The sequence below is a fragment of the Schistocerca serialis genome, chromosome 10 (genome assembly GCF_023864345.2).
Source record: "Schistocerca serialis cubense isolate TAMUIC-IGC-003099 chromosome 10, iqSchSeri2.2, whole genome shotgun sequence".
Taxonomy (NCBI): Eukaryota; Metazoa; Arthropoda; class Insecta; order Orthoptera; family Acrididae; genus Schistocerca; species Schistocerca serialis.
In genome coordinates this window covers 125,791,796-125,863,884 of record NC_064647.1, presented here as the reverse complement: position 1 = coordinate 125,863,884, position 72,089 = coordinate 125,791,796, and positions in this window count along the sequence as shown.

The window sequence follows — 72,089 nt, the reverse complement described above, 5'->3', positions numbered from 1 at the left end:
CATGCCTGGGGAGTTTGGTGGACAGCGGAAATGTGTTCCAAGAGCCACTCTGTAGCAATTCTGGACGTGTAGGGTGTCGCATTGTCCTCCTGGAATTGCCCATCGGAATGCACAATGTACATGAATGGATGCAGGTGATCAGACAGGATGCCTACGTACGTGTCACCTGTCATAGTCGTATCTAGGCGTATCAGGGGTCCCACATCACTCCAACTGCACACGTCTCACAACATTACAGAGCCTCCAGCAGCTCGAACATTCCCCTGCTGACACGGAAGGTTCAGGATTCATGAGGTTGTCTCCATACACGTAATCGTGCATCCGCTCGATACAATTTTAAACGAGACTCGTCCGACCAGCCAACATGTTTCCAGTCATCAACAGTTCAGTGTCGGTGCTGGCGGACCCAGACGAGGCGTAAGGGATTTGTGTCGTGCAGTCATTAAGAGTACACGAGTGGGCCTTCGACTTCGAAAGCCCATATCGACGATGTTTCGTTGGATGGTTCGCACGCTGAATCTTACTGATGGCCCAGCACTGAAATCTGCAGCAATTTGCGAAAGGGTTGGACTTCTGTCTCGAACGATTGTCTTCGGCCTTCGCTGGTCCGGTTCTTGCAGGATCTCTTTTCCGTCCGCAGCGATGTCGGAGATTTGATGTTTTACCGGATTCCAAATATTCACCGTACACTAGTGAAATGGTCGTACGGGAAAATCCCCACTTCATCGCTACCTCGGATATGCTGAGTACCATCGCTCGTGCGCCGACAGTAACGCCACGTTCAAACTCACTTAAATCTTGATAACCCGCCATTGTAGCAGCAATAATCGATCTAACAACTGCGCCAGACACTTGTTGTCTTATATAGACGTTGCCGGCCGCAGCGACGTATTCTGCCTGATTACACATCTCTGTATTTGAATACGCATGCCTAAACCAGTGTCTTTGGCGCTTCAGTGTAGAATGCTGTTATCCGCCATGTGTCGCTTTAAGACAGGGCGTGTCTCTAAACTGTTGCTCTACAGAACACCGTGTATAATGCTGTATAATTTGTTCCTATCCTTCCACATTTAGCGTTTGCTTAAACGCAATAAGAGGACCATAACTAACCACGAATAACTATCCAATACCATAACACCACATTCTCCATATTTCGCTAAAAATGTTGCCACATAACATCCTGCAGGCATTCACCAAACCAAAATCCTTTCATTTGATTGCCACAGATTGGGGACACATCACTCCAAACTGTCATTTTTAGCCATCAGGGACGTCGCTCTTTAAGCACCAGATGTGTGGCTTATAAACAGACGTTAGGCCATCGATCCCCGATCAGCTCCCTACGCACAGGCATTGGTCTACTTGGATTGTTAGTGGCACTTTGCAAGTCACAAGTGATTCCATTCGCATATTTAATGCAATTTTTTAAAACCACGCTTCGCAGTGGTCGACTCTCCCTGTCTGAGTTCTGCCTGGTCTTGGTTTGGCCGTACTTGTCCCTTTCCGTTCCCATTTCGCACTCACATCACCAGCAGTTGAATTGGGCATCTTTAGCAGGGTTTAAGTGTCCCTTCTGGGTTTGTTACACAAGTGACACGGAATTACTGGTCCACCTTCGAAGACACTGAGCACTATTCACCGATCCACTGTGCTCTTACTGCTTCTCTGCTGACAACACAGTACTCCCCAACTCCATTTATACTTGCGAGGAGGAGGATGAGGAGGAGGAGGAGGAGGATAAGGTAGAGATCAGTGATCAATAGTTAACGTCCCGTCGACGACGAGGTCATTAGAGCGCAGAGCAGTATTAGGGAAGGATGGGGAAGGACATCGGCCATGCTCTTTCATCATAACCATCCCAGCATTCACCTAAAGCGATTTAGGGGAATCACAAGAAACCTAAATCAGGATGGCCGAATGTGGATTTGAACAGTTGTCCTCCAGAGTGCGAGTGTCCGCTAATCATTGCGCCATCTCGCTCGGTATTTTTATACCTGCGAATCCGCCTCACCTGCCATCTAGTACACATTGCATGGTAGTGTCTGTGTGCCTTTAATCTGACATCGGAAATAAAGAGACAGCAAGTTTAAAGCCAGGTGCTTTGTTTGCGTTCAGAAATGGTTTCAGGGTCGACGACGCCAAAGTGGACAGTCAGCCAGAGATGCTGCCCGGGTAAGAAACGGTAGCCCTTTGTGAATGGAAAGCTATTTCGCTTGGCGTAACCGTTGACTGCCTATCAAAGAAGCTGTGGAAGGTCTTGCGCGCCTAAGAAATACTCAAGACCATCAAAAAATGGATCCCCCTCACAATCATATTCCGCACATCAAGACGCTTCATTCGAACCCAAACTCGATAAGTCAATGTTGTATGAATTCATGTAAACGATATGCAAATAACTAATAAATGGCAATGAAATACTCGAGGCTGGCGTACACTCACACATTCAAGACTCGACGGTCGCAGGAGCTTTTAGTTCGGGAGACGCAAACTGCACACCGGGGGGCCGGTCCCTTCAGAGGAAGACTCAGCCTATCTATGTCGGCCAGTGACTGCCCATAGAGCAGACAGCGTTTGCCCGAGTGAAAGGAAGAACGACCCCGTGTTCGGCTTAAAAGCAAATTCCGCTACATTGTGTGGGAGCGCCCAGCCTATGCATTCTTTACAACATAGCATGCAGTTTCAGAGATTTTCACAGGGAGACAGCAAACGCCAAACGCTGATAATACAGATTCGTCGCCTTAAACGAAACGTCATTCTCCCGTTTTAGAAGAGCAGTGATGATTGGCAGACGATATTTCTGATGCCTTCAGCTGAAGGAGTAATGCAAGAAACTGAAAGATATACCCGTTCACGTCGGGTGTGGAGCAAGAACACATAACGAGAGCGTGCTCACTCGTACGTGTACTCAAAGAGCGAGAAACAAGTCTCTCCTCAGTACTTCACTGGGAGAGCACCTCTGTGGAGAGCGAATCAGAGTGCGACTCTATATTGAGTCCTTGCAATTAAGCGTTGTTCACTAAGTTGGCCGACACACTTATTGTGTGCTGTGAACGGACAGAGTTATAGTTAAACGCCTGCAAGCGAATTTTTGAGTGGCATTGCGGTGGACTGGTTATCTGACCAGTGTACCACGCCAATAGTTAGACTAGGGGCGAATAGGAGTCCTTGACTTCATCAAGGCATAGGGAGAGTTTGATTGGCGAAGATCAATCCAGATAGAACGAGAGTTATCTTATTTGTGAGCAGCGAGCGGCGCAGACAGCTGTCATCGCAGCTTACGGTATTGTGCGCTACAGCTATTGCGAGCCCCATATTTCCTGCACAACAGTACACTTCACTGCATTTGACACGCGACAGCCTCGACCGTACCTAGCAACATTCTAACGGATAATTATTCAAGTTGAGTAGGTGCGGCTCTCAGCCATTCTGGCAAGTCAATAACAGTCTTAAACTTTGTATAGAAATTTCATTAGCGAATCCTATCCGTAAGAGGTAACTTCACATTCTGAAAAGAACCCGGAAATAACTTGTTCAGTTCATAACTAAAAGTGCCATTGTGATTTCTCAGAATTTTTGCCAAATAATAATAATTTTCGTTAGTTTCATGTTTTTCATACACTATCTAGCACTACTCCAGTACCCAAGTATCCCACTAGTTACATAAGAAATTTTGTGATTTTTTGTGTCATTTCCTTACAGCGGATAACTCCAGAAGATATTTATTGCTGAAAGTTTTTCAGGCATTTCTCTTTAGAACGTTAGGAGCGTCTGTCTGACTTCTGTAGTAGTGTGGGGGTGGAAACTGCATCTTGCAGGAGCCACAGGGTAAAGGGTACATTTCAGATTAATGCGTTGTGCAGAATGACAGAATAGCACACACGCTCACATCAAGTGTCACAGCCCTGCAGTCAAATTGTGTATTTCCCATTTAGTATCGGTGGACATGCAACATCATGCGCTACCTAAGAAGTTCCAAAACGCCGCCTTTAAAACTGGGCTCTTCCGAGGTTCACATTTCAGCTTCTGTTGCTGATAGAAAGATGCAGTCAAGTGTTCTGGATAGCCTTTCGACTAGGGACCATTTGTATACCCAACAGAACGATCGTCTTAGTGTCACTACCCTACAGGACATGTCAAAGTACGAATATTACTTCCTTCTGCTTGGCCAAACCGAGAAAATCGTTTGTTCTTTTTGCATTTGATATGATTTACGGTCAGCGCTAACGCTCTTATGGAGGCACTATTAGTTTAAGTGCTGTTCCTTAGAAAACACCAAAAACATTGTTTTCATCATTTTTCGTATAGAAATCGAGCGGCAGGTCACAAGACGGCTATGAACAGCAAATAGCTGAAACTTTTACGATTTATTCCTATGATCCAGATCTCAAACAGCCTTGAAAATTTTATTAACATCTTCATCTGTTTCCGAAATGCAGAGATTCAAAATTACCTTACATATATACGTAAAATACGCTCATAAAATGCGGTGTGAGACTAAACCCAAGTAATAAATAACCTCCTTAAATAGATCAGAATTTATCGTTATTGTCTACGTGTTTATCTGGAGGCAACATCTTCCCGTTTCCGAAAAGCTTTATCACTTACCGAAAAACACCCCAAGACGTGGCTTTTGGGTACCAAAGCCGAGCTGCAGATTCGAAAACGGCTATGCACAGCTAAAGAGGTGTAATTTTTAGAATGTACCTGTACTCCCAAGTTCCCGATCTCGAACAATCTTGAAAATTTTCTTGATATCTTTATCCGTTTCCGAGATACATAAGTTGAAAGTTACTCTATTTTTACACCTAAAATACGTACGTCAAATCCGGTGTGAGGTCAAAACGTATTTTATAAAGTGACGTTGCGAGGAGCCATATGCTGTAAAGTGTGTCTGTTATCGTCGGAAGTGTTGTGGGAACCGCATGCTGTAGTACTCAATCATGTGCAAAATATTTCTGCACTTGAAATCTGGTCTGTGATTTAAAATTAGTCAGGTGTTGTTACAATTTCACACAAGGAAATTTTACTGATCCATAAAGTTCTTTTCATACGAGTGACGTGCCATGCAGTGTTGGCGGATAGAAACGGACCAGCGGAAAATGACTGAAAGTGGAGTACCAGCCGCCTCATTTTATGTCCCACAGCATCTTTAAAAATTTTCCCAAAACTTTTAACCTGCGCACATATTCGCGCTTTTTATCTGCTGAGAGAGAAAGAGAGAGTAGCATTGGGAGAGAGACGGAGATGTAATATGTACTGGAAGATAGCAGATAATTGTTTCTGGTATAGGAATATCGAAGGAGACGGTGGCAGTGTGGGGAAAAAGCAGAGGGACACAGTGGCAGAGAAACATAGTTGACAGCGAGAGAACAGTGCTAGAAAAGGGGTGAGGGAGACAGTGCCCTTGCGAGAGAAATAAAGAGAAGGAGAAAGAGGAAGTGCATACGGGTCGGTGATAATGAGAAACAGTGTTTGAGAATGACAACGAGGGAGAGAGAGATAGTGACAGTAGGAAAGACAGCAGCAAAGGGAAGGAATGAACGAGATACTAGCAGTAAGAGGGAGCAAGAAGGAGACTGTGACAGTGAGAGGCGACAATGATTAGTAGGACAGGATGCAGGGTCTGTGGCTGAGAGACAGGAGACAATGATAGAGAGAGAGAAGCAGGTAATGGCATGACTTGGGCTGAATGAGTGAGAGAGAATGGGTAAGTGGGAGTTGATGGATACGAGCAACTTAAAGCGACTGACTTGTGGTTGTGAGCGAGTTATTGTTAGGGGAGCGTGTGACAGTGAGAGGTGAGTTGCATGTTAGAAAGAGCGCGAATACTTTCGCTTGCCCAAATGTTTGGGCAATTTTTTTAAGGTGCTGAGGAAGGTAGAATGAGGCAGTATTCTTCTCGGGTATGCAGCCGTATCATAACGTCTTCATGACACAATATTTCCGCGGTCCAACTGGCCGCCATCTTCAGGTGAGAGCGCTGGTGCACAATCTCGCCGGAATTGACTTCGCAGCGCATGCGGCAGCCCCTATATAGGCCGCAGAAGACCCACAACGCGAGCGCGAGAAGGTGCCGTAGCTGACGTCTAGCGCAGTAAACATGCCGCGCCGCCAGTGGTGGAAAGAGGCGAAATCAAGATATCGCTGTCAAAAATAAAAGAAAAAAAATTTTTTTATTCCGACGATTGAAACACAGACCGTTGTTTTTTAATGTCAGATAACACCGGGTCCCAAGTCTTACTTAAAAGATAACCCTTGTCTCTATTAATAAGATTGTCAGATAAACGAATCTCTATGGATTCTTTTAAAACACAGTCCCAATAGCGAGATGCAGGGGCAACCATTTGTGTCGCATCATATAGCATTCTATGTCCCTCGGTGAGACAGTGCTCCGCCACTGCGGATTTCTCAGGTTGAAGCAGCCGTGTGTGCCGCTGATGCTCAACACATCGGTCCTGAATGGTCCGGATTGTCTGACCAATATAAGCCTTCACACAGTGGCAAGGGATCTTGTACACACCGGGCTTCCTCAAACCCAAGTCATCCTTAACAGAACCTTGACACAAGAATTGGACCACCTTAAGGTTGTGTTCAAGCAGAATGGCTATACAGATAAACAGATCCGTCGTGCTTTCCAGTTTGGACCATCGCCTGAACCACCAGAAGATATCTGCAAATCGGTGGCTTTTCTGCCTTTTGCTGGGAGCATTTCCTCGAAGATAGGAAGAATTCTAAAAAGATATCACATCAAAAGTATTTTTCGTCCGCCAGCCAAGATTAGAGCGCTTCTAGGCTCTGTTAAGGATGACTTGGGTTTGAGGAAGCCCGGTGTGTACAAGATCCCTTGCCACTGTGGGAAGGCTTATATTGGTCAGACAATCCGGACCATTCAGGACCGATGTGTTGAGCATCAGCGGCACACACGGCTGCTTCAACCTGAGAAATCTGCAGTGGCGGAGCACTGTCTCACCGAGGGACACAGAACGCTATATGATGCGACACAAATGGTTGCCCCTGCATCTCGCTATTGGGACTGTGTTTTAAAAGAATCCATAGAGATTCGCAAGGGTTATCTTTTAAGTAAGACTTGAGACCCGGTGTTATCTGACATTAGAAAACAACGGTATGTGTTTCAATCGTCGGAATAAAAAAAATTTTTTTCTTTTATTTTTGACAGCGATATCTCGATTTCGCCTCTTTCCACCACTGGCGGCGCGGCACGTTTACTGCGCTAGAGGTCAGCTACGGCACCTTCCCGCGCACGCGTTGTGGGTCTTCTGCGGCCTATATAGGGGCTGCCGCTTGCGCTGGGAAGTCAGTTCCGGCGAGATTGTGCACCAGCGCTCTCACCTGAAGATGGCGGCCAGTTGGACCGCGGAAATATTGTGTCATGAAGACGTTATGATCCGGCTGCATACCCGAGAAGAATATTATCAATTATTACGCCGGGAAAGCCTTCGTAGTCACATTAGAATGAGGCAGTTCGTACCGCACTTTTCGGCGAAAGTCTTTTAGCCAGGAGCATATTAGCCTTGTCCGTGTTCCGATAGGAGCATAGTTCCGCTGGTAAAAACTACATTCAAGACACACAGTCAAAGAGGGTCCATCTGAGTTACCTGGAAGATTAATTACTTTATCAAAGCTGCAGTTACTATTAAACGGCATTAGAAGCTGTAGTTGGGTGTAGGGAAGTACCGGCCCCCCACTGTCTCGCAAAAACGTTCGCTTTCGCAGCCAATCTGGAGATGATACGACTCGAAAAAGGACACTTCGTCCTGGACACAGGTGAGCGGGAGACACGCGAGTCTTGAGTATCGATACTAATGAGCGGGTGGATTTGTTTGAGTGTAACAGTGTACACCATGGCAGCCACGAACAGACCAGACCTCATCGACGGTGTCAGTGTTCAGACAGGGATTAGTGATCATGATGTTGTCATTACGACTATGGTTACGAATGTTAAAAAGTCGGTCAAGAAGGCTTGGAGAGTATTCTTACTAGAGAGAGCAGATAAGCAGTTGTTATCATCCCACTTAGTAAATGAATCGACTTCATTTATGTGGTGTCAGCGCCAGACACCACACTTGCTAGGTGGTAGCTTTAAATCAGCCGCGGTCCATTAGTACATGTCGGACCCGCGTGTCGCCACTTTCAGTGATAGCAGACCGAGCGCCACCACAAGGCAGGTCTTGAGAGACGCACTAGCACTCGCCCCAGTTGTACGGACGACGTAGCTAACGATGCACACTGACGAAGCCTCGCTCATTTGCAGAGCAGATAGTTAGAATAGCTTTCAGCTAAGTCAATGGCTACGACCTAGCAAGGCGCCATTAGCAGTATATTCTCTGAAACTATCGTCAATAGCGATGTACCAAGGATGGATTAAAGTTAAGTATTCCAGAAGCTACGTACTTTTCTTTATAGCATTCATTACGTATCCTGTTTCAGACCTCACGCCATCCTGCGTGAGCTTATAGCGTGTATTTCGGTCTCCTCAAACCACACTGTGTCGGCACTTCTGTCGACACATCAATTTACTTCCGGTACGATGGACGTGGAAGAATTATGGGCAGATTCTAAACACATTTTAAATCACGCATTGGACAAGTATGTGCCGAAAAAGTGGGTTACGGAATGAAAAGACCCACCGTGGTTTAACAGGGCAATTCGGAGAATTCTCAGGAAGCAAAGGCAGTTGCACTCGTGGTACAAGAAAGATCGGGAGAATGAGGACTAGCAAAAGTTAGCAGAGATTCGTGCTGCTGTAAAAAGAGCGATGCGCGAAGCATTCAACCACTACCACCGTCATACCTGAGCAAAAGATCTTGCTGAAAACCCAAGGAAATTCTGGTCTTACGTAAAATCGGTAAGCGGATCGAAGGCTTCCATCCACTCACTCACTGATCAGTCTGGCCTGGCAACGGAAGACAGCAAAACGAAACCTGAAATTTTATATTTAGCATTTGAGAAATCTTTCACGCGGGAGGATTGTACAAATATACCGCCTGAGTCTCGTACAGATTTCAGTATGGAGGACATAGTGATACACATCCTTGGGGTTGTGAATCAGCTGAATGGGTTAAAAATAAATAAATCGCCAGGTCTGGCGTGAGGTCAGTCGCTTGACGGCGCGTTTCGGCGCGGGCCCGCCCGTTGCCGGCGCGCCGTAAGGCACGGAGGCTCGCACTGGGGCGTATCGCTTCCCAGTCGGGTGTGCCGCGGCAGTCCTCACAGGGGAAGTGAAGCGTCTCTTATAGCCTCTCCTTCCCAAGTGGCTCTTTCCGCCTTCCCGTGGTGCCAGATGTTAAGCTTGGCATTCTGCCTTGCGACAAAAGGGAGAGCTGCGACCCAACCCGATGCGAAAGCGAAGGGTGCGTGGCACAGGGGGAGCTGTGTCGAGGGACCGAACACCAGTCCCTTTCTGTTCGCAGGGCACAGACCAGCAGGTGCTCTGCATGCCAGCGACTTCGTTTGTCGGCGTGGGATCACGGCGCGAATCGGCAAGGGTGCTTCGCCGCGCCCCTGGGTAACCGGGGCGTGTTCTGCCAAACCCAGGAGGTGGTGACATCGCCTGGGCTAGGTTAGATGGGCCCAGACCGCTGAACGACTGGGGGACCGACCCACCACCTGAGTAGGAGTGGGTCCTTGGCCTTCTGGTGGAAGCTCGGGCAAGTAGGCGGCGAAGGGCGAGGGGTGCATCCGCCTCTCCGGAGTGCGGGGTGCAGTTGCCGAGGAGCGTCGTGTGAAATCGTCGACGACGGGGCCATCGATGGGGACCAGTGCGCTGGTGACGGCGCGCTGAACCCTGCAGCTCTGGAGTGCCCTTGACCTTGGGGCGAGGTCGGTGGGCGAGCTGCAGAAGTCCCCCCCCCATGCCAGAGGAGCCGGTCCGGGGCAAGAGACGGGCTCCCAACCCCTTTTTTGATCACTCGTAAATCATGGCGACAAATGAAGCGAGTGATTCGTGTGCGCCTCGAATGTCTTCCGCTGCGCCTGATCCCTCTCCCCAGGACGAGCAGGGACAGGCAGAGAATGAGACAATTATGGAGAGGTACTCGAGAATCTCGTTGCTCATGGAGCAACAGATAAAGAATGGCAAAATCAGCCAAGCAGGACTTGCCATCATAAAAAATGAGCTGGCTGCATGGGCTATCGCCCACGCCAAACTTGAAGGAAGAGTAGAAGAACTTGAAAAAGAAAATGACAGGTTTAGAAGGCAACCAGCAAAGACGTGGGCAGCTGTGGCTGCGCAAGCGCCCACCAAGAGACCACAGAGTACGACTAGAGACACCATTGACAAGGTCACAAAAAGGACAGACACGGCTGTCTTCCTCAGGACACTACCTGGGCAAGACACTAGTGTCAAGAAAATACAGGAACTTTTCACAAAAACTGTTGACCCCATTAAAGACAAGATCAAAATCAAGAAGGTAAAACCAAGCAGAAACTCTGTGATCGTTGAAGTTGCCTCGGAAGAAGATAAGGAAAAGCTGCTAAACAACCAGAAATTGAACTCGGTGGTCAAATATGAACCACCGAGAAAAAGAAACCATCTCGTCATATTATATGACGTACCTACAATTATGACGAATGAAGAACTAGAAGAAACAATTAGGTTACAGAACTTTGACAAAATGAAAGAAGATGAATTCAAGAACAACTTTAAGTTAAAATTTAAGACTGGTCCGCGGGGTCGTGATGTTGTTCATCACGTCGCCGAAGTATCGGCGCCGATGTGGAAAAATGTAACAACAATGGGCAGTTTGTATGTTGGTTTCCATGCCATCAACACAAGAGACTATGTCGTGGTACCTCGTTGCCACAACTGTGGTGACCTGGATCACATTCTAAGGCTGTGCACCAGGGAGCCGGCGTGCACCAAGTGCGGGGAGAAAGGTCATAGCCGCAAAGACTGCAAGGCGGCGGCAGTTTGCATACCGTGTAGGAATCGAGGAAAAAAGTCTTCTGGAACCACCGGTAGAAACTGCCCCACATACAGAATGCTGGAGCAAAGACTGATCTCCAGGACTGATTATGGCTGAGCCCAGCATACCGAACAGGATGCCAAAGCGAAAGTCCCCGAGCAAAAGGAGGAGGGATGCCATGCGGGCAAATAGATTCAAGGACTTTTTGAGGTCGCTTACGGGAGTCATCAAAACTGAAACAAAGGACATGGCTATACAAACTGATTTTCCAACAATGGATATAGGAATAGAAACAAATCTCCCCATGGCAGAAACTCTCTCCTCTGGAAGCCGGGAAACAAAGCCGAAACTACATCTACAGCGGCAAGGGCATCCTGCGGCTCCAGCAACTCATAAGGACAGTAACACTAATAACCAACCAATACAGGAAAATGTAGTGACGAGCTCTAGTACGAGCCCCAGCACTCAGTGCACACCGATAGTCAGATTACCACAGGTCGATCCAGTTAGGGTGTACCCCAACTTGGAGTACACCATGCAGCTATCCAGATTGGAGCAGCCGGCTACCCTGACCAATGCCTTACGACATGTGGTCCGAGTAGGACATGAAGACGGCAGGAAAATAACCTTTCCGGTTATGGAGGCTGTTGACAGAATCCAGCTAAAATCAGTGAATCTCCCCACCGACTTTGGAGCCTTGTGAGACCTGCTCAAGAAAGCATTCGAAAGACGAGGAGAGAAATTCGACCTTGACGACATTTATCGACAGTCAGTAGTGGCACATGGACGAATTGCATTCGACTGGAGTAAGACCTGGCCACATGACCGAATACATACATACTACCCATAATGACAAAAATTACTATAGGACAGCTTAACACACACAACAGCAGACTCGTAATGCAAGAGCTCCGAAGGGAGGTGGAGGAGAGGAGACTTGATGTACTCTGTCTACAGGAGCCATACTCCCTAGCTGGGAAAATACACTCCTGGAAATGGAAAAAAGAACACATTGACACCGGTGTGTCAGACCCACCATACTTGCTCCGGACACTGCGAGAGGGCTGTACAAGCAATGATCACACGCACGGCACAGCGGACACACCAGGAACCGCGATGTTGGCCGTCGAATGGCACTAGCTGCGCAGCATTTGTGCACCGCCGCCGTCAGTGTCAGCCAGTTTGCCGTGGCATACGGAGCTCCATCGCAGTCTTTAACACTGGTAACATGCCGCGACAGCGTGGACGTGAACCGTATGTGCAGTTGACGGACTTTGAGCGAGGGCATATAGTGGGCATGTGAGAGGCCGGGTGGACGTACCGCCGGGTTGCTCAACACGTGGGGCGTGAGATCTCCACAGTACATCGATGTTGTCGCCAGTGATCGGCGGAAGGTGCACGTGCCCGTCGACCTGGGACCGGACCGCAGCGACGCACGGATGCGCGCCAAGACCGTAGGATCCTACGCAGTGCCGTAGGGGACCGCACCGCCACTTCCCAGCAAATTAGGGACACTGTTGCTCCTGGGGTATCGGCGAGGACCATTCGCAACCGTCTCCATGAAGCTGGGCTACGGTCCCGCACACCGTTAGGCCGTCTTCCGCTCACGCCCCAACATCGTGCAGCCCACCTCCAGTGGTGTCGCGACAGGCGTGAATGGAGGGACGAATGTAGACGTGTCGTCTTCAACGATGAGAGTCGCTTCTGCCTTGGTGCCAATGATGGTCGTATGCGTGTTTGGCGCCGTGCAGGTGAGCGCCACAATCAGGACTGCATACGACCGAGGCACACAGGGCCAACACCCGGCATCATGGTGTGGGGAGCGATCTCCTACACTGGCCGTACACCACTGGTGATCGTCGAGGGGACACTGAATAGTGCACGGTACATCCAAACCGTCATCGAACCCATCGTTCTACCATTCCTAGACCGACAAGGGAACTTGCTGTTCCAACAGTACAATGCACGTCCGCATGTATCCCGTGCCACCCAACGTGCTCTAGAAGGTGTAAGTCAACTACCCTGGCCAGCAAGATCTCCGGATCTGTCCCCCATTGAGCATGTTTGGGACTGGATGAAGTGTCGTCTCACGCGGTCTGCACGTCCAGCACGAACGCTGGTCCAACTGAGGCGCCAGGTGGAAATGGCATGGCAAGCCGTTCCACAGGACTACATCCAGCATCTCTACGATCGTCTCCATGGGAGAATAGCAGCCTGCATTGCTGCGAAAGGTGGATATACACTGTACTAGTGCCGACATTGTGCATGCTCTGTTGCCTGTGTCTATGTGCCTGTCGTTCTGTCAGTGTGATCATGTGATGTATCTGACCCCAGGAATGTGTCAATAAAGTTTCCCCTTCCTGGGACAATGAATTCACGTTGTTCTTATTTCAATTTCCAGGAGTGTAGCTTTTGCTGCTGCAAGCTGGCAAATAGTCAGTAGAGGGGATGACCCGAAGGCAGCAATTATAATCACTAACAAACTCTTGAGAGTCACTACACTCTCGCAGTTCACAACTAGCCACTGCAACGTCGTGGAGCTTCAATCCCCTACAGGAATTATAACTCTCATTAATATGTACTTTCAGTATGGGGATAATATAGAAATTCACATAGACCACCTAGCGAGAGTTACCACGGCGTTGCGGGGAAGAAAAGTCATAATAACTGCCGACATTAATGCAAAATCCCCCCTGTGGTACAGTGCCACAAGAGATGCGAATGGTGAAAAGGTTGAAGAATTTATTATGGCATCACAACTTGTGGTGGCTAACAGACCCGGCAATCCTCCCACCTACGCTGCAGGTGGAGGACAGGGCACAAACATAGACATCACTCTTGTAACTCCGAATACAGCCAATAACCTTCAAAATCGGAGAGTTGTAGAGAATGCCACCACAAGCGACCACAATCTGATAACTTTTATCATAGGAGAAAGGGAGAGCCACTGGGCCATGGGGTGGGAAACACAACTAAATTATAAAAGAACCAATTGGGAACGCCTAGCGAGGGAGTGTGACATTCCTCCATTACCGGAAGACGACATGCACCTAGACATGGACGTGGATCAGAGGGCGGGGGAACTGGTGAACGCAGTGACAATTGCGGTGAGGGTTAGCCGTACCTACTAGGAGGAGGGCCATGGCGGCCTCACCGTTACCATGGTCTGCCGAACTAAGTGAACTGCGTCAGTCTGTCAGAAGGCTGAGGAGGTACTATCAGCGCAGTGTCGTCTGGCAGGAACGACAAAGTGAAACGTCCCCTTTGAACAATTACACACGACTGTGCTTAAACTGACACACAATGTTTTTATCGCAACGCAATCTGACTTTCAAAATTCCCAACTAAAGAATGGCCCTGTCAAACATTAAACTATACCTTTCACAAATCACTTACCTCACAAAAATCTTCGCTGCTCAAGCTACTGCAATACAGCGAGCGCCACTACTGCCAGCTAAATAAAAGATTCAAACTATGGAAGGCACTAACTACTGATAGGGATAGTTAGCAAATAAAAGATATTAATAGAGAACAAACAATGTATTTACCTTGATATCATCATATATAAATATAGCAGTTCATGACAAATTACAAATCTCCGCCATCTCTCTCCCCACATCCACCACTGCTGGCGGCTCACCTCCAACTGCGCAACGCTACGCGCTGTTCACATCCAGCTGCCGCTGCCCAACACTACAATGGCAGACAACAATGCAAACTAGCCACAGACTGCACACAGCACAGCCAGTGATTTTCATATTGAGCGCTACGTAACGTTGCCAATAAGAAAACATAAACAGCCTACTTACAAAAGGTGGCAGCTGCTGTACAGGGAGGAAAAGCGAAAGTTCCAAAAGGAACTACGGGAAGTCAGAATGAGAAGCTGGGAAAACTTCGTGCTCAACCAGCTACTCACGGACCCATGGGGACTCCCTTATGAGCTAGTTAGAGAAAAAATCCGCTCTCCTCTGGAATTATCCACAGTCAGGTACGGGGATAGGATGACGGAGTCCTGGCAGGAGACTGCGGGGGTCCTCCTCCACTCCCTGCTGCCTGACGACAATGTGGATGGGGAAACAGAGAGGCAGCAGCAACTCAGAGATCAAGACCGCGAAATATACACCAATGAGACGGCGGTCTACCCCTTTTCAGAAGAGGAGGTAGCAACCCACATGAGATCTCTGCAAAGAGGAATAGCACCTGGGCCAGACGGCATTGTGGCGGAGGTGGTGCAGTTTCTGGCGCCCCAGCTGACTGCACCACTAACACATCTGTACAATGAATGCCTCAGACAGCGTAAGTTCCCCAAGCTATGGAAAATGGCACATGTAGTCATCATAAAGAAAGGACCTGACAAGGATCCCACAGAAACGAAATCCTACAGGCCGATTTGCCTGCTGGATATATTTGGCAAATTATTGGAAAAATTGCTGGCTGACAGACTGACAGCACACCGGGTGTTGTGCGGGATGAGTGACAGGCAGTTCGGGTTCAGGCCGGGGCGGTCGGCATCTGATGCAATCGCCCTGGCGGCCGAGGTCTGTGGCTCGACCCTGCACAAATACGTAGTTGGCATCATGGTTGACATCAGTGGCGCCTTCGACAACCTGTGGTGGCCTTCGCTCTTCTCCTGCTTGCGGGAGAAAGAGTGTCCAGAGCCGCTATATGGTTGCCTGCGGAGCTATTGTGAGGATCGGGAGGTCTGGCTAACATCCTCTAGCGAAAGAGTTGGCAAGACAATCACCAAAGGATGTCCCCAAGGCTCCGTCTTAGGACCCCTCTTCTGGGACATCCATATGGAGCCTTTGCTAGATAGCTTACAACAGAGTGAAGAGGTGCTAGAGGTGATAGCCTATGCGGATGACCTCCTCCTGTTGGTTGGCGGCCGCAGCCGCGAAGACATAGAACCAAAGATAGAGACAGCACTAGACAAACTCCAACAGTGGTGCCACGCGACAAAAATGACGATATCACCCAGCAAATCTACTTACCTCCTGCTAAAAGGACATCTCATTAGAAATCCGACTGTCAGAATAGACGGTTCACCAGTTCTTAGACGACGTGAGACACGCTACTTAGGAGTCATCATTGATGAGAGGTGGAGTTTCGGCAAGCACATTGATACCGTCACCCAGAGAGCCCTTCAGATACTAAACAATCTCATCTCAATAGGGCATAAAAGATTCCACCTTCCGTCACACTTAATTAGATTATACCACAACAGCATCTTAACTTCAGTCGTGGGTTACGGCTCGGGAGTCTGGGCGCACAGGCTCACGAGGGTAGTGCCCGCCATGGCAGTGAGAAGGGTCCAGAGAAGCATGCTACTAAGAGCTGTGGGTGCCTACAGAACATCTCCAGGGGGGGGGGGGCCCTGTTAGTCATAATGGGGCTCTGCCCCCTGGACATCAAAATAAGGGAACAAGCGGCCTGGTACTGGGCCAAAAGGGAAAATTACGAAAAAATTGTAGATATTATGGGTATCAGATTGGGCGACAAAAGAGAAATAAGGATAAGAGGGGAAGAACTCTGGCAGGAGACCTGGGCTGTAGAGGAGGCTGGACGACGAACCTTCCAGTTCCTACCTGATGTGAGGGAACGCCTGGGTATGAAGTACTTCGAGCCTACATGAGGTCTGATTCACTTTCTCACTGGCCATGGACCCTACCCGACATACTTTTATCGATTTGGGAAAAGGGTGACACCAGCGTGCGACTGTGGCGATCCGGAGGGTACACCCGAACATGTTGTTTACGAATGCCCTCTCTTCAATGATGTTGCAAATACACTACGAGACAGACTTCCTAACCATGACACGTATCAACTGCTTAGACGTGAGGAAACCTTTCAGACACTAAACACCTTGGCAAACGAGGTATCTCGAAAAGTCTTAACCGAATATTTAAGAGAGATGCAGTAAGAGCAAGGAAATAATTATTACCGATTGTGACCTAGAGCCCTGGTCCCATACCGCCTGTGCGTGGACTGGCCAACTCCACCCGAGTTGGAATCCGCCATGTACAGGACTAGGGGGAGCAGGGACCAACCACCGACTATGACACACCGAATTTGACGTAGGATAAGTTAGTTTGTAGGAATTAGTTATAGGAAATTAGATTAGGTACTGCAGCGATTAATAACGTCGTGGCCTGCCCAGTGCCAGGGGCATGTTCTTCGGGGTTAGCCCGAAGAACAAGGCATATTAAGCAGGTTTATATTCTTACTGGCACACGTGTGACGCTGCAGGAAATACATAAATTCAATTAGTTATAGCAATTAGATATAAACAGTAGATATAGATATTAAATGCCCATTGTTGTTAGTGTAACTGTAGCTCACTATTAAATTAAGAGAAAGCTGCACAATTCAATATAAATGTATATTAGTTAGGACCCACTAATGAGTTTTAGGTAGTGGGTCAATTGGTATAATTATAATAGTTATCAATAAAGATTTTTTTTTTAAAATAAAATAAAATAAATCGCCAGGTCCTGATGGGATTCCAATTCGATTTTACAGAGAGTACTCTACTGCATTGGCTCCTTACTTAGCTTGCATTTATCGCGAATCTCTTGCCCAACTTGAAGTCCCAAGCGAATGGAAAAAAGCGCAGGTGACGTCTGTATATAAGAAGAGTAGAAGAACGGATCCTCAAAATCACAGACCAATATCCTTAACATCGGTTTGTTGCAGGATTCTCGAACATATTCTCAGTTCGAATATAATGAATTTCCTTGAGACAGAGAAGTTGCTGTCCATGCATCAGCACGGCTTTAGAAAGCATCGCTCCTGCGAAACGCAACTGGCTCTTTTTTCACATGATATCTTGCGAACCATGATTGAAGGGTATCAGACGGATGCCATATTCTTTAACGTCCAGAAAGCGTTTGACTCGGTGCCCCACTGCAGACTCATAACTAAGGTACGAGCATATGGGATTGGTTCAAAGTATGTGAGTGGCTCGAAGACTTCTTAAGTTATAGAACCCAGTACGTTGTCCTCGATGGTGAGTGTTCATACGAGGTGAGCGTATAATCTGGAGTGCCCCAGGGAATTGTGGTAGGTCCGCTGTTGTTTTCTATCTACATAAATGGTCTTTTGGATAGGGTGGATAGCAATGTGCGGCTGTTTGCTGATGATGCTGTGGTGTACGGGAAGGTGTCGTCGTTGAATGACTGTAGGAGGATACAAGATGACTTGGACAGCATTTGTGATTGGTGTAAAGAATGGCAGCTAACTCTAAATATAGATAAATGTAAATTAATGCAGATGAATAGGAAAAAGAATTCCGTAATGTTTGAATACTCCATTAGTAGTGTAGTGCTTGACACAGTTACGTCGATGAAATATTTGGGCGTAACATTGAAGAGAGATATGAAGTGGGACAAGCATGTAATGGCAGTTGTGGGGAAGGCGGATAGTCGTCTTCGGTTCATTGGTAGAATTTTGGGAAGATGTGGTTCATCTGTAAAGGAGACCGCTTATAAAACATTAATACGACCTATTCTTGAGTACTGCTCGAGCGTTTGGGATCCCTATCAGGTCGGATTGAGGGAGGACAATAGAAGCAATTCAGAGGCGGGCTGCTAGATTTGTTACTGGTAGGTTTGATCATCACGCGAGTGTTACGGAAATGCTTCAGGAACTCTGGTGGGACTGTCTAGAGGAAAGGAGACGTTCTTTTCGTGAATCGCTACTGAGGAAATTTAGAGAATCAGCATTTGAGGCTGACTGCAGTACAATTTTACTGTCGCCAACTTACATTTCGCGGAAACACCACAAAGATAAGATAAGAGAGATTAGGGTTCGTACAGAGGCATATAGGCAGTCATTTTTTCCTCGTTCTGTTTGGAAGTGGAACAGGGAGAGAAGATGCTAGTTGTGGTACGAAGTACCATCCGTCACGCACCGTATGGTGGATTGCGGAGTATGTATGTAGATGTAGATGTAGATGTAGCCTTTGTCAATGGGCTACCTTGTTGCTCCATTAAAGTTGGCTTTCACTACACAGGGGAAAATTGTGGCCTAGCTGCTTTAGTGTAAACTTGTAAACCCCACCTGTAAACCCCCGATTCCTTAAAGTATATACCTCACATGTATAAAACAGCTTCAGACGCCGAAATCTTTGACAAATTGAGTTAATATGTTTTCTCAGATGGAAACCTAGTTCTAAGCAAAGAAGGGAAAGCAGAAACCTGGAAGGAGTATATAGAGGGTCTATACAAGGGCGATGTTCTTGACAATATTATGGAATTGGAAGAGGCTGTAGGTGAAGATGAAATGGGAGATAACATACTGCGTGAAGAGTTTGACAGAGCACTGAAAGACGTTAGTCGAAACAAGGCCCCGCGAGGAGACAACAGCCTTGGGAGAGAGAGCCCTGACAAAACTCTACCATCTGGTTAGCAAGATGTATGAGACAGGCGAAATATCCTCAGACTTGAAGAAGAATATAATAATTCCAGTCCCAAAGAAAGCAGGTGTTGACGTGAAAATTACAGAACTATCAGCTTAATAATTGCTGCAAAATACTAACGCGGTTTTTTTACAGACGAATAGAAAAACTGGTAGAAGCCGAACTCTGGGAAGATCAGTTCGGATTCCCTACAATGTTGGAACACGTGAAGCAATACTGACCCTGAGACTTATCTTAGAAGATTGATTAAGGAAAGGCAAACCTACGTTTATAGCATTTGGAGACTTAGAGAAAGCTTTTGACAATGTTGACTGGAATACTCTCTTTCAAATTCTAAAGGTGGTTGGGGTAAAATACAGGGAGCGAATGGCTATTTACAATTTGTACAGAAACCAGATGGTAGTTATAAGAGTCGAGGGGCATGAAAGGCAAGTAGTGGTCGGTAAGGGAGTGAGACAGGGTTGTAACCTTTCCCCGATGTTATTGAATCTGTATACTGAGCAAGCAGTAAAGGAAACAAAAGAAAAGTTCGGAGTAGGTATTAAAATCCATGGAGAAGAAATAAAAACTTTGAGGTTCGCCGATGACATTGTAATTCTGGCAGAGACAGCAAAGGACTTGGAAGAGCAGTTGAACGGAATGGATAGTGTCTTGAAAGGAAGATCTAAGATGAACATCAACAAAAGCAAAAGGAGGATAAAGGAAAGTAGTCGAGTTAACTGGGGGGTTGCTGAGGGAATTAGATTAGGGAATAAGACAATTGAAGTAGTAAAGGAGTTTCGCTATTTGGGGAGCAAAATACCTGATGATGGTCGAAGTGGAGAGGATATAAAATGTAGACTGGCAATGGCAAGGAAAGAGTTTCTGAAGGAGAGAAATTTGTCAAAATCTAGTATAGATTCATGTGTCACGAAGTTGTTTCTGAAAACATTTTTATGGCGTGTAGAAATATGTGGACGTGCAACATGGACGATAAATAATTTAGACAAGAAGAGAATAGAAAATTTCTAAATGTGGTGCTACAGAAGAATTCGGAAGATTAGATAGGTAGATCACTAATGAGGATGTATTGAATAGAATTGGGGAGTAGAGAAATTTGTGGCACAACTTGACTAGAAGAAGGGATCGGTTGGTAGGACATGTTTTGAGGCATAAAGGGATTACCAATTTAGTATTGGAGGTTAGCGTGGAGGGTAAAAATCGTAGAGGGAGACCAAGAGATGAATACACTAAACAGATTCTGAAGGATGTAGGTTGCAGCAGGTACTGGGAGATGAAGGAGCTTGCATAGGATAGAGCAGCATGGAGAGCTGCATCAAACGAGTCTCTGGACTGTAGGCCACAACAACAACAACAACAACATGTAAAGTATTTGCCTCTAAGAATGTATGTGAGAAAGAGTTTAGGGAAAGTTTTAAATTATGCTTCAAGTTATTTGCTAGGTGCAAAGTGCTCTCATTATGAAAGGCTGGGTGTTGTTGTTGTTGTTGTTGTTGTTGTGGTCTTCTGTCCTGAGGCTGGTTTGATGCAGCTCCGCATGCTACTCTATCTTGTGCAAGCTTCATCATCTCCCACTGGGTAAATTGCGCTCAATTTTAAGCAAAAACTATTCTTCTATGCATCTCAATATTTATGATGGCGTATCTGCTGAACTACGAGAAGTACAATGATATCTTTGCAGGTACTTTCTGTAATATATGCTGCTAGTGTCTGCAAACCATTTTGCGAGTAGGATTTCTAGTGTAGAAGTAATAAATTAAAACGTCGTGCCTGATGTTGCGGTTTTATTGCGCGCCATTTTAAACAAAAACTGGTTTCTCAAGCACCTGGATCTCTATGATATTCTATGCCTTGAACTGTGTGTCGTACAATTATATAATTTTGCAGATACATTGAGTAGTAGATGTGGATTTTGTCAGCAAATTGTTTTGGAAATGGAATTTGTAGTTAAGAAGGAATAAACTAAACTGACGTATGTGACGCTGAAGTTCGACTGCATGTACAGCGAAAATGTAGAAACAGATTGTTGTGTACATATTCCGCATAGTCAGCACGTACACAACTTTTCCACTAGAGCGCGCCCCGCTAAGCACAACATCGCAGGCGCAGCGCTCGTCCGTCTCCGCACTACGAGATGGCGCTGCCTTAGAGATGGACCAAATTCTGCCTTCGCCGATCCGCGTATTAATATTGAAACGTCCCCTTAGAAAAATTAATGAATTACTGTGCTGATAAACCTCTTACATTATTTGATTTTCAAACAGCTGAGCAGAACCGAACGTACTCAGACATTTCGCCCTTTCCCTATTCTGATCAACACTAAACTGACACACAATATTTTTAGTGCAACGCAATCTGACTTTCAATAATCCCTACAAAAGAATGGCCCTGACTAACATTAACCTATACCTTTCACAAATCACTTACCTCACAAAAATCTTTGTTACTCAAGCTACTGCAATACAGCGAGCACCACTACTGCCAGCTAAATAAAAGATTCAAACTACTGAAGGCACTAACTGCTGATAGGCATAGTTAGCAACTGAAAGATTTTGATAGAGAACAAACAATGTATTTATCTTAATAGTGTTCAAAAGTCATAATATAGATATCAGTCCATGATATCCAATATTACAAATTTACTGTCTCTGTCCAGATCATTCGCTCTCAAAACTCCGCCATCTCTCTCCCCACATCCACCACTGCTGGCGGCTCACCTCCAACTGCGCAAAGCTACGCGCTGTTAACAGCCAACTGCCCAACGCTACAATGGCGAGTATTACAACAATGCAAACCAGCCACAGACTGCACACAGCACAGCCAGTGATTTTCATGCAGAGCGGTACGTGGCGTTACCAATATAAAAACCTAAACAGCCTACTTACAATATGTAACGCAGCCAATGAGATTGCTGCTAACGTAGAACCTTTTCTCCTCGCGGATCACACTCGCGTAGTGATACCTGAACGCGCGAGGTATTATAACGAGTGTACAGACCTCCGATTAATCTGTCTGCATCAGTCTGTACCAGTCTGCATTTGTCTGTACCAGTCTATAGTCAAGTTTCAGTCGGTGCCTAATAAGATTAATGTACCAATACCAAGGGAACTTCAGATTGTCAATTGTAAATAACATCCAGATGCAAGTTCAGTAATTTTATGCTTGTTATTATTTTAATAAATGTGTGCGAAAATTAATCAAGTTCTGTTTAAAGTTAGTCACCGTCAATCTGCTACTCTAAGCGTGCAAGTGGCATTTCTATCGTCTGATCTAATGGCAGAAGATAAACAACACACCACAATAAGACCACGAGACATATTGCTGACATTCGCCTACTTCGTTAGAGCGACAGGTCAAATAATCTGATGGTGTGTATACAGAAGGTCTTAAAGTACGCACACCACACCGATAAACATTTTTCTCTTTATCATATTGTGTAGGAGGGGGGGTCGACGTCAGCAATAAAACGTATCGTGATGGTTTGAAATTACACGTAGTCTTTCTTGGAAGTTGCCCCTACGCATTGACTGTTTCTGGGTTCCGCCATAGCGTTTCTGTAATACAGGCAACTAGCTTAGTGCCCGCTGCTTCATTCGTGTAGACTTTTTTGTTTTTATTTAATTGGATTTTTATGTTGTTCATCAAACGAAACACCTTCTAAGCTTTTCACTCTTATTAAGGCCTTATCAGCATGGTCTTTTCCGAATGTACTTCTTATCAAAAAGCGATTCTGGTAACTGGAGTCCAAAGTTTTTGTTAATCTTGCCTTTTGCGTTCTTGTGGAGATATTTCCATAGCAATTTTCATCACTTAACAAATAATTCTTTATATCTAACTGGGAAGTGAAGTAACAATTTTCATAAATTTAGCTTGTTATTTTTTAATGTAACTATTTTCTTAAAAATTTTCATCCTCTATTACAATCCCTTAAGGGTTGAATTTCCTGAAACACTGAAACAGTATTTTTGTTATTTCTAACCGAGAAGACAAATACCAATTGTCATAGATGTAGCCTTAAAAACCCTTCAGTAGTTCTTTACTAATCATTTACTTTTAGGACTGGAATTTCAGACAAACCCAAATTAAACGATGCCTGCACTGTAAGATCGACACTCCTTAGCGGTTTTGTCTGGGCGATGTTGAGTCAGTGCATCAGTCTGTCCTATCTCACATACTTAAGGACTGAATTTCCATAAACAGTGAAAAATATATTTCTTCATCTATAACCAAGAATCCAAACCAGTTTTCAAAGATTTTGCCTTAAAAATACTTTGGCAATGAAATATTTTTATGAAACGTTTCATCCCCCATTTTACCACCTTATAAGTTGAATTTCCAGAAACAGTGATATGCATATGTTTGATTTCTAACAGAGGAACCAAATACAAATTTTCCTAGATTTTGCTTCATAGCACAATGAAATACTTCCGTAAAAACTTTCACACCCCTCTTCATCCCCACAGCGACTGAAATTCCGAAGACAGTGATTTGTGTGTGAATTCCTAAGGGACCATAATGCTGAGGTCATCGGTCTCTAGACTTATACAGTAGTTAAAATACAGAATGTTCCGTCGATTCTTGGTAGAACAACATTATAATAAATTCACAGCACCAGTTTGCTTTTGTTCCACAGCATTACCTTTATTGTGTTAAGCGGTTTTCGGCTTACAAGGCCATCTTCAGACATTTACTGAACTTTGTCACCAAAATAGTTACAATGTTTGCAAACAACATTGGAAGAGAAGTAACATGTTTAGCAAATACATAAACATGCAGTAAGTAACATCTTTGACAGTCAGGTGGTAATGCAATGAAAATGTAAAAAATTGAACAGTAAATAAATAAAGATTTAGTAGATAGGAAAAACTTTAACACAAAGTATGCCTACATAACAGTTTACATTAATAAACAAAACTAATAAAATAACATTAAATTTAATACTTGACAAGGCTACATCAGGAGGTATAAAATGTGTAGTGTGATACACAAACCAATTAAAAGAAGAAACAATTATCAGTGTACTACAGAATACATAAGGAACTTAAACAGAAATAAATAAATGCAGGAAAATGGAGGGGTTTGAGGGAACATACAGTAAATGCAATCTTTGAGAGTTTTTTAACATTATATTCAAAATTGTGGCTATGTAAAAGTTTGCATTAAATAAATGAACCAAGTAAAATACAAACAATATTTGATGACACAACTACAAGAGGTGTTAAACATGAACAGTAATACAAGTACCAGTTAAAACAAAGCCTTAACTATTAAGACTACAGTCTATATGGAATACATAGACAACTTCAATAAAACAAAGAAATTAATGAATACAGGAAAATAGGAATATGTAGGAACAGACAGTGTGGGAAGTAAACATCAACAGAGATGATTATATGAAGTTTAGGAGAGGGAAAGTGTTGAACTGTGACTGGTCATTTAGGCTTAGACCTGGACTGTGAGCTAGATGTTTGTTAATTTCCAGGGCTTCCAGCAGGTTGAGTTTATGGCCTTTGTTTGCTAAATGAAGTGCGTGGGGCACTGGCTGGTGGTGGTGACCCTCGCTCAGTACATGCTCAGCAAGTGCGGAGTCATAATTCTGCTACCTCCAGCTGCGTTCATGTTCAGCCAGCCTAGTTGCTATGTCTGTGCCTGACTGACCGATGTCAAATTTGTCACAGGTGATTATGTACACCCCACTGTAGGCTAATAACTGGATCTTATCTTTGCTATTGAAAATACACTGGACTATCCTGTTCTTAACATAGTAGGAAAGCCTATACTTGCAGGCTTTCAGTGCTTTGGCAAAAATCTGTGATATCTGACCTAGATGTGGTAGTGTAAACCATTTCTTGCAGACAGAGGATGGGGAAGCAGGTGGGGCATACAGGAGGAGTATAATTTTCCGTTTTTTGTTTCCTGTGCAAGATGTGGTCAGTAAGAACTGGACTATAGGCATTGGCTGTGACAGTAAATATTATCGTATCTAACTCTGATTTAAAATTAGTATTCTTTGATGTATGCAGTTTGTTTTCCAACATACCAGTGGTGGCATGCATTGACATTCTGACAGAGCTGATGCACAAATCTAATGTCAATCCTGTGGAGTTGAATGACTTGAGACTGGCCACTCAGACATGCTTGGAACAGAACTATTTCCAGTTCAAAGGGAATCTTTATAAACAATTAGATGGCCTAGCTACGAGTTCCCCTCGTAGTCCACTGTTGGCTGAAATATTTATGGACCATTTTGAACAAAATTTTTTTAAAACAGAACCTTTGAACGCGAAAATCAAATACAGGTTTAGATACGTAGATGATGTCCTGTGTATGTGGACTGGTACAACAAGACAACTCAATACATTTTCGAAAAACCTAAACAGTCAACATAAAATATTCTGTTCACGTTCTAACAACAGAACGAACAAATCCATAAAGTTCTTAGATCTCACCTCTGATATCAGTACACACACACACACACACACACACACACACACACAAACACACACACACAGTATTTCAAAATTTATAGAAGATCTACAGCTACAGACACATACCTTCTTCCTCACAACACCCCATAGCTCACAAACATGCAACTATCCACTCAATGGTACTCCGTCCCATATCCATCCCCATGTCCAGAGACGTATTAAAGTTTTTCCATTTTTATTTATTTACTGTTAAATTTTTTTACTTTTTCATTGCATTACCACTACACTGTCGGAGATGTTACTTACAGTATGTTACTGCTTTAGTATAGACGTGTTACAATGTGTTTGCAAACATTGTACTTCTTTGGTGACAATACTCAGTAAATGTCTGAAGATGGCCCTGTAAGCCGAAAACCAGTTAACACAATAAAAGTAATACTGTGGAACAAAAGCAAACTGGTGCTTTTCATTTATTAGTCAAAATACCGTAAACTAACTTATGCTAAGAACAACATACACACCCATGCCCGAGGGAGGACTCGAACCTCAGGCGGTAGTGGCAGCACAATCGGTGACATGGCGCCTCAAACCGCACGGCCACTCCGAACGGCGAACACAGTGAAACATGTAGATTTTATTTCTACCTCGAAAGCCAAATTTAAATTTTCGTAGATTTGGCTTTAGAAACTCTTTCATAATAAAATATTTCATAAAAAAATCTCATCCTCAATTTCACCCCATTAGGGTTCAGTTTCCCAAAACACTGAAACACGTATTTTTTTTTTAATTTGTAACCGAGAACTCAAATACCAATGTTCATAGATGTAGCTTTAAAAATACTTCAGCAGTTCTTTAATAATGAAGTATTTTAAAAAAAAAGCTTTCATCCACTATTTCACCCCCAGAGTGTTAAATTTCTAAGAATGCTGTAACACGTACCGCTTTATTTGTGACCGGGAAACGAAAAACCAATTTTCTAGCTTCAAAATTACCTTAACAGCGACATTTTTCAAAAATCCCTTCATCCCCTACTTCGCCCCCTTAGGGTTAGAATTTCGAAAAATCCCTTCTCATACGACGCCCACAGTTCAAGATCGACACCTTCACTTCAAGTTTCTATCCTTAGCGGTTTGGGTTGGGCGATGGTGAGTTATTCAGTCAGTCAGGAGATTCCCTTTTATAAATATACAGAGTCCGCTAGGAAAATGTATACACAGTTTAAGGAACGAAACTTATTACTTATGTGTTTATGTTATATATAATAATTGATCACGCATGTTGTACAAACGTCAGGTTAGCACATAGTTACTTTAAATGTTCAAAATGTTCACCGTTGGTGACTATACACATCACAGAACGACGAGCGGTCGCCGCAACTACGTCACTCAGTGTTACAGTGGAGACCGCAGCACACGCCGCTGTAACCTGCAGGGGAAGTTCCTTCAGCGTGCGTGGCTCACGTCGATAGACGTTATCTTTCACAATTTCCCACAAGTCCACAGGTGTTAGATCTGTCGACCGTGGAGGGAACTCGTCCAATGCAATGCCCCAGAAAATTGTCACTCAGGAAAGTTGGCTAGGTGGCAGTGTGGTGGCGCCCCATCCTGTTTGTAGAAAACCTCTTCATCAGCTCCAAAAGCGCACGTATACCTGGCAGAATTGATGCGCGTAACATTTCCAGGTACACTTCTCTAGTGACAGTAACGTCAAAGGAAAAAATGTGCTACTGAGCTCCTAGATCATAGTCCACACCACACATGAAACCCTTGTAGAATGACCGCTTTATCCACATAAACATGCGGATTTTCCGGTGCCCATTGCACACTGATATGCCGATTCACGGTTCCATTAAGTTGAAATTGTGCCCCGTCTCTCCACACTACCTTCGTCACAAATTGTTCGTCGTCAGTTACCATTTGCTCATACCATTCGTAAAATTGCATTCGGCGATCACGATCGTCATCATTAATCGCTTGCAGTAATCGTGGAACTTAAACTTTCCGCTTTGCAGCTTTCAGAATTCTCCGTGCACTTGTACTGCTAACACCCGCTTCACGTGCACATGGCGTTGTAGATTTCTGTGGAAAATTAGCAAACGTTTCCAACTCGAGACTCGACGAAGCAGGACTTCTAGCTGTACGCTGTCTTCCTGATCTTCCTTTGTGAATATCACAAATCGTTCCATGTAATTAAAACTTGTCAATAAAGCGTTTAATTGTTAGGCGCGTTGGCGGTCTTTGTTCGAACTCCCGCCTCCACTGACGTTGCACTTCAACGGCATTATCAACCTTGAAAAACCACTTCACGATACATTTTAGTTGCTCGAATGTCAAGCGTGCTCCAGCAATCTTGTTTTCTCAATACCGAGATGAAAGCACGAACGTCTGTTGAGCCAAAGACGATACTACAACACACTCGTAACTCAGATCGAACGACAATATCGATACCTTGATAGAGCCTGAAAAAGTGAGTATACATTTTTATGACGGAGTCTGTAGATTAGCTTCCTTCTGCAAAGTGATTCAATAACATATTGTCGTGGGGATAAAATAATAGTGATAAATTCCGACTGGGTTTTTGTGTGTTTCGGACTGCAAGTGTGGTGGCGACCTTGGCGTTTTCGTCACTTCCTACAAACGCTGTTGCTTACAGTGTGTGAGGTTCTTGATTGTATCCGTTGTGCGACAGGCAAAGAGGTGAAGTTGCGGGTTAGAGTCATTACGCTTGAGCAGTGAAAGACAGATTTCCACCCACTGGATTACGTAGTTTACAGAATCCGCCTGCACAGGCACAAATAAAGGTTTCAAAATCTCTAACTCCACAAGCAATTTATGCCATCACTGTGCTTTCTGTTAGGGTTGAAACGATTTTACTAGCCCTATCATACATCTGTCTTCCGGAAACTAAAAGGATGTTTAGGTTATAAAGCGCTGTCGTCGATGACGTCATCAGGAACAGTAATACCTATCTTTATAGCTTTGATTTAATTGTTCTTGTTATAGTGGGACTGGTAAATGGAACGGCTGCGTAGAACCGTGAGTGAGCATAAACTTTAATATTTTATGTAAAAACGTGCATGAATTTTAAATTTGCAATAAATTCAAACCTTTCATAGGGACGCCATAATGACCACCAGGGTTGCAATACCCGGCGTGATGGTATGGGCTGCCATTGGTTACATCTCTGTCATCACTTGTTCTCACTGTCGGCACTTTGAACAGTGGACATTACATTTCAGATGTGTTACGACCCGTGGCTCTACCCTTCATTCGATACCTGTGAAACCCTACGTTTCAGCAGGATAATGCACGACCGCATGTTGCAGGTCCTGTATGGGCCTTTCTGGATACAGAAAATGTTCGACTGCTGCCTGGCCAGCACATTCTCCAGATCTCTCACCAACTGAAAACGTCTGGTCAATGGTGGCCGAGCAACTGGCTCGTCACAGTACGCCAGTCACTACTCTTGATGAACTGTGGTATCGTGTTGAAGCTGCACGGGCAGCTGTACCTGTACACGCCATCCAAGCTCTGTTTGACTCAATACCCAGGCGTATGAAGGCCGTTATTACGGCCAGAGGTGGTTGTTTTGGGTACTGATTGCGTGAAAATGTAATCACATGTCAGTTCTAGTATAATATCTTTGTCTAATGAATACCCGTTTATCATCTGCATTTCTTCCTGGTGTAGCAATTTTAATGGACAGTAGTGTAATAAAATAACGGAAATCTGAACTCGCACGGGAAGATACAGCTGTTCGTTTTTCCCGCGCGCTGTTCGAGATTCGAATTGCAGGAAATTATTGTGAAGATGGTTCGATGAACCCTCTGCGAAGCACTTAAGTATGATTTGAGTAGTATCGATGTAGATGTAGAAGCGCAAACGCACCGTCAGAGTTCTGGCATACCGCGAGAATTAAAGTGATTCACAGTACCCTAAAATCTGCGGATGCGGCTAATAGTATTGCGGATGCGTAGGCGGGTAACGTTTCTCTGACCGGCGCAAATACGTGGGTGCTGGATTTGCTTCGTTAGTTACGAAGCGGCCATAGACGAGATACGTCGGTAAATTTTGCCGCGCCAGTTTACGAGTCTCGGACCCCCGCCGAGTCGACCCGGCTGGCTGACAGTTCACGAACAGAGGCGAGACAGGGACAGCAGTACGTGGGTTCTGCCCGCCGCATCTCGCGTGTTGTTTAGCGGAGCCCGACTGCCCAGCTCAGAGCAAGCGGTGCGGCAGTGGGAAGGGTCAACCTGTTAATGTTAACAGCGGCCGGCCAGAGAACCGCCTGCTGGGAAAAACTAGTTGACCGGGCCGGGCGCGGCGTAATCAGCTGGGCGGGGACTCCAGATGCACGCGCTTGAAAGCGGCGGTAGGCGGCTCAAGCTGCGGTCCACATTATAAAAGGCGCCACGGTTTTCAGCCAGGTCAACACCTCGCGCTGTTTCACACCGGATAGGAGTGCCAGGGGAAAGTGAACCTCGCGAAATCCAATGAAACACAATTTATGTAACACCTTACCCACATTATCCATTCGTATTCTCACGTCAGCTCCGTCAATGGCCTCTTCAATAAAAGGTGCGTCTGAAAAGCTATGGAGAGGCTGATATCAAAATCCCTGTTTTTAAAGAGGGGTTGTATCTCCATCTAAATAAAGTAAAACTCGTGGCACAGAACTACATTAGTACAATTTAATAAAATTATAAACAGCCGACCAGTTGCAATAGATAAAGAAATGCTTTGCCTAGGTTTCGTCAGGAAGTCATTTCTGAAAGTTTTTGTATGGAGTGTAGCCATGTATGGAAGTGAAACATGGACGATAAATAGTTTGGACAAGAAGAGAATAGAAGCTTTCGAAATGTGGTGATACAGAAGAATGCTGAAGATTAGATGGGTAAATCACATAACTACTGAGGAGGTATTGAATAGGATTGGCGAGAAGAGAAGTTTGTGGCACAACTTGACCAGAAGAAGGTATCGGTTGGTAGGACATGTTCTGAGGCATCAAGGGATCACCAATTTAGTATTGGAGGGCAGCGTGGAGGGTAAAAATCGTAGAGGGAGACCAAGAGATGAATACACTAACCAGATTCAGAAGGATGTAGGGTGCAGTAGGTACTTGGAGATGAAGAAGCTTGCACAGGATAGAGTAGCATGGAGAGCTGCATCAAACCAGTCTCAGGACTGAAGACCACAACAACAACAACAAGGTTTCATAAAATATAAATCTGTCTTCTTCAGAAGGTAACAAAGCGGTGATGGTACATTAGTCCTTACTAATGTAAAATTGTTACCTTCTGAAGAAGACAAATTTATATTTGTCGAAACCTAGGTAAAGAATTTCTTTATCCATTGCAACTGGTCGGCTGTTTATAATTTTATTACGTGAAACCGTTGCTGTTGTGCAGCTATGTTTAAAATATTAGTACAATTTATTTATCACCATCTTGTTGTAAGAAAAAATGGCCAATAGAAATCACCAGTCACTCTTTTTCTTCCTTTTTTTTTAGGCATTTTTTAGTCATTACGCATTCGTTTCTCTCCTGCGCCAACGGTTACATCTCAGAGAGTAGCACCTACAACCTATGTCGTCAGCTATTTCCTGGACGTATTCCAATTTCTGTCTTCCTCTACAGTTTTTACCCCATACATGTCCCTCTAGTACCACGGACATTATTTCCTAGAGTCTTACCCAGATGTCCTATCATCCTGTCCTTTCTTGTTGTCGGTATTTTGAACATATTCATTTCCTAGTAGATTCTGTGCAGAACCTCCTCATTCCTTACCTTATCAGTCCGCCTAATTTTTTCAACATTCTTCCGTGGCACCACTTCTCAAATGCTTCGATTCTTTTCTGTTCCGCTTTTCCCAAAATCCTTGTTTCACTACCATACCGTACTGTGCTCCGAACGCACATTCTCAGAAAATTCTTCCTCGAATTATGGCCAATGTTTGATACTTGTACACTTTTCTTGTCCAGTAATGCCCTAGTCTATGTTTTACGATCTCCATGCTCCGTTCATCATGGGTTATTTTGCTGCCTAGCTAGCAAATTGCTTGACTGCGTCTACTTTGTGATACCCAAATCTGATGTTAAGTTTCTCGCTGTTCTCATTTCTGCTACTTCTCATTACTTCCGTCTTTCTTCGGCTTACTTGCAATCCGTGTGCTGTACTCATCAAACTCTTCATTCCATTCAGTAGATAGTGTAAGGCTTCTTCACCTTCACCGAGGGCACCAATGTCATCAGAGAATCTTATCACTGACATCGTTTCACGTTGAATTTAAAGCCCACTCTTGAAACTTTCCTTTATTTTCGTTATTGCTTCTTGGGTGTACAGATTTAACAGTTGGTGTGAAAGACTAGATACCTGCGTTAGACATTAATCTAAGCACTTCGTTCTTGGTCTCCATGTTCTCTCTTGGTTCTCGTATACATTGTATATTACCTGTCTTCTGCTATCACTTACCTCTATTTTTCTCACTCATGTAGAAGCATAAAATCACCTGAAGTATCAAACTCATGAATAACAACAAGATTGAAAAATCGTTGTCTACCTTGCTCTTCACCATGAGCTTTGATGTTATGTTTCTATATATGTGTCATGTATTTGTATTGGTCAATTATTCGTATCTTAGATCTAAGCCTGCAGTAAATGAATTATTCTAATTCAACTCTGTGTTAAGAGTTTGCTCAAAAATATTACAAAAAATTGTTCAAATTTGCTCTTAGCACTATGGCACTTAACATTTGAGGTCATCAGTCCCATAGACTTAGAACTACTTAAACCTAACTAACCTAAGGACAGCACACAAATCCATGCCCGAGGCAGGATTCGAACCTGCGACCGTTGCAGCAGCGCGGTTCCGCACTGAAGCACCTATGACCGGTCGGCAACAGCGGCCGGCAAAAATATTACAACTTTGGTATCTTCATACACAGGGGACGTCGTAATTATTAGCAAAAAATGGAGTGGACGTGTAGAAATTTCTTTTTCCTGGCCTTTATCTCGTATCTTCACCGGGTCAGCACGTTTGTTAGTGGCTTTAGCTATGTTACCGGTAGGGGGTGGATGGTTGCACCTCCACTTGCAACCCTCCCTTCCGCGACGTAATTTGCGTGCCTCTAGTGCCTGCAGCTAGCGTTGCCCCATGCGAAAGGGTGAAAAAACTTTCTAAACGTTCAAAAATCTAGTAAGTAAGGTAGGCTGTGGATACCAGTCCGGTATTCACCTAGTCAGACGTGGGAAAACCACCTAAAAAGCACATACGGGCTGGTAACCAAGTATTAGTCGGAAAATTATTTCAGAATACTGTACAAAGACGTTAAAAGATGTAAATTGAAATTAGTCAACAAAGGACAGAAAATGACAACCAAACAGACCTCCCATTGGAGTAAATATACACTGCAATAAAAAGATTTAAAAATACAAATCTCCAGGAAAGGAAACAAGTTGTGGTAGAGGGTACCATCTGCCACGCGTCGATTGATGACTTGCGGAGAATGTACGTAAACGTACGGGGACCAGATGGCACATATAACGAATAAATCAAGTATTGGGGGGGGGGGCGGCAAGTAATATATCGACATCTTCATGCTTTACTCAACAGTATCATGAAGGAAGATAGGATACAAAGAGAATGGAAAGAAAGTATTACAGCTCCAGTGTATAGAAAAAAAGGAGATAAACTACTATTAGATAATTACTGAGGATTTACCCTGCTTGATCCCACCCTAAAACAGCTAACATCATAAATTAGAGACAGATGCACAGCGATAAAAAAAAATAGCATAAGAACAGAAAGATACCAGGAGAAACAGGAGCACAATAAGAGGTTATTTTCGCTTAAGATGCACTGAGGAGAAATCCATAGCATTTGATGCTCAGCCAACCTGTGCTTCGTTGATTTGTGAAAAGCCTGTAATAGGATTATAAAAAATAATATGGATTATTTTAATTAATATTAATTAATAATTATGATTAAAGTTTGAATTAAACTATAATCGACAAGAGAGTACCAACGACTTTAGTGAAATCATATATACAGATAACAGAGCGAGAATTTAACACACAAAGGATTCACAGATGAAATTATACTGGATAAAAGAATTGGACACGGAGATACATTAAGCCCACTCCTGCCCATCTTAATAATGGATCACATGATTGAAGCCATAAGAAAGATACCGGGTTATAAAATGGGGAATGAAGTGGTAAATATTTTGTGTTATATTGATGATGCTGATCTGATACTTAATCATGAGGACAATTTACAGAAATTACTACACGAATTGAGTGGAGCAGCAAAGCAATATAATATGGAAATCTCATCTAAAAAAACTAAGAGCATTGTGTAGCAAAAACACCTCTACGATGTAAATTACAAGTAGATGGTGCGTCAACTAAACAAGTGATGACCTTCAACCATGGAACTGAAAAAAGGCAGTAAGGCAGTAAGGATAGTCGGATGGCTGTAAAATTCTGTATGAAGAAACAAATTTATGTCGACTGCGGAAAAAATAAAAATACATAAAAGAATGGTGCGGCATGTTCGACATACACAGCAAGAATTAGAACAGAAATGAAAAAGATGAAACAGAAGAAATGAAGGTATTAAGACAGATCAAAAGAGTAGCTATGTGGGACAAAAGCACAAACGCATCGATAAGGGAACAGGGTCGAATACAAATAAATGGACGAAGACAAGAAAAGGGAATTGTAAGGATCGTGTGGGAAGGATAGCCCCACAAGACCAGCTAAATTTTGTAAACGTGGACGACCGAAGAGAAACAGCTACCAGTAGATGGGACAGCAGGTGAGTCAGCGCATCCACGAAATGAGGCCGACAAATAGGAGCAATTCTGGTCACCAGAAGAAGAGAATGTTGGTTGGTACGGCGGGCCTCGTCATTAACCCTCCGCGTGGATTTGATGCAGGGCCTGTGCACTTCCCCAAACCGCGGAAGCGGCGTGCTAATTAACGAAACTACCCTGGCAGTTCGGTGGAAGTACACCACAACTGAAACAAAAACGCTACAGTAAACAGGGTCCGCAGACGACCCATTTTCGAGATAAGGGCAAGTTCTGGTTACAGACTTCCAGTGACTTCAGTACGAAATATTGTCCTAGTCACCACAAATATATACGGGATGTACCGGGTGATCAAAAAGTCAGTATAAATTTGAAAACTTAGTAAACCACGGAATAATGTAGATAGAGAGGTAAAAATTGACACACATGCTTGGAATGACATGGAGTTTTATTAGAACCAAAAACAAGTTCAATAAATGTCCGACAGATGTTACTGGACAGCAAAACGTCAGTGACTGCTCATGACAATCGTGTATAAAAGGAGCTGTAATGAGAGAGAGAATCAGATGCGCCAGCAGTCGCAGCATGTTGACGTTACCTGAAAAGGCGCTTTTAGTGAAGCTGTGTTATCAGAATGGAGAATGTGCTAGTTCAGCGTTACGATTCTATCGCCATAGGAAGGGGATTCGAACGGGTAAAGGTCCGTTGACAAATGCAGCTGTGGCGGGAATGATTTCGAAGTTCGAAGCCACGGCTTCTTTAGACGATAGACGCTGTAGTGGCCGACCGAGCACAAGGCGTAATGCTGCTGAGACAGTTCAGGAAGAAATGGCGACTGTAGCCGGTTCGTCTATGCACGGGTAAGTCAGCGCTCGTGGAGTCGCACGTCGCACCGGCATTCCATACACTACTCATTCCATGTAGGCTTTCACGGCCGGCGTCTTTATCAGTAAACTCTTCCGGGCTAAGTTGCCGTGGTCGATCTGTAGAACTTCTTCTCCCTGACGTTTCGTTCTCAACTACGGAGAATATCTTCCGAGGTGAGTCGACTGTTTGGTTGGCACTGAGACGTACCCTCCGATGCTATCCGTACAAAATCTATCGGCATCATGAACTGTTACCTGGCGATTTAGTGAAGCGGAGGGCAATTGCGGTGTGGGAGTTTCAAAAGATGGCGGAAGATGACGATTGGTTGAGTAACGTGTTGTGGACCGACGAAGCTCATTTCACGATCCGAGGGTCTGTCAACGCCCACAACTGCAGATTTTGGGCTACCGAATATCCTAGAACTGTCGTGGAAACTCCATTGGACGACGAGAAAGTTACGATATGGGTTGGGGTTACCACATCTACCGTTATCGGGCCTTTTTTCTTCGAGGAAATGCGTGATTGTGGTTTTGTAACTGCTACCGTGACATGAGAGGTACGCCGATATGTTACAGAATCGCATCATCCGCAGCCTGGCTGATAAACGCCTGCTGGAACGTACGATGTTTATGCAGGATGGCGCTCCACGCCATATTGCTAGATGTATGAATGATATCTTGCACGCGTCGTTTGGTGATGATCGTGTGGTCAGCCGCCACTTTCGTCATGCTTGGCCTCCCAGGTCCCCAGACCTCAGTCCGTGCGATTATTGGCTTTGGGGTTACCTGAAGTCGCAAGTGTATCGTGATCGATCGACATCTCTAGGGATGCTGAAAGACAACATTCGACGCCAATGCCTCTCCATAACTCCGGACATGCCTTACAGTGCTGTTCACAACATTATTCCTCGACTACAGCTATTTTTGAGGAATGATTGTGGACATATTGAGCATTTCCTGTAAAGAACATCATATTTGCTTTGTCTTACTCTGTCATGCTAATTATTGCTATTCTGATCAGATGAAGCGCCATCTGTTGGACATTTTTTGAACTTTTGTATTTTTTTATTTTATTTTTATTTTTTTCTCTCTAATAAAATCCCACGTCATTCCAAGAATGTGTGTCAATTTGTACCTCTCTATCTACATTATTCCGTGATTTATTCAGTTTTCAAATTTATACTGACTTTTTGATCATCCGGTACACTTTTCGCATTACGTCTAATTATGTTCAAAATTCACTAAATCCTTTCCTTAACAACAAGTAAACCACAGGAAAAATATGCAACATCGTCAAGAACAAGGTCATCCTATTGACTGAGGTGGCAGGTAGTTCGTGGAAGTATATGATAAGAAGTTCAGACTAAACAAATCACACAAACAGTTGCATAAATACTACAATGTTTCTCGCTGCGGGAAAGTAGATGTATACTTTCGCATGCATACGATCATGAAGGTTCCGAATGGCATCCTGTGATAGATTCTCCCAATCACCTTATATCCTTCGTTGCACTCCGCCAATAGTTCTTGCAGGCTCTGAAGAACGAGTAAGTTTCCGCTTCGTCATGTCCCACGTATGTTCAATTGACGAGAGATCTGGTGATCTTGATGAACGGGGCAGCTGTACACGTCGAAGAGTGCGTCGTGTCGTAGCAGACGTTTAAGGAACTGCACTGTCCTGCTGGAAAAGCACATCACTTTCGTGTTATACCGAGCTAGGTGGCGCAGTAATTAGACACTGGACTCGAATTCGGGAGGACGACGGTTCAGGCCCACGTCCGGCCATCCTGATTTACGTTTTCCGTGATTTCCCTAAATCGCTCCAGCAAATGCCGGGATTGTTCCTTTGAAAGTGCACGACCGACTTCCTTCCCCATCCTTCGCTAATCCGATGAGACCGATGACCTCGCTGTCTGGTCTCCTTCCCCAAACAACCCAGCCCAACCCCAACTGTCCTGTTGAAGAAATGACAGTAGCACGGGGTAATTGCCTGTGCAACGTAGCATACACTGGTTTCATTGCCCTGCAGAAACACTAAATGTACTCATGAATTGTAACAGATGCCATCCCCCCCCCCCCCCCTGATCTCCCCCACCATGAATCCTAGGATTATCTGTGTATGATGGACAAACGCACCCTGGAATAGGCATCTAACCAAGTGTAGTACAAACAAATGTACGTCTCTCACTCACATACAGACAGAACCTACTCTCATCGCTAAAGATAACAGAGGGCCATTCCACTCTCTTTCATGACACCAGAGTAGCCATGTTTGGCTATGGATTGGTGTCGATGGTAGCATGGCGAGATTCACCCGCGTCCTTAGTCCTCCTGCAGGCAGATTATTCCTAATGATCGCTGATGCCACACTAGCAACATACGCCCAGAATTCACCCACGGAGTGATGTTTAGTCGCCAGTCACTGCTTGCACAGTGCGTCGATCTTGCAACAAGTCTGCACTACACGGATGTCGAGAACCTGGTCTACAGGTGTGGGAATGTTCCACAGACCGCTGTTGAAAGCAGCGACACATCACCGATACAGTGTCACCAACATATGCATGTATCTGTCGATACATCCATCAGCTTCCTGCAGGCCGTAATGTGACCATGTTCGAATGGCTGAAGCTGTTTAGCAGGAGTACGTACTCCTTGGTGGAGCGCCGTTGTACCCTATACTGAATGTTGCAAACACTGTTCACCTTTAAACTAAGCACAGTTACTGCATGCAGGGTCAAAACAAAGGGTGCACAGACAGACCTCCTGAGCGCCAGCTGCTCGCCGATTACTGTGACAAATGAACCATCAACACTAAAACTCCTCAGTATGGTAACAGCATACCCTGGTGCCGTTGAACACAATCCTTGACGGTGTTCCATTTCTTTTTCCAGCAGTGTACAACACTACTTCAGCACATTACATGAACACATTTACTGTACACACGTACCTGTTAATGGAGGTGTTCCACGTGTCTTCTTTGCATTTGGATTCTATACTGTACTCATCACTGCAGTGACCTACGAACTCTTCCAAACACTCCAGGATCATATCACACACAGGGTGTCCAGACAAAAGGTTCCAGTATTTACAGGGTATGCGGTATGCAACAAGGAAGAGAAAAAAGTTCCTACAAACGTTGGCTGTAAACCTCATATCTTCAGACTTATGGTCTACTACCACTACTGTCAATGGTCGCTATGTCTCTGCACTACCCTTCACAGCATCTCCTTGTCGTGATCACCACCCACTGCAGTGCTCCCTTCCACCCTACTTTTGATGAGATAACCCATTCGTTGGAAGAACCCTGGTTTTTGCCGAATTTAGTCATAGGCATTGAACAAGCATTCTCCGGGTGCATCCACATCATTTATGGACACCACATGCACCAAGGTCCTCAATTCCAAAATTCCACAGGGTTATTGACTCAGGAGAACTGGCAAGCCACGGTTTTGGCCTTCCTTTAAAAATCCACCGCACCTAAGGACTCATGTTAGGAGTCGCCTCAAATGGTTCAAATGGCTCTGAGCACTATGGGACTTAACATCTGCGGTCATCAGTCCCCTAGAACTTAGAACTACTTAAACCTAACTAACCTAAGGACAGCACACAACACCCAGTCATCACAAGGCAGAGAAAGAGTCGCCTCATCCAAAGTTGAAAATGGGCCGGTGCCCCATCATCCACACACCACTTATGCGGTCGTTCATTTAATGGCACATTTTCCAGCAACACAGGTAACTGTTTCAGAAGAAAGTGACGATAACCAGCACCATTCAGTGTGTCATGTAGAATATAGGAACCTCGCAGTCTGTCCCCATGGATCCCTGGCCAAACCTTGGCACTACATATATACTGTTGTCATCTTTATTTAAGTGTGTGTGGGTTGGCATCGGACCATACATGCTTATTATGGTAATTTACGAAACAATCTCTCATGAAGCCCACCTTATCATTAAACACCACTTATGCTGTGAACTATAGAGCATGAACACACGTTTGGAGACATCACAGGTAGAACTGCACTCTAGTGGACCATTGTATGGCAGCAGAGCTTGGACTCGCTGCACATGTTATGGATAGAGCAATTGTCCATGGTCTGTCCAGACAACTGACTTAGCAACAATTTCTGCTGCAGATATTCTTTGGGCACCACATGTTCTAATACCCATTACTCTGTAGGTGTATGCATTGAGATCAAGGTCTGCCACGATCCTGTGTTCATGGTGTAAAGGTTACCATTTCCGGAAGTAGTTGGTAAAGGGTACTATACAACTGATGTACAACGTTGTGGGTGTTTAGCAGTATGAAGGGTACATGCCCGTAGGTTCCTTCCATCTTCTTGCCTGTAGCAGAAGACCATATCTGCTATCTCCTGTGTTAAACTGTAAGCCTCCATAGGGAGCCATATCACCAGTGACAGATGAGAAAACAAATTGGATTAATGTACTATTCGTCACAACAAACAATGTAGCATGTGAGCACTATGGGTACACCACATGATGCCTGACTGGTACACTACGTACGATGTGGAATAGTGTACGTGTTCTTGTGTTGACTATGTGTATGATATCAATGAAACCACGATGTGCTGGATAAACATCCAGTAAGTGCTCTGTTTCTTCATTTGCATCATGCCTAAATAATCGGTGTGCTTGCTCCTCATGCACAAGCAGGTTGTACCTCCAAAGATAAGGGGTTTACAACCAATGTTTACAGGAAGCTTTTCCTTTTCTTCATCCACACCAATTCCTCTGTAACATTGGAACCTTTTTTCTGGACACCCTGTATCTTGACAAGACTGTACCACTCGCTCTTTCGGTTCTTCAACCAAGTCAAGTGCTGTACACTTCACTTCTGACGTGAATCCAGACAGACAGAAGTACCCAGGTCAGCTAGTGTTGGAGACAAAGGTAAAGGCCGTTCTCGACCTGTCCATTTTGGAGCATGTTGGAGCGTCAGAAGTAGTCTTGCATCAGCAGCAGGACCGCATGATGTGTGTGCGTTGTTCGCCAACCATGGGCACGGTTTAAATTTGAGCCCAGTTAGATGGGGACTTAATCTAAACGAATTTGTGTTTCAGAAACGTATATTTTAGTATTTTTATGATAGTCTACCGTCACATTTGTCTTCACAATTGTCGTAAACGTGACGGGAACGGTCGTGGGGTGGCCGCTACAGGAAACAAGGCGGCACCGAACGGGAGCGGCCAGCAAACAAACAAGACGGACGAACGGGAATGGAAGGACAAGCACGACGACAGACAACCGATCAAGACACCAAGATCAACAACAAAGTATTAAGCAATGGGGTCACAAGAGATAACCTAACGAAATCAAAACAACGTCCACTCGTAAATGGGAAATAAGCACACGCAACGGAAACACGATGTCTGTAAACGAGATACCGACCGACTCAATGCGAATACCTGACTGAGTGAGAGACAGCCGCCTAAATACACGACAGGGTGCGTCGCTATTGGCCGCTGGGACCACGTGCTCCACAGTGGCGCCCTCACGTTTAGACTCGGGGCCAGGAGCGCGCGCAGCCACGGCTTAGGGCGTGACTGCTGCAGAGACCTCTAGTGGTCATCGAGTTCCATGCCGTCCGGCGCGGATTCTAAACCCGCGGCACTCGGTACCAGAACAATGGTACCAGTGTCTTTCATATTCTAAGCATACTCAGATCCATTGTACAGGGTTATTACAAATGATTGAAGCGATTTCACAGCTCTACAATAACTTTATTATTTGAGATATTTTCACAATGCTTTGCACACACATACAAAAACTCAAAAAGTTTTTTTAGGCATTCACAAACGTTCGATATGTGCCCCTTTAGTGATTCGGCAGACATCAAACCGATAATCAAGTTCCTCTCACACTCGGCGCAGCATGTCCCCATCAATGAGTTCGAAAGCATTGTTGATGCGAGCTCGCAGTTCTGGCACGTTTCTTGGTAGAGGAGGTTTAAACACTGAATCTTTCACATAACCACACAGAAAGAAATCGCATGCCGTTAAGTCGGGAGAGCGTGGAGGCCATGACATAAATTGCTGATCATGATCTCCACCACGACCGATCCATCGGTTTTCCAATCTCCTGTTTAAGAAATGCCGAACATCATGATGGAAGTGCGGTGCAGCACCATCCTGTTGAAAGATGAAGTCGGCGCTGTCGGTCTCCAGTTGTGGCATGAGCCAATTTTCCAGCATGTCCAGATACACGTGTCCTGTAACGTTTTTTTCGCGGAAGAAAAAGGGGCCGTAAACTTTAAACCGTGAGATTGCACAAAACACGTTAACGTTTGGTGAATTGCGAATTTGCTGCACGGTGTCGCACTGAACGCATCATCTTCCATGAGCTGTTGCAACCGCGCCGAAAATTCAAAGCGTTTGACTTTGTCATCGGGTGTCAGGGCTTGTAGCAATTGTAAACGGTAAGGCTTCTGCTTTAGCCTTTTCCGCAAGATTTTCCAAACCGTCGGCTGTGGTACGTTTAGCTCCCTGCTTGCTTTATTCGTCGACTTTCGCGGGCTACGCGTGAAACTTGCCCGCACGCGTTCAACCGTTTCTTCGCTCACTGCAGGCCGACCCGTTGATTTCCCCTTACAGAGGCATCCAGGAGCTTTAAACTGCGCATACCATCGCCGAATGGAGTTAGCAGTTGGTGGATCTTTGTTGAACTTCGTCCTGAAGTGTCGTTGCACTGTTATGACTGACTGATGTGAGTGCATTTCAAGCACGACATACGCTTTCTCGGCTCCTGTCGCCATTTTGTCTCACTGCGCTCTCGAGCGCTCTGGCGGCAGAAACCTGAAGTGCGGCTTCAGCCGAACAAAACTTTATGAGTTTTTCTACGTATCTGTAGTGTGTCGTGACCGTATGTCAATGACTGGAGCTACAGTGAATTTACGAAATCGCTTCAATCATTTGTAATAGCCCTGTACTTTAGTTCGAGAAAAACCTGTCTGTCAGACGTGATGTTACTGCAGTGACTTATCTAAGCTGCACAAAAAGGACACGGGTTGCTCTGCAACAACAGTGAATCTGAAGATGTACAGGATATGAACGAAACCGTTGATCATTGAAAGACGAAGTGCGACAATCGACTGCAATAAAAAATTTTAAAATAGTTGTTCAGTTTTCGTTGATTTATCTTGACTGATACTAAGATGTAGACTTTCACGGCCGGAAATATCATGTCCATTATAATTATCCGGGCTGTTATGCCGTGGTCGGTTGACGAATTCTGTGTCGATTCCCAACGTTTCGTCTCTGACTGCGGGATTCTTCAAGGGGGTCCGTAGCTCAATGGAAGGTCCAACACACCCACTGGCTCGCTACTGACTCGCTCAGTAGCGAGCCAGTGGGTGTGTTGGACCTTCCATTGAGCTACGGACCCCCTTGAAGATGTCTCCCGCAGTCGGAGACGAAACGTTGGGAATCGACACAGAATTCATCAATGCCGTGGTCGCACGGCATAACAGCCCGGATAATTATAATGGGCATTATCTTGACTGAACATTAAGCCAACCTCTCACTAGGGCAGTGGCTGTTACAAAATACAGTCAAGAATCATAACGACACATTTCCAATTACCTCGCATACGGTATCTTAGCGGACTCATGTTTACTAAAACGATGTGCTTCCGTCATTGTACGAGGGCGTGCTGAAAAGTAATGCCTCCGAATTTGTTATGGCATCCTCGAAGCACTGATGTGATATTGGATGCTGACATGGCAGGCATTAACCCTCTGTACAGCACTATTGACTTTGAACGTCTATATGTGTCGAATTGTTGGTCACAATGACATAAACTACTTGGAACTTAAATAGTGGCAACCGATACAAAATAGTTACGTGTTTGCACCTCTTACCGCCCTTCAAAGTAGTCACCAGCGTTGTGTAGAACACGTCGCCAGCGATGTTGACAGCGTAGTATGCCGTTAGCAGAGCCTGTTCTGTTGATGGTGCGAATGAGCGGTCTACTGCCTGTCGAACCTCTGGAACAGTTCGGAAGCGAATGCCACGAAGTGGTTCCTTCATCTTCGGAATCAAATCAAAGTCGCGAGGACTTAAGTCCTGGGAGTGTATTGGATCGTACAGTACTTCTCAGTTCCATCGACCAAACAGAGCAGCCACAGCTTGCGCGGTATGCGCCCGAGCATTGTCGTGCAAAATGGTGGGTGGGTTGCGCAGAAAGTCTCGCAGCCTCTTTTGCAAACTTGGTCGCAGGTGATGCTCCAAAAACGAAAAGTAATACTGTTCGTTGACGGTCTGCCGTGGAAGAACGTAATGCGTTAGGATAACACCATCACAGTCGTACACGAGAATCACCATAACTTTCACCATACTGGGGCTCTGACGCACTTCCGACTTTCGCGGCGACTCATAATGACGTTTCAGTTTTAGCTCGTCCGATGTGGCCCGTGTCTCATCCAGCGTTACGATACGACGTAACAAAGCCTCCCCTTCGCGCTCATAGTGCGTCTGAGCAGCGTCGTAACGCATACATTTCTACATTTCCGTCAAGACATGCGGAACCCATCGTAATGTAATTTTTCGAATATCCAGGCTTTCCTCCAGGATGCGAAGCACAGTCGTTTGCGCTAATCCTGTTTCGTGGTCGAACTCACCAATCGTATGGCGTCGATCACTGTCCGCTAACGCGGCAACAGCATGCACTTCTCCTTCAGAGACGCTAGGACGAATTGCCCGATGCATGCCTGTCACAGTTTGCCGACCTTCGTTGAAGGTTTTTACCCAACGTGCCACTGTTCTGTAGGGCAATGCCGATTCCCCGCACGCCTCTTGAAGACCTTGATGACACTGTCGTGCTGTACGACTTCTGGTACATTCAATCTTGATACAACTCCGTTGTTCCTGTTTCGGAAACATAGTGACACCGCTACGTTAGACCGCTCGCTCACAAGTGACTGTTTCCCTCGATTGTGTACACTCCCGTGACGTGGGACGGGCGAAGGAAATGTAGGTGCGAGGTGCATTCAAGTTCTAAGGCCTCCGATTTTTTTTCTAATTAACTACTCACCCGAAATCGATGAAACTGGCGTTACTTCTAGACGTAATCGCCCTGCAGACGTACACATTTTTCACAACGCTGACGCCATGATTCCATGGCAGCGGCGAAGGCTTCTTTAGGAGTCTGTTTTGACCACTGGAAAATCGCTGAGGCAATAGCAGCACGGCTGGTGAATGTGCGTCCACCGAGAGTGTCTTTCATTGTTGGAAAAAGCCAAAAGTCACTAGGAGCCAGGTCAGGTGAGTAGGGAGCATGAGGAATCACTTCAAAGTTGTTATCACGAAGAAACTGTTGCGTAACGTTAGATCGATGTGCGGGTGCGTTGTCTTGGTGAAACAGCATACGCGCAGCCCTTCCCGGACGTTTTTCTTGCAGTGCAGGAAGGAAACATTTTCGTAGGATGCACCTGTTACCGTAGTGCCCTTTGGAACGCAATGGGTAAGGATTACGCCCTCGTTGTCCCAGAACATGGACACCATCATTTTTTCAGCACTGGCGGTTACCCAAAATTTTTTTGGTGGCTGTGAATCTGTGTGCTTACATTGAGCTGACTGTCGCTTTGTTTCTGGATTGAAAAATGGCATCCACGTCTCATCCATTGTCACAACCGATGAAAAGAAAGTCCCATTCATGCTGTCGTTGCGCGTCAACATTGCTTGGCAACATGCCACACGGGCAGCCACGTGGTCGTCTGTCAGCATTTGTGGCACCCACCTGGATGACACTTTTCGCATTTTAAGGTCGTCATGCAGGATTGTGTGCACAGAACCCACAGAAATGCGAACTCTGGAGGTGATCTGTTCAACAGTCATTCGGCGATCCCCCAAAACAATTCTATCCACTTTCTCGATCATGTCGTGAGACCGGCTTGTGCGATCCCGAGGTTGTTTCGGTTTGTTGTCACACGATGTTCTGCCTTCATTAAACTGTCGCACCCACGAACGCACTTTCGACACTTCCATAAGTCCATCACCACATGTCTCCTTCAACTGTCGATGAATTTCAATTGGTTTCACACAATGCAAATTCAGAAAACGAATGATTGCATGCTGTTCAAGTAAGGAAAACGTCGCCATTTTAAGAATATAAAACAGTTCTCATTCTCGCCGCTGGCGGTAAAATTCCACCTGCCGTACGGTGCTGCCATCTCTGGGACGTATTGACAATGAACGCGGCCTAATTTTAAAACAATGCGCATGTTTCTATCTCTTTCCAGTCTGGAGAAAAAAAATCGGAGGCCTTAGAACTTGAATGCACCTCGTATGTCAACAACGTGTGCTGTCAGAGACAATAGTAGATTCCATTGCATAGTCTCTCCACAGCAGAGTTGCCACTATTTAAGTTCCATTCTACGTATTATCATTAGCAGTAGCTTACAAGTTACGTGAAATACGCATTTGTTTGTAGCCTGCAGCCATGGTCCTGTACCTCCCCTTTCAGACGGTGGCTGTTCTCAACAGAACCTCCACCAACAACATGTACTATGCGCAGGTATGCGTCAAGTTACTTTGGTGTACACTCCCGTTTTATTTTTTCTCATAATTCTCACTAGTCTCGCTTTACATTTCGAAGATAAGAAGCCACCAGTCTTGCAAGTCGTAGTTGAAACTTCAATAAATATTGGTAATCAAAATGAAAATCAGGCGTCAGCTGCACAACTTTTTTATATTTGACTTTACTGCTTTCACCAATTTAATCTGTGTTTTTCAGAAGCTTGTTACAGGCTTATATCAAAGACACACCAACGTCAAATAAGGATCAGAGCATAAAGACTTCTCTTCAAAGAAAAGTAAACAGGGTCACCTAGCAAAACGTACATAGTATAGGTGATGAATACTTGGTTCCTCTTCATCGCATATGCTACATATTATTTGCAAGGTGACATTTTGTCGATTACTGTTCATTGCATATATTATGTATCTCCCGGAGTGTGACTCTGTTTTCGTTTCTTTGACGAATGACGTCTTTATCATCTGATCTTTTTTTGAAGTTCGTTCACCTATGATTTAAGGCTGTACCAAACTTCTGAAGATGACAGATTAAACTGTAGTAGCCGGCAGAGTTGAAACGGAACTTGTTGTCCCGTTCCATATTTTTTCTCAATAAATTCCGGAACACGAGAATTATAGTGAGAGTTTCTTACTACGCAGAAATAAGTCTGTGGGTAACAAGCAGAAGAGAATGGACCAAGCGGTGTTTCTTCTTCTTCTTCTCCGCGGATGGATCACTTAGGACCACGCGTAATCAACATTTGTTGGCCTTCCTTTTCGCCCAGTATTCCTTCATAAACAACGAATGGGCTAGCTTTCGTTGCGTAGAACGTGTATGTCGGTTAGTTTTTCTCTCTTCTTCCTCAAAACCCCGTGTGTTTGTGATTTTTCTGATTTCATTTCTATCATGTAGATTTGGAGACCCTAATTCTCGCAGGTCTTTTTCCGTCTGTTTGTACCAGTTCGGCCTTGTAGTTTTGTTCTTTAAAAATGTATGGATTTTGTGCGTTAACCTGTTTGAGTCCATTCTTTCTAAGTGCCCCATGTATTGGATTCTTCTCATGCGCATTGTGTCTGTTATTTTGGAGATATTTTTATATATTTCTGCATTGGGTTTTGGATAATGTACCCCATCTTTAGTTCTTGGTCCTAGAATTTTCCTCATTATTTTACATTCTTTCACTTCTGATTCCTCTTTTAGTGTTCTGTGTTGAAGGTTTAGTGTCTCAGATGCGTAGCGACCTTCGGGTCTAATTACTGCTGTGTAGTGTCGTATTTTGCAGTTCCACGAGAGACTCTTTTTGTTGTAAATGTTTTTTGTTAACTGAAACGCCATCTCCATTTTCTGGACTCTTGATCTGACAGATTTCTTTTCATTACAATTTTCTGCAATCCATTCACCTAAATATTTAAATTCTTTTACTCGAGAGATGTAGTTAATACCAATTTTGAGATCAGAAGGTGCATCTTTGACGTCAGTCATAAATTTTGTTTTTTCACATGAAATTTGTAATCCTATTTTAGCTGCCTGTTCTTGTAATAATTCTAGCTGTTTCTGTGCATCCGTAACGTCCTGTGCGATCAGTGCCATGTCATCAGCAAATGCTAAACAGTGTAATTCTATGCCCTTATGTCTTGGTCCCAGTCTGTGTGCTGGTGCACCTGCTTTTTTCCATTCTCTAACAACTTTTTCAAGAGCACAATTGAAGAGCACTGGGGACAGTACATCCCCTTGCCGTACTCCTGTGTCTATTTCAAATTCTGTGCTCAATTCTCCCATAAATTTTACTGTGGATTTGGTCTCTGTGAGTGTTTCTTTTATGATGTTTGTTGTCTTTTGATCTAGTCCAAATTCTGCTAATACTTCAAAAAGGGATTCTCGGTCTATACTGTCATATGCTTTTTTAAAGTCGACAAACGTGATGACATAACTTTTGTTTGAAGTACTATGTAAATATTTCATTGAGTTTCTTACCAGACTGAAATTTCAATTTCAGTCACAAACCCAGTCCAATTAAATCAACATGGATACAGCACCTTCAAGCGGTGTTTATTTATTTACTCACTGATTTTTATTTCGTGTGTGCCACGTTTCCCTGCATTCTTTCCCTGACACAGCCTTGGACTGTATGAATGAGATATTATGTGAAGTAGCAGAAAGCTTTGATAGATGTCGTACCATTGCATGAGTAGAGTGGTTCTGTGGTAAGGTAGTGTCAACCCCTAAAAGCGAACAAGTTTGGCGGAGATAGTGTGAAAGTCAGGTCAGATAGGTCGCGAAGGCACGAGTATTGGCTCTGTCACGTTAGCAAACCACCCCCTCCACCCCCACCTTTTGAACGAACAACGGTTAGACGATGTGGGCGCAGGTCCACTTGTTCCTGGGTAGCGGTGCTAGACAGACGTGGAGAGGCAGCTCCGGATTTTGGTAATGTTAACAAAGGTCTCAGAATGTCTCAAATCAGCTCGTTAATATGGTGTGATATTACCACGAACCCCCCCCCCCCCCCATAAGGGAGTTTATCTTCATAATTTAGTCCAGTTTCAATAAGAACTTTGCTTTTGTGCCTTGGCCAGGCCACACACCCTTGGCCTTAAGCTCGCGGTCGCATTATTGCTCTGTGTTTAACAGAAGTTCACTCATTAAATTTATTTTAATGTGGTCTTTCTTTTACAGTAATATTTTTGGGGAATTTTTATTTATTTTTCATATGCTTCCTTTGTGTACTTGCTTTCCCGCCACGTGGTCGTTTTGATCAACCACCACAGTGGTAAACTGCTGTTTAGGTCTGAAAATGTATAGTAGCTGAGCGAATAACCATACGGTAGTGGGTGAGTGTAAGATAGAGAAGGAATAATCTTGGGTGTTCGTATTTTTTTTCACCAACTGCGACATAATCGCGTATACAAACAGTGATCCAATACTGTCAAATGCATTTTATTCCAGTCTCTCATCACAATATCAATTCTTTAGACGATGACCGGTTTCAGTCCGTAATGACCATCCTCAGATGGTGTAAAATAGATCTAAAGAATTGATATTATGATCAGAGACTGGAATAAAGAGGCATTTGTAGTATTTTTTTCATTTCTGTTGGCTACCGCTACTTGGCCACGAGCATGGAATAGTATTGATGTGATAGTTAGTTAATGTTTCTTGTGCCCCTCCCTAACTATTTGATTCGCCTATTATGAAGTATCTAGGAAAGTTCAGATTTTAAAGTCCGTTGATGGAACAAAAGCTTCCAAAATTTTCCCACCATGCGATAGTAAATGTTCTTCCCCCCAGCTCGGGAACGTGGTGTTATTTCTGAAAGCAAGATCGAACCCAAAACTGGCAGTCATAATTCAGTGCACCACTTGCAATCCTTTCTTCAGCTTACGTTTTAACGAAAATTGAAACATTTAGGCAGACAGTCTTCTGCCCTGGCCAAGTTCGCTTGTAGTGTCTTTGCTGAACTTGTTCTGCGTAACCAATAGGTATTGAATGTAATAAGCATGGGTTTAGGTATAATTGTGTGCCTGCATAAAATTACATTGAAGCGAGGTCTGCGCTCCCCTCTCCCTTTCCGTAATTATGTGGCGAAAGTGAATCGTATTAACTAGAGAGACCAGTTGTGATCATTTATATTACAGCAAACACACGGCTAGTTGTTGAAATGCCATCGGTATTGAATAAATATCAATTAACCTATACCGGTGACTGATTATTTCCTCCCATCATCATAAAGAATAGGTGAAAGTCCGTACCACAGTTGAATGCTGGGTCATGAAAGTAAATAATGGCTCTGTGCTCCCTATTAAGCGATGCATAGCTGCCTTCCCTAGCGGTTCCTAAAAATATTTCGTTATCCGTTGCGTTCAAATTTTTGCCGGTTGGTTAAACCCACCCGCTAGAAATTATTTACACCCCAGCAGTGGACCACACGAATTTGCTAAACCATTACTTGCTTGCAGGAGCTGTAGGACATGAAAAGTGATGGTAATCTTCGTGCCAGGTCGAGTTCTAACATTACCTATTCCACCGCCAGCAGGAATGTTAGGTTGCAAAGTGAAATTAAAATCTTTTTGTGGAGCAGAAGACTGATTTATATTTTGCTCGAAACAATATGAACCACAGCTGCTGTACGACAGCTATGAACAAAATTTTTATTCTTGGTAACTTAGATGGTCTCTATTCAGCTTCCGTAAGGTACTACAGCATCAAAAATTTTCCCACGCCTCCATTTTTGGAACTGTATAGCGTTTCAATAGTTGATCGAAGCTATCAACGCCATCCATGATCTCATTGTATCAGCAACAGCAGGAGAAAAGCTCACCATCATTATAGGTGCATCAGTACTTCCTCCAGAGATGATAACAGTTATCCCATGTTACGAGAGTGGTAACATTTCGTGCTTCCACACTATGATGTTGTTGTTGTTGTGGTCTTCAGTCCTGAGCCTGGTTTGATGCAGCTCTCCATGCTACTCTAACCTGTGCAAGCTTCTTCATCTCCCAGTACCTACTGCAGCCTTCATCCTTCTGAATCTGCTTAGTGTATTCATCTCTTGGTCTCCCTCGACGATTTTTACCTCCACGCTGCCCTCCAATACTAAATTGGTGATCCCTTGATGTCTCAGAACATGTCCTACCAACCGATCCCTTCTTCTAGTCGTGCCACAAGCTCCTCTTCTCCCCAATTCTATTCAATACCTCCTCATTCTTCTTGTCTAAACTATTTATCGTCCACGTTTCACTTCCATACATGGCTACACTCCATACAAATACTTTCAGAAACGACTTCCTGACATTTAAATCTATACTGGATGTTAACAAATTTTTCTTCTTCAGAAACGCTTTCCTTCCCATTGCCAGTCTACATTTTATATCCTCTCTACTTCGACCATCATCAGTTATTTTGCTCCACAAATAGCAAAACTCCTTTACTACTTCAAGTGTCTCATTTCCTAATCTAATTCCCTCAGCATCACCCTACTTAATTCGACTACATTCCATTATCCTCGTTTTGCTTTTGTTGATGATCATCTTATACCTTCTTTTCAGGACACTGTCCATTCCGTTCAACTGCTCTTCCAAGTCCTTTGCTATTTCTGACAGAATTACAATGTCATCGGCGAACCTCAAAGTTTTTATTTCTTCTCCATGGATTTTAATACCTACTCCGAACTCTTCTTTTGTTTCCATTATTGCTTGCTCAATATACAAATTGAATAACATCGGGGATAGGCTACAACCTTGTCTCATTCCCTTCCCCTACGACTGCTTGCCTTTCATACCCCTCGACTCTTGTAACTGCCATCTGGTTTCTGTACAAATTGTAAATAGCCTTTCGCTCCCTGTATTTTACCCCTGCCACCTTCAGAATTTGAAAGAGAGTATTCCAATCAACGTTGTCAAAAGCTTTCTCTAAGTGAATACGTAGGCTTTCCCGGCGTAATAAGTCTTGAAAGTCTTTGCGTGTTTGCTGCCGGATCCTAAAATCAGCTTGACTCGATATTTCGGCGATCCAACTGTTCGCCATCTTCAGGAAATGCTGCTTCTGCTGATGAGTCCCGCTGAGAACTGAGCGGGACTCATCAGCAGAAGCAGCATTTCCTGAAGATGGCGAACAGTTGGATCGCCGAAATATCGAGTCAAGTTGATTTTAGGATCCGGCAGCAAACCCGCAAAGACTTTCAAGCTTTCTCTAAGTCTACAAATGCTAGAAACGTAGGTTTGTCTTTCCTTCATCTTTCTTTTAAGATAAGTCGTAAGGTCAGTATTCCCTCATGTGTTCCAACATTTCCCCGAGGTTGGCTTTTATCAGTTTTTCCATTCGTCTGTAAAGAATTCGCGTTAGTATTTTGCAGCTGTGACTTATTAAACTGATAGTTTGTTAATTTTCACATCTGTCAACCCCTGCTTTCTTTGGGATTGGAATTACTATATTCTTCTTGAAGTCTGAGGGTATTTCGCCTGTCTCGTACATCTTGCTCACCAGATGGTAGAATTTTGTCAGGACTGGCTCTTCCAAGGCTATCAGTAGTTCTAATGGAATGTTGTCTACTCCGGGGGCCTTGTTTTGACTCAGGTCTTTCAGTGCTCTGTCAAACTCTTCACGCAGTATCATATCTACCATTTCATCTTCATCTACATCCTCTTCCATTTCCATAATATTGTCCTCAAGTACATCGCCCTTGTATAGACTCTCTATATACTCCTTCCACCTTTCTGCTTTCCTTTCTTTGCTTAGAACTGGGTTTCCATCAAAGCTCTTGATATTCATGCAAGTGGTTCTCCTTTCTCCAAAGGTCTCTTTAATTTTCCTGTAGGCAGTATCTGTCTTGCCCCTAGTGAGACAAGCCTCTACATCCTTACATTTGTCCTCTAGCCATGCCTGTTTAGCCATTTTGCACTTCCTGTCGATCTCATTTTTGAGACGTTTGCATTCCTTTTTGCCTGCTTCATTTACTGCATTTTTATATTTTCTCCTTTCATCAATTAAATTCAATATTTCTTCTGTTACCCAAGGGTATCTACCAGCCCTCGTCTCTTTACCTGTTTGATCCTCCGCTGCCTTCACTATTTCATCCCTCAATGCTACTTATTCCTCTTCTACTGTATTTCTTTCCCCCATTCCTGTCAATTGTTCCCTTATGCTCTCCCTGAAACTCTCTACAACCTCTGGTTCTTTCAGTTTATCCAAGTCCAATCTCCTTAATTCCCACCTTTTTGCAGTTTCTTCAGTTTTAATCTACAGTTCATAACCAATAGATTGTGGTCAGAGTCCACATCTGCCCCTGGAAATGTCTTACAATTTAAAACCTGGTTCCTAAATCTCTGTCTTATCATTATATAATTAATCTGATACCTTTTAGTATCTCCAGGGTTCTTCCATGTATACAACCTTCTTTCATGATTCTTGAACCAAGTGTTAGCTATCATTAAGTTATGCCCTGCACAAAATTCTACCAGGCGGCTTCCTCTTTCATTTCTGTCCCCCAATCCATATTCACCTACTACGTTTCCTTCTCTCCCTTTTCCTACTCTCGAATTCCAGTCCCTTCACTACCTGAATAATTTCTTTTATCTCATCATACATTTCATCAATTTCTTCATCATCTGTAGAGCTAGTTGGCATATAAACTTGTACTACTGCAGTAGGCGTGGGCTTCGTGTCTATCTTGGCCACAATAATGCATTCAATATGCTGTTTGTAGTAGCTTACCGTACTACTATTTTTTTGTTCATTATTAAACCTACTCCTGCAATACCCCTATTTGATTCTGTATTTATAACCCTGTATTCACCTGACCAAAAGTCTTGTTCCTCCTTCCACCGAACTTCACTAATTCCTACTATATCTAACATTAACCTATGCATTTCCCTTTTTAAATGTTCCAACCTACCTGCCCGATTAAGGGATCTGACATTCCACTCTCCGATCCGTAGAACACCAGTTTTCTTTCTCCTGATAACGACCTCCTCTTGAGTAGTCGCCGCCCGGAAATCCGAATGGGGGACTATTTTACCTCCGGGATATTTTACCCAAGAGGACGCCATCATCATTTAATCATACAGTAAAGCTGCATGCCCTCGGGAAAAATTACGGCTGTAGTTTCCCCTTGCTTTCAGCCGTTCGCAGTACCAGAACAGCAAGGCCATTTTGGTTAGTGTTACAAGGCCAGATCAGTCAATCATCCAGACTGTTGCTCCTGCAACTACTGAAAAGGCTGCTGCCCCTCTTCAAGAACCACACGTCTGTCTGGCCTCTCAACAGATACCCCTCCATTGTGGTTGCACCTTCGGTACGGCTATCTGTATCGTTGAGGCACGCGAGCCTCCCCACCAACGGCAAGGTCCATGGTTCATGGGGGGAGGCACTATGATAGAAAGCCCAATTCTGCACTGAAATTGAAATTCTCCGCTTACAACCTTACATCTCTATTCCATAAGTTTGGGACTCGCTGTAGAAACAGAATGCGTTCTATATTTTAGCAGCACTTTCATTAGATTCAATGTGGGGAACTATTCCGTCTCCCTTACTCCTCCTCTCACTTTTTTTCTACTGGAGTTAATTTTATTTGGCTTGTGGTTTTATTTATTTACATATGATTATATATGTGTAGCAGCAAGTAAGTTGGTACATTGTAACTAGTAATTTTGCTTTACGATATTAAAGTTTGGATTTGCGATGTTCAGACTGATATAAAACTGAAACTGAGAGCTGATGGCAGTACACAAAATTATTCGTAACAAGTTGCTATGGTTCTGATTCAATGTTATTGCACTGTCTTTACTTGGTAATTCTTTCTTCATAAAAGCAAGTAACTTTGAGTAATGTTGAGTAATTATTTAACTTTGGCTGTATGAGTCACACTAGCACACATATGTTAAGTTCAGACATGGAGTGGGAGAGGGAATAAACACTTTTATTATAAATGTGGCACACTGTGGATCAAATTATTTGCTTTTAGACATCTGCTCTTGATAATCGTGTAGGAAACATTCACTTGCTGCTGTAACGTAATCAAGAAAGAAAGAAAACTGTATCTGAACTCACTACCTTGCATCGTATTCAGAAAAGTTAGTAATGAAATGCAAATGATCGTCACAGCACTGAATGTTGGTTATGTTATGCAGTGGATTTTTGAATACTGTTAATTAGAACAGGCACGCGGCTAGCCCGCGTTCTCTTAATCTCAGGGAAAAAAAATGTAAAACATTGCTTTAGTTTCGCAGAGCAGACCTTGGCACAAAATGTGAAAATGATAAAGTCATAACAAAGTTATTCGTTATATTTTTGTGATCGCATAGAACATGTCGCACAATATCTTCCAAATCAAACTGAAAAATGCACTGAATAATATAATATAGTCCACCGGCACTGCTGGAAGCTGTAAGAAAATGTTAAATATTATTATGTTACCTCGCTTTACCGGCGAGACGAGTGCGATGCCTGAAATAAATATTTTTTAAATGTGCCGCGTCTGCGGCCGTTGCCCTCGTAGATTGGTACAGCGGCTTCCGCTAAATTAAGTGCTGAAAATGTCTAAATTATTTACGTGACGAATGTCTGGCAACTTTACAAATTATTTTAAAAACATATTTGTTCAAACTCTATGTATTAAAACAAAAATGCATTAATTTTACACACCTTTTTTACAACAACTCGCCTAATGGCGGATCTCAAGCTTCATGAACAAAGGACTCACGGCCAGCATATACATATGCTTAACACGCAAGTGTTACTCGCAACGAAACCCAAAGAGAACGGAGATATTATTACAGTGCTTTTTACTATTTATACATGTACTGAATTCTCCTTTTTATCTGAGGTACAGGTCATAATCACTAATTCATTTAACAAGAATACGACTGTCAAAGATAATAATATGTCATGGATTCAGAGTTAAAAAATGCATAAAACGTCAAATAATTATGAATGTTCTACATACACACATAATATATTCGTGAAATGTTTACACAGTCTTAGTTATTGCTTCACTTGGTCATGTTTATTCGTGTTTAAATTATTTCTCTTTCGCTGAGTGCGTGGCACTATATCGATACATGTTAACTGGTCTTACACACACGCTTTTTATGACGATTGTCCAGGAGACGCTACAGAACGAATTACGAAATGCTAGCGTACTGCCCGTGAAATGTTTGTGGGTGTGGTTGAGAATACGTCCAAAACTGGCGACCGCCAGTTACTGGCCTTTCTGCCGTCTGCTACCCTTCATTCACACATTGTGCACTAGAGCAGTTGTATGGTGCCAGATGTTATGTTTGTGGAGATAAACAGCGTGAGTCAGCTACAATCTGCAGCACCTTCAATACTACGGACAAGATTTTCAGTGCATGCAAACTGTTAGTCAAAAATGGTTCAAGTGGCTCTGAGCACTATGGGACTTAACATCTGAGGTCATCAGTCCGCTAGAACTTAGAACTACTTAAACCTAACTAACCTAAGGACATCACACACATCCATGCTCGAGGCAGCATTCGAACCTATGACCGTAGCAGCAGTAGCGCCTAGAACCGCTTGGCCACAGCGGCCGGCAGTTGTTAGTCCTACTGTATAAGCGAACAGGATATTTTTGTAGAACATTTACTGTAAAAACACGTTTTTCTTGAATAACTCGATAACAGTGGCCTCCAATGAAAGACCGAGCGAGGTGGCACAGTGGGTAGCACACTGAACTCGAATTTGACAGGACTACGGTTCAAGTCCGTGCCTGGCCATACTGATTTAGGTTTCCCATGATTTCCCTAAATCGCTTCATGTAAATGCCGGAATGGTTCCCTTGAAAGGGCACGGCTGACGTCCTACCCCACCCTTTACTAATACGGTGGGACCGATGACCTCGCTGTTTGGTCCCCTCTCCCAAATCAACCAACAACAACTCCAATGAAAACGTATCCAGTCCACAATTTAACTATATTAAGTTTTCTACAAAAAGGCGCCCTCTTTTTTTCTGTAGGACTAACAGTTTGCATGAAACAAGCGAGAGAATATGACAATCTCGTGTGTGATTTTTGAAGGTGTTGTAGGTTGCATAAAACACACAGGTACAGGCAGCTGAATCACACCTTATAAGTCTTTGCAGAGGTCACCGGGACGTCTGACTGTTTCGAAAAAATTTATTTTTCAAGCGGAAAATTTATGACTTTTTCTATAATACTCTTAAGCTTTCACCAATATTCTCGAATGTTCTAGAATACTGCATGGAGACTCTACATATCGCACTGTTTCGCACTCCACCCAAATCGCCTTAATCGATAAGCTGTGCAGCTTAGTAAAGAGAGAAACAATTCATCGAAAACGTGTATCCGCTTATAGAGAAAAACTACGTACACATGCTGCGGTTGTTTCAGGGAAGGCTTGCAGCAAAAAACAAAAATACGAGGGTGAGTCAAATGAAAACCTTAAATTTGTAATAACAAATCGAAATTTCCCGCCGTTGTCCTGTAAGTTGGTAAGCGTGCTACAAACAGCGTGCAGAATGGCCTGTAGGTGGCAGCATAGCGCAGATGCACACATACCGTCACAGTATCAGTATAAAGATGGCCGTCCCACTTGCGACTTGCACCAGGAAAGAACAGCGTTCTGTTATTCGGTTTTTGCGTAGTGAAGGTGTGAAACCTATTGAAATTCGTCGACGAATGTTCATTACGGTTATGCATGTCTGTCACAGCAGCAAGTCTACGAATGGAGTAGGAAGTTCGCAAAAGGTGTGACTTCAGTGGAAGATGCTCCTCTTCCAGGTCAGGCACAAGTTGTAACTCCACAGAACATTACAGCATTTGAAGCCATAGTGAAGGAAAACAGCTGAGTGATACTGAATGACATTGCAGCATGTTTACAGATTAGTCATGGGTCAGCTCACCACACTGTGCGTGATGTGCTCCAGTTTCACAAAGTGTCTGCAAGATGAAAGCCACGGCAGCTGACTCCTGAAATGAGAGAACGACGTGTTGATGCTTGTGAAGGACTTCTTCGGCGCTTTGAACGACAAGGTGATGGCTTCCTTGCAAGAACCGTTACTGGGGACGAAACCTGGGTCCACTTCCACCAATCGGAAACGAACAGAGTGAGCAAGGAATGGCGCCATTCCTCATCACCAAAACCAAAGAAGTTTCGAACCATCAGCAGGGAAAGGTATGCTCTCTCTTTTGGGACGAAAAAGGCGTCATTTTGGAGCGTTACATGCCTAGAGGGACCACTGTCATCAGTGCATCATACACAGATCTAAAAATCATCTGCAGCCTGCAATCAAATCAAAGCAACGTGGATTGCCGTCAGCACGTGTCCTTTTGAAGCATGACCATGCAAGGCCCCACACTGCCCGTACAACAGTTGCAACAATCACAGACCTGCATTTTGAGTGTCTTCCTCATCCACCATACACACCAGACCTTGCCCCAAGTGATTTCCATATGTTTGGACCACTCAAAGAGGCACTGCGAGGAAAGAAGTTCCGTTCTGATGAAGAGGTACGCCACGCGGTGCATGAGTGGTTGCGCGGACTATCAAAAGAATTTTTTTCTAAAAGAATTTATGCACTTTGTAAGCACTGGAGGACTTGCATTATGCGTGGGGGAGATTACGTATGTTGAAAAGTGATACAGCTTTGTACTACCTCTACACAGTAAATAATATTTTTAAAAAATATTGACTCACCCTCGTATTTATTTCAACTAACAAATCATTGAATACAGAAGATATCAGTGGAAGAAAAATTATTTAATCGGCTGTTACGATGACGAACCAAGACGAAAGAGTAAACTCTCGAAAAGAACTAATAAATTCGCTTCACATTAACGGTATGGCTTCGCAGAAAAAGTGTATTAACTTCATCGTAGAAATTATAATATTAACCGGAAAAGAAAAAGGCAAGTCCGTATTCATTCCACGAATTGCCATCATTTCAGCTAAGTTATCATTCAGCTTTAAGAGGCTCCAATTCCTATTAGGATTATTATACAATATGAATACCAATATATCAATAAAAGACAACAGCATACATGCCAATGTTGCGGAGTCACATAAAAGTACACTGACGGAAAAATAAATCGCTGCACCAAGGAGGGGTTGTGTTATAGGCTATTTGCTGTTCCATATCTATATAAACGATGTGGGAGGTCATCTGAGCAGCCGTCTTCGGTTGTCTGCAGATGACGCTGTCGTTTATCGACTAATAAAGTCATCAGAAGATCAAAAGAAACTGCAAAACAATTTAGAAACGATATCTGAATGGTGCGAAAAGTGGCAGTTGACCCTAAATAACGAAAAGTGTGAGGTCATCCACATGAATGCTAAAAGGAACTCGTTAAACTTCGGTTACACGATAAATCAGTCTTATCTGAAAGTCGTAAATTCAACTAAATATCTAGTTATTACAATTACGAACAACTTAAAATAGAAGGAACACATACGTAATGTTGTGGGAAGGCTAACCAAAGACTGCGTTTTATTGGCATGGCACTTAAAAAATGTAACAAATCTACTAAGGATACTGCCTACATTGCGCTTGTCCGTCCTCTTTTTAGAATATTGCTGCGCGGTGTGGGATTCTTACCAGATAGGACTGATGGAGTATATCGAAGAAGTTCAAAGAAAGGCAGCACGTTTTGTATTATTGCGAAATGTGGGAGAGAGTGTCACAGAAATGATACAGGATTTGGGCTGGACATCATTTAAAGAAAGACTTTTTTCGTTGCGACAGAATCTTCTCAGGAAATTCCAATCACCAACTTTCTCCTCCGAATGCGAAAATATTTTGTTGACACCGACCTACATAGGGAGGAACGATCAGCACGAAAAAATAAGGGAAACCAGAGCTCGTACGGAAAGATAAAGGTGTTCATCGTTTCCGCGCGCTATACGAGATTGGAGTAATAGAGAATTGTGGAGGTGGCTTGATGAACCCTCTGCCAGGCACTTAAAAGTGATTTGTAGAGTATCTATGCAGCTGTAGATGTAGATAGATGCGTCATAATTGAAAGCCGCCGGCCGGGGTGGCCGAGCGGTTCTAGGCGCTACAGTCTGGAGCTGCGCGACCGCTACGGTCGCAGGTTCGAATCCTGCCTCGGGCATGGATGTGTGTGATGTCCTTAGGTTAGTTAGGTTTAAGTAGTTCTAAGTTCTAGGGGACTGATGACCTCAGAAGTTAAGTCCCATAGTGCTCAGAGCCATTGAAAGCCGGTAGGCGTGTTTCTGTACCTGATAAATGATGCGTGATCAACGTTCGCGCTAGTAGCACTACTGTGAGGATAGAACTCAGGTTTGCTTTAAATATACACTGTAACCGTTGTGAGCGTTAGTTATCTTTGAGACTGACGGCGTGATTTGATGTTTGTGAAGAATTCCTTTAGGGTGACACAGATGCCGTTATCAACACCTCACTGAGTTTGAAAGAGATCGTCCAATAGAGCTACGAGATGCTGGACGTTCCCTCTGAGATACTGCAGACTCGGCAGGAATGTAGCCACTGTACATGATTGCCGGCAGAGGTGGTCACGAAAATATACGGTCGTAAGAAGACCGGCGTCCGGAGCGCCCGGCCAATTGACACTACCGAGAGGGAAGACAGTCGTGCCAGCGAAAGGTTCTGGTGCATTGTACTGCGTCCGCAGCATTAGTCCTATCAGCAGTTGGGACCACAGTGACACGACGAACTGTTACAAATCGGTTACTTCAAAGACAGTTTCGAGCCAGATACCCTGAACCGTGCGTTCTACTGATCGTAAACTACCGCCTTTTGTGATTTCAGCTGTGTCAAGCCAGACGTTGTTGGAGGGCAGGATGGAGGTCTGTCTGTTGGGTCTGCCTCAGTGCCAATGATGGCCGTGTGTTGGTTAGGAGGCCAGTAGATAGCCAGAAACCAACCTGTCTGCTGCGTGCTAGCCACAATGGACCTACACCTAGGCTTATGATCTGGACTGCGATTTCCTATGACAGCAGGAACACTCTACATCTACATCTACATGACTACTCTGCAATTCACATTTAAGTGCTTGGCAGAGGGTTCGTCGAACCACAATCCTACTATCTCCCTACCATTCCACTCCCGAACAGCGCGCGGGAAAAACGAACACCTAGACCATTCTGTTCGAGCTCTGATTTCTCTTATTTTATTTTGATGATCATTCCTACCTATGTAGGTTGGGCTCAACACAATATTTTCGCATTCGGAACAGAAAGTTGGTCACTGAAATTTCGTAAATAGATCTCGCCGCGACGAAAAACGTCTTTGCTGTAATGACGTCCATCCCAATTCGCGTATCATATCTGCCACACTCTCTCCCCTACTACGTGATAATACAAAACGAGCTGCCCTTTTTTGCACCCTTTCGATGTCCTCCGTCAATCCCACCTGGTAAGGATCCCACAACGCGCAGCAATATTCTAACAGAGGACGAACGAGTGTAGTGTAAGCTGTCTCTTTAGTGGACTTGTTGCATCTTCTAAGTGTGCTGCCAATGAAACGCAACCTTTGGCACGCCTTCCCCACAATATTATCTATGTGGTCTTTCCAACTGAAGTTGTTCGTTATTTTAACACCCAGGTACTTAGTTGAATTGACAGCCTTGAGAATTGTACTATTTATCTAGTAATCGAATTCCAACGGATTTCTTTTGGAAATCATGTGGATCACCTCACACTTTTCGTTATTTAGCGTCAATTGCCACCTGCCACACCATACAGCAATCTTTTCTAAATCGCTTTGCAACTGATACTGGTCTTCGGATGACCTTACTAGACAGTAAATTACAGTATCATCTGCGAACAACCTAAGAGAACTGCTCAGATAGTCATCCAGGTCATTTATATATATCAGGAACAGCAGAGGTCCCAGGACGCTTCCCTGGGGAACACCTGATATCACTTCAGTTTTACTCGATGATTTGCCGTCTATTACTACGAACTGCGACCTTCCTGACAGGAAATCACGAATCCAGTCGCACAAATGAGACGATACCCCATAGGCCCGCAGCTTGATTAGAAGTCGCTTGTGAGGAACGGTGTCAAAAGCTTTCCGAAAATCTAGAGATACGGAATCAACTTGAGATCCCCTGTCGATAGCGGCTATTACTTCGTGTGAATAAAGAGCTAGCTGCGTTGCACAAGAACGATGTTTTCTGAAACCATGCTGATTACGTATCAATAGATCGTTCCCTCTCGGGGCTATCTCACGCACCCTACGTGCAAATCTGTACATCAGTCCGGTGATCCGACCAGTTGTGCTGCCATTCGTAACAGAATTACTGGGTGTCTTTTCCAACAGGATAACGCTCACCTACATACCGCTGTTATAACGCAACATGTTCTAAACAGTGTCAAGCTGCTCTACATAGTGTCGACATGTTGCTTTGGCCTATTCGATTACCATATCTCTCTACAATCGAGCACATATGGGACACAATCCGACGACAACTCCAGCGTCATCCACAAACATTGTTAACCGTCCCTGTATTGACTGACAATGTGCAACAGGCATGGAATCCCATCCCGCAAACTAACAAAAAACAAAATTGTCTCAAATGGCTCTAAGCACTACGGGACTTGACTTCTGAGGTCATCAGTCCCATAGACTTAGAACTACTTAAACCTGACGACATCACACACATCCTTGCCAGAGGCAGGATTCGAACCTGCGACCGTAGCAGCAGCCCGGTTCCGCACGGAAGCCCCTAGAGCCACTCGGCCACAGCGGCCGGCGCAAACTAACATCCAGCACCTGTACAGCACGAAGCATGCACGTTTGTCTTGTCTGCATTCAACATTCTGACACACCGGATATTTATTTAGCAGCATTTCACATTGGCAATGGCTTATCTCGTGTTTACATGAACCTGCGCAGTCTCTTAAATATGTTACGTAGATAAATATATTCCAGAAATTTCATTACTCTATATTAATTATTTTTTGGTGTTGCGATTTTTTCCCGTCAGTGTAATCATGTTTCTCGGACTGACAGTTATACGAGGGTTATTACTTAGTGGCAACTATTTATTCCCAACAGATACAAAAACTTTACAAGTTTGGCCCTGTTACTGTCCTTCAGAGTAGTCACCAGCGTTGTGTAGAACACGTTGCCAGCGATATGGAAGGCATAGTATACCGTTAGCAGAGCCTGTCCTGTTGATGGTGCGAATGGAGCGCTCTAAAGTTACGGTGATCTCGTGTACGACTGTGATGGTGTTATCCTAACGCATTACGTTCCTCCACGGCATACCGTCAATGCACAGTACCACTGTTCGTTTTTGGAGCCTCACCTGCCACCAGCTTTAAGAAAGAAGCGGACACATTCTGCGCAGCCCACCCATCATCTTGCACGACAATGCGCGGGCGCATACAGCGCAAGCTGTGCCTGCTCTGAAACTTCCTGGAAGATTAAAACTGTGTGCCAGACCGAGACTCGAACTCGGGACCTTTGCCTTTCGCGGGCAAGTGCTCTACCAGAAGAGATTCTGTTAAGTTTGGAAGGTAGGAGACGAGGTACTGGCAGAACTGAAGCAGTGAGGACGGGGCGTGAGTCTTGCTTGGGTAGCTCAGTTGGTAGAGCACTTGCCCGCGAAAGGCAAAGGTCCCGAGTTCGAGTCTCGGTCCGGCACACAGTTTTAATCTGCCAGGAAGTTTCATATCAGCGCACACTCCGCTGCAGAGTGAAAATCTCATTCTGTGGCTGCTCTGTCCGTTCGATGGGACTGGGAAGTACTGTACCATCCACCATACTACCAGGACATAAGTCCTTATGACTTCGATTTTATTCCTAAGATGAAGGAACCACTTCGTAGCGTTCGCTTCAGAACTGTTCCAGAGATTCGACAGGCATTAGACCGCTTTATTCGCACCATCGACGGAACAGGCTCTGCTATCTGTATACTACGCCATCCACATCGATGGCAACAGGTTGTACTTAACGGTGGTGACTACTTTGAAGGGCAATAACGGGGGCAGACACGTAACTCTTTTGTATCGGTTGTGAATAAATAGTTGTCACTATTTTAGTTCCAACTCTCGAACGTACAGTGTTTGTTAGTTAGAAAAAAAATGGTTCAAATGGCTCTAAGTACTGTGGGACTTAACATCTGAGGTCATCAGTCCTCTAAACTTAGAACTACTTAAACCTAACTAACCTAAGGACATCACTTACATTATGCCCGAGGGAAGATTCGAACCTGCGACCGTAGCAGTCGCGCTGTTCCGGACTGAAGCGTTCAGAACCGTTCGGCCACAGCGGCTGGCTGTTAGACAATCGCAAAACGCAATCTACTTTGCACCCGAAAACAAAACGCCAAGCGTGGTTCATAAGAATATACCTATAATAACTTAGATACTGTACAAAATGAAATGATTAATTGATTTTTTTTTCCAATTAAAGAAACTAATGGCGAAAAGCGAGTTCTGTTCGGATAATCTTCGAAAAAGGTGACCTTGAGTATCGATCAACGTATCTGATGCAGCAACTTGGCTATTCTTCCCTAGATACCAGGTGATAATAGAGGCGGTAAAAAGGTTTGCCGTGATCATGATAAAATTGTGAAGTCAATGGGAAGCATATATTCCGCGACCTGAGAAAAGGTTAAGAAGGAGCTATTTTTCTCGGCGAGACCAAAACTCCGCACTGGTTCACACATGATAGGTGTGCCAGCGAAAGTGTGCCGAATGCAAAGTGAATTTACATAACACCTTTTACTCACAGCCTCCACTTGTTTTCCCCCGTTAGCATCAACTATGACCTCATGCTTCCGAAATCGTCTGATATCCAAAGTACGAGGCGTGCTGAAGCAGTAATGATCTTACTAACATTTTCAGATACCGCTGCTGTCCCATAACTTGAAATGGCGAGACGTTCCCAAACGCTTGAGCACGACTGGATGGCTGCAATGGTGCCAGTCCTCTGGAGTGCTACTCGATAGGAAAGCACGCGAACACCTTAAGTGGGAAGTTACATGATTCCTCAATCACCCAAGGACTGTACAAGTCTCACTACGTTGCAATGTTGTTGCTGTGTCCTTTACTTCGATGACTGGTTCGAGGCAACTCTGCACATTTGCCTACAGGATGTTACGTATAACTTGACACAACTACATATCTCGAGAATAACGCATCGTACGAGAAATGTGCTCCAGGTGAAAACTTAGTATTGCTAAAGGGTACACGTGTCTGTGTTACCACTCCTCTTGAGCGTTGGGGGCAGCTTTGTATTTTTAAATGGTAAACCACCATTTTTATTGCACAGTCCTATTTGTTGTAGTTGCCGCTTTAATTGGCAAATATCAGATGCGTGTAGCGTTTCTCAATAAAAAATAATAATAATAAAAGAATGATGAGCTATTTTATTATTATTATATGAAGATGGCATCTGCAGTGCTCTAGAATGAAATGATAATTAAATCAAGACCCTACGCTGTCGACAGGCGTTGATATACATCAGCGGGGACAGTCGAAAATGTGTGCCCCGACCGGGATTCGAACCCGCGATCAACGATCAGCTTGAATGGATGTCTTGAGACGTCCGCCCAGACCAAACGCAACGAACAATACCGAACAAAATGAAAAAGGAAAAATAATATGGATAGAGCGTCTGCCATGTAAGCAGGAGATTCCGGGTTCGTGTCCTGGTCGGAGCACAGATTTTCATCTGTCCCTGTTGATGTAAATCAACGGCTGTCATCAGCGTAGGGTCTTGATTTAATTATCGTTTCATTATTTTTATTATTATTGGTTAGATAGAAATGATTTAATTAATTAAAATGACATGTTAATGGATTTTATGTCTGCTACTAAACACGACTTTTAAGAAGGCACTGAATAAGTGGTAAGTATTGGTTGAGAGCACTACATGAATGTTTCTTGCTTTGCTGAAGGCAATGCTATTGAAATGATAAAACATGGCACAGAAAAATTTTAATCCCTTTTCTAATTAAGCTGAACTCTGCCTTTCAGCATCGTCAGTACATCAGACCGGCGAGTCCGTTGGTAGACAACATGATTTCGAGGCCAAAGACCGTTCTGAATATTACATGTTTCGCCTAATAACATTGCCCGGATTTTGAGATAAAAAGGGCGGTAAAAATTATCTCACGGACGTATGAATAACAATCTGATGGGTTAAACGGCGAATGAACACTAACAGTGTTCGGTTGTGAGCACCAAACAATGCGGCAGCAACTTCTCTTCGATACAGTCTGAAACTGGACTAAAAAATAAAAAAAAAAAATTAAAATAAAGAAAACCACGTAACATGAATAACAACGAAAGGGATCTTCAAATGAAGCACGGCTACTTAACATCAAATTAACATAATTGTTCAACAAAACCGTAAAAGTGAGACTTGCACAACGCTTTCTTATATCGCAAGACAAACGATGGTACTTACCACGTTTTGCTTCACAGAATTTTCTGTACACACTCCGATAGATACCTTTTTTACAAAATAATTCACGAATAATTAAAAATACGTCACCTCATTAGCGCATATGTTCTTTCAATTAATATTCAAATTTATTCACATATATAAAATTATGTATAATATTTTCAGGCGTTAATTAAAAATGGGGTTACTTTTTATTCATTTATAAAGTCACATTTAATGTGTCTGGTTTTACAGTGAAGAACCGACGCATTTGATTCTGCATTTCATTTACGATGTGAATGTAAACCCTTGTGCTCTAACGGTTGATATTTATGTTTGAAATTTACTGTAAAGTTTGAAACGTCCCCTTAGAAAACTTAATGAATTACCATGCAGCTAATCCTTTTACATTATGTGATTTTCAAACAGCTGAGCACAACTGAATGTACTCAGACATTTCGCTCTTTACCTATTCTGATCAACACTAAACTTACACACGATATTTTTAGCGCAACGCAATCTGACTTTGAATAATCCCTACAAAAGAATGGCCCTGACTAACATTAACCTATACCTTTCACAAATCACTTACCTCACAAAAATCTTCGTTACTCGAACTACTGCAATACAGTGAGCGCCACTACTGCCGGCTAAATAAAAGACTCAAACTACGGAAGGCACTAACTATTGATAGGCATAGTTAGCAAATGAAAGATTTTGATAGGGAACAAACAATGTATTTACCTTAATAGTGTTCAAAAGTCATAATATATATAGCAGCTTATGACATCCAGTTTTACAAATTTACTGTCTCTGATGGACACACGTCTAGATCATCCGCTCTCAAAACTCCGCCATTTCACTCCCCACATCCACCACTGCAGGCGGCTCACCTCCAACTGCGCAACGCTACGCGCCTTTAACAGCCAACTGCCCAACACTACAATGGCGAATACTACTCCAACAATGCAAACCAACCACAGCCTTCACACAGCACAGCCAGTGGTTTTCATATAGAGCGCTACGTGACGTTACCAACATAAAGACCTAAGCAGTCTACTTACACAGCCCCCATGCTCCCCACAAAAAATTTTACAAATTATTTTGGGCAGTGGCCTATACAGATTTGAAAAAAAATTTCATAATTACAATAACAAAGAAATCAAATGCACACACTTATTGATACAATGTTGGTCAAAAGCTAAAATTTTCTCACATTCCATAAAGACAGTCCTGGTCATTCATCACAGTAAAATTGCCATGTTTTTTTTTCCCTCAAAGTCTGAGCAGTAAAAGAAAATGCACACGGAAGTAATGGATTTCCATGCAGTCTTCAAGAAGTAGTGTTGTCCTTCCACCGGAAAGACAGTGCTGACTCTTGACATGCAGACATGTAATGGGCCACAACAGAGCAAACCCACTGCAGAGTCAGTTGAAGATTTGAAGAATATTGGTAGTTAGGCAGGTCATCACAGAGCAGACCCACTGTAGTCCTGGTAGAGATTACAGTATTGGTGTGCCACAAGAGGTGTAGACCCACTGCAGTCCTTGTAGAAATAATGGTATTGGTCAGTCATCAAAGGTGTAGACCCACTGTGGGCCTTGTAGAAATTATGGTATTGGTGGGCCATCAAAGGTGCAGACCCACTGTAGTTCTTGTAGAGATGGTTAGCAGCCATCTGTTGTGACTGTGCAGGTGCACAATCACCATTGAAGAGTCTTGCAGATAATACAGCAAGTCCATGAACCACCACTTGTGCACTCACAAAGTTTTTGGAATTGTCCTTAGAACCAGCAATGCTGTTTATCAGTCCCTTGCTGAATTATTAACACACGTGCAAACGCTAAGAGTTCCAACTTCTCACATATTGTGCATATACTATGACCAACAGAAATGTGTGCAGTGAAATGAAACTTAATTTGAAGAACTGGTATCTATACAATTATAAATGTACAACATAAGAATACAATTACAAAGGTACAATATACATCATTAACTAACATAACAATACAGATAACATTTGTAGTAGTACAGGCTTTACAAAAGAATAGAAATAAACATATACATCAGTGTTACAGGAATTATGACATAAGTAAGTATATAAAAGGTCAGAATAACTTTCGAAACATTAACTTCACATGTGAACATTAAAACAAAACAGAATAAATAATGTCTAAACATCTTTACAATGAAAATAACATAGTATTTGAAAAATTCTACAACATAAATGACATTAGCTAAACAGATAAACACAGGAAAAAGACAAATACACAAGGGTACATAAACACATAGCGGAATAATACAAAAGGAAAGACAGGGTTCGTTTCCAGTGTAACATTTGGTACTGCAGTCCATCCCAAAACTTCTTTCCATAGATCTTTCCTCTTATTTGAACATTTGTTTCCACCAAAAAAAAAATCCTATCCGAGCATGCTTTCTGTGTTTATATGTTCACATATTTCTTACCTCATTATTCATTTTCCATTATCTTACCTCATCACATATTTCCAAGAAAATCCTACCTAAAGATGTTGTCCCTAAACCCTACTTTTTTGTTCATATCCTCTTTTAAAATACTTTTTTGGCCAAACCATTTTCTTATAGCTTCTCAATGCATTTCTACCAATTCATCACAACTCGTTCTCTTATATAGCTTACCCCATCTTAAGCTAACTTACATCCACTGAGCTCAGATGCATAAACTAAGGGACGAGGCAATGCAGCAGTACAAAACAATTAACACGAGCAGCAATGACAAAAAAATGCAAATTGGCAAAGCAAGCAGCAGCAAATCTAAATTAGCAAAGCAATTGGAATATTACAACTAATATAAGGCACAGTGCAGCAAACAAGAAAAATAAATCAGTAGTAAAACCGGCTTAATACAATGTAAAATTCAGTAGAACTATGCCTGGCAAACAACAGCAGCAAATGCTATAACTTATATCTAAACATGACAAAGCTCAAGCAGAAAGAATAATACAGTGAAGATAGGAAATGTCTAATAACTATGTCAGATCTTAACACTAGAGTGATGCATCACCTTAACTTACACTACTAAAAAGTTACCAGCCATTGACATAAATTATGTATGCAATTCCTGTGAGGGGAAATGTCTTTTTGTGCTCCCTCGTTTTTTTTGTTTTTTTTTAAAAGTAGATCATGTTGTTATTATTTACTGGATCTGTAGGGATAAAATATCTATATTAGTACATCTATAAAATTTTATTTTAACCAATGCTGCAGTGCAGCTAGAAACTAGATATTAAACAAAATGATCAAATAAATACATAAGGCAAGGCGTGAAACGTCATTCACTAGGCAAATGGCGTCTCCAAAAGCAGTAAAAAATCTCTTAACTAGAAAGACAATAGATATAAAATGTTTCTCATCATTTCATTAGGCATTTTAGTAAATATCATAAATTAAGAGCTCCACAGTGTAATCATATGTTTTCAAGTTTGAGCGTGTCGTACATGCGATGCTTTCTACAAAGCAATGTCAATAGCGAGGATAATGGCCTCTTTTTTTTTTCAGCTAATGGCTTTCTTTTTTCAGGCGATTGGCACAGCTGGGCATCCACAACGCAAGGTCACTTAGCTTTCTTACCGAAATATTTACGACAGCTGTTTGCGCTACAGTGACAGTCTCATATAAAAAATTTCACAGATCGAGAATTTGCGTTACAAATGTATAGAAACAAAATCCTATAAATACAACAGTCTCCAAAAAATTTTCGCTGAAATTGTGATACATTCACACATGTACACACATTTCATAATTCTTAAAGTACGATTCTTGGTTTCCAACATCCTTTTCCACAAATCAGAGTCCCTGACCACTACTCATTATTCATATACATATAAACACGTAATCACATTCGTCATACATGGTAGAATCATCTTATTGATCATAAACATACCTCAACAGCATAATACACATCGTCATTGTAATAATATCATAACAGATCAATCACATCTCAAAATCGTCGCAGCTTCTTTCAATAATTTCAAGTCCTTCAAAAATCATGCTCCCTTACCAAATACGACATTCAAAGCTCTCATAGTATCACAATGGTTCCGAAAAAGTATGTACAGTTCACACAGTGCAGACAAAATACAATTTCATAAGTGTGAAGTTATCCAACTGTGTAGTTGCGTAAACATGTGTCATTGACGTAGTAAAAAGAATGTTTGTTTCTCTGTCAAATAGTCAGATAGCTGAGTAATTCTGTGTTAGAGAAATATGGTACCAATGTGTAAAACTGTATAAGCAAATACCATATTAGCTAAGGCTCCTTGTGCTTGCCACACACATGGTACACAAAGTAAGCATGTACCCCCCTGAGGATTAATGTATTTATATCCTCAGGTGTTACAGATTATAGCAATGGAATGAAATGTATCATGGAAAACTTTCTTTGTAATACAAAAATCTTTAAAAATAAATGTTTTAAGTAAAAAATTAATCACTCAAATACGTGTACTGCCGCCCTAAATTGTGCGTCTTGTTGTAACATAATCTCTGTCATTACTTAAGGGTAAAAAATGTGACAAGTGTCATAATTATCGTCGCCGTAAGCAAAATTCTGTGGAAGTCAATGTAGTACCTCATAATAAACAAAAGCGAAATGCTGTGCGTATAGATATCGTAGTTATTACGTACAATTCCGTGATCAAGAAAGAACTACACTGTAACGTATTGTTGTGCTACAAAAAAGGCTGTCTCATTGTAGCTATACCACAAAAGTTACTACTAAAACGTGTTTTACTTTCCAGAAGAATTCAGAAAAACTGTGCAGATATAAAGCAGATACAGCACGAAAGCAACACTGTAAATTGTGTCACACATTAGTAGCGTCGTGATATAATCGTGTAGCTGTCAAAGAAACCAAATACTAAGTCTTCTTTAATCTCACAGAAAGTACTTCAAATAAAGAATGTCTTTTCAAGTAAACCAAAATGTTGCATTAAAATCTCATTAGAAGTATATGTTCTAAGTATGTAAGCTTTATAGTCGTTACATAATCGTGCAACTAACATGCAAGAATGTACACACACAGTAACACTGTGTCCTCTGTTCCCTATCACATGTAATTACTATCTAAATATGTTCCCTAGGTTCTAGATTGGATAGTTAGCTTCAAAACATTATTGCATGATAACAGTTTCTAAGTGTGACAACGCGTACTAGTAGCGTGAAGTGAAAAATTTTATGGCAAAGACTAAATTAAAAAGCTGATTATCTTTCAATAAACGGTTTTACATGTGAAATGTGGTGCAATCCTTTACCCTTCCTAGTACGCAGAGTTTCATCTGCAAAGCAGTTATGTTGTATACGTCGGTAAGGAAGGCCAAAATTTTTCTCCAGGTTAGCATCTATGTTATTTTTCTCTGAGCCAGCTGGCGCACGTGGTTGCCTGCTGTATGAGTCATTGCCTATTGTCTCTTTGTTGGTGTGCATCGTTATTGGGATTTGGAGATCTAACTTCTACGAATTCACCTTGACGTGAAGGCCCTGCCCTGTTTGAATCTCGCCAGTTCTGATGAAATTCAGGTCTCTCGTTATGATTATATCGTCTGTCGTCATGTCGGTAATTTCTGTAATTAATTTCTTGTCGGTCACGTGGTGGAGAACTTCTCCCTGAGTCGTAACTGCACGGAGGACCGTTGTGTCTGAAGTTATTCTGTCTCCCTTGATAATAATTGCTTTGGTTCCCATATTGTCTGTTTCTATGGTTGTCTCTGTCACATTCATTACTATGGAAATGCGATCTTTCTCTGTAATTATTACTATTCTGCCAACAGTTGTCATACGGGTGGTGTCTGTTTTCGTCACGATTTACGTTGTAAGAATAGCCTTGTCGTGTCCAGTTATTATTTCTTACATCACGGAATTGTGACGGATGTGAACTGTAATTGTTGTGCTCCTGTTTTGGCGTTCCGCGATTGTCAGTGTCAATTTCCAGTTCTTGTAAGAGTCCTTGAAAAGCTTCAATGTCGTCTTTGCATAGTCCCACCAAAATAATATGTCGTAAATGTTCAGGCAATTTTATTAAGCAAATGCGGATGAGTTCTGAGGGGCTGTATGGGTTTGAAAGATACTGATTCTCTAAATAGCCATACATAAATTCTAACCTGTGCTCCAATGACCAGTTGGGAGGAAAACAATGAGAGGATTGATGGAGCCACGCTTGTGGATGAATGTCGTTGCCGGAATTCTCAAATGATTTGAATTTACGTGTAATAATAAACAGCTTAT